At 39.2% G+C, this 60,948-nt stretch overlaps 2 protein-coding genes across 3 annotated transcripts; one reads left to right on the plus strand and one right to left on the minus strand.

The window, feature by feature from the left end:
* Nucleotides 1-33,864: 33,864 nt before the first annotated feature.
* Nucleotides 33,865-47,110, plus strand: PPP1R26 (protein phosphatase 1 regulatory subunit 26). Of its 2 annotated transcripts, none has more exons than XM_043987307.1 (2): nucleotides 33,865-33,946; nucleotides 40,763-47,110. In XM_043987307.1, the coding sequence occupies exon 2, from the start codon at nucleotides 40,827-40,829 to the stop codon at nucleotides 44,631-44,633; it is 3,807 nt and encodes a 1,268-aa protein (XP_043843242.1). In that variant the 5' UTR covers nucleotides 33,865-33,946; nucleotides 40,763-40,826; the 3' UTR covers nucleotides 44,634-47,110. The 2 variants fall into 2 exon arrangements, with proteins under 2 accessions (XP_043843242.1, XP_043843241.1); XM_043987306.1 differs by lacking the exon at nucleotides 33,865-33,946 and adding an exon at nucleotides 34,633-34,933.
* Nucleotides 47,111-50,592: 3,482 nt separating this feature from the next.
* Nucleotides 50,593-54,461, minus strand: C2H9orf116 (chromosome 2 C9orf116 homolog). Its single transcript, XM_043987336.1, has 3 exons — nucleotides 54,225-54,461; nucleotides 53,157-53,235; nucleotides 50,593-51,970 (listed from the first exon to the last, which is right to left on the minus strand). The coding sequence occupies exons 1-3, from the start codon at nucleotides 54,365-54,367 to the stop codon at nucleotides 51,782-51,784; spliced, it is 411 nt and encodes a 136-aa protein (XP_043843271.1). The 5' UTR covers nucleotides 54,368-54,461; the 3' UTR covers nucleotides 50,593-51,781.
* Nucleotides 54,462-60,948: the final 6,487 nt, after the last annotated feature.

A 60,948-nucleotide genomic window follows, 5' to 3' on the forward strand; every position in this document is an offset into this window, starting at 1 on the left:
GAAAGATGAGATATGAGAACATATACCTACCCTATCCCTTTACAAAGGTGGGAAGTCCACAAATGATACACAATGCACATATTTTCAGGTGTTTTTTTATGCAATGCCAAGTTATGTTTACTTTTTCCTCTTCTCTTTTTTTGTCTTAAAGAAAATTTTATTTGTTACATGGCTTTCTTAGAAGAGAATGGATCAGGAATACAAGGGGAAAGTAATGATATTTTTAAAAGACAAAAAAAAAATTCATTGAAAAAAGAAAAAAAGATAAATCCAAAGAGTAGAGTTTTAACATAACAGCAATAAAATTTACACACAGCTAACAAGAGATGCTGTTGCTATAGCTTAGTGTCATTACATTCAGGCTCCAGAGATGTTAGAAGGGAACCCAGGAGAATGATTCCACATTAAGGAAGATGGTAGCCAAGGACCAGAATGGAAGATAATTCAATTCAAAGAGGTTGAAGGAGATCTCTATACCAGCCATAGAGAACATCCTGAGAAGAGACTTGGAAATGACTGGTATTCTATCCATCTCATCTAGCCTCACAAAGGAGAAATAGTTTCCCCTCTCTTCCCCGCATCCACCACCTCAGGAGATAGAAGATTATGTTCATTTGTGTATTTGAGTCTAATAATTACTCTCTCAATCTGGAGATATATATATATATACATATACTCACACATACATTGTGATCCTGACTTCTTCTAATAAGAATACTTTTCATATCTCCTCTGCCATAAAAGTCCACAGGGTAACGGATTCAAAGCTGAGTTTCCCAATTTTATTCTCCTTTCTAATGAAAGATCAGCCACCAAATCGGGAGCAGAAGCAACCAATCCAGAGAATTTACAGTGTAAAAATTCTTTGGAAAGTTTTCCCCAAGTTAGCACTTTTAATTTGGAGAGAGGAATATTGAAGAAAAGGAAGAAAAAAGGAAAGCAGACAAGAAAAAGAACAAAGCTCCCCAGCTGTAGGTCAGTCATCCTGTCATCCCAAGACCAGCTAATTAAAACCAATTTTAGTTTAACTCACTAACAGATCCACAATTCACCATTCTCTCTAAGACTGTGTCCTTCACCCCAGAAACCTCCAATGAAGTCATTAGACAGTAATTAGTAATTAGTCAGCATTAGGAAATAATTGGAGCAAGAAAAGGATTGTTTTGTTTTCATCCTGCAGGGTTGATGTGGTTAAAATGAAATGGAGGCCTTGGGTTAGATTCTGGTTCTGTTACTAACCCTCTGGGAGACCCTGGGTAAATCTCTTCAACTTTGGGGGCCTTATTTTCTCAATCTGCAAAGTCAAGGGGATGGCTAAAATGACCATTAAGGTTTCTCCTAGCTCTTAATACATTCAACTTCAACTTGCAGCTTTCTCCTTTACTTCACTTAAATCAGGCTTATGCAGCACAAAATTTAGCTTCTTACCCTCCCATAGCCTCATTCCCATATCTGAGCCAGATGGACTGTCTTTCTAGACCTAAGGAAACAACATCTTCTGAAGAGAAAATGAAGCTTCGAAATGCATCTCTAAGTACCATCTCATATCCCTGACCTGATGCTGAGAGAACAAGATGCTTTTTCCAAACGGCTTTAAAAGTAGTGGCATGGGGGCCGCTAGATGGCGAAGTGGATAGATCACCTGCCCTGGATTCAGGAGTACCTGAGTTCAAATCCAGCCTCAGACACTTAACAATTACTAGCTGTGTGACCCTAGGCAAGTCACTTAACCCCAACTGCCTCACAAAAAAAAAAAAAAGTAGTGGCATGATTATTACCTATGAACACTGGCAAAATGGTCTCAAACATGTCAATCAAATCCCAGGGATATTTCTCCCCCACTGGAAATTTTTTTAAATGTAATAAACATTTGTATTTATACTTTGGGGTTCCAATGTTTATTCCTCCTTCTCTCCTTCCCCTAACCCCCTCCCTGAGGCAGCAAGCAATCAGATATAGGTTATACATGTATGATTATGTAAAACATTGATTAGAAGAAAAAATGAAAAAGTAAAAATAGCACACTTCAGTCTGTTCCATCAATATCAGTTCTTTCTTTGGAGGTAGATAGTATGTTTCATCAATAGTCCTTTGGGATTGTCTTGGATCATTGTATTGTTGAGAATAGTTAAGTCTTTCACAGTTCTTTATCAAACAATATTCTTTCTCTGTGCACAATGTTCTCTTGGTTCTGCTCACTTCACTATACATCAGTTCATATAAGTCTTTTCAGGCCTTTCTGAAGTCATCCTGCTTATCATTTCTTATAGCACAATAATCTTCCATCACCATCATATACCAGTTTATTTAGCCATTCTCCAATTGATGGGCATTCCTTTTATTTCCAGTTCTTAGCCACCACAAAAAGAGCTGCTATAAATAGTTTTGCACAAATAGGTCTTTTTCTCTTTTGGGGGATGTGTTTGGGATATAAACCTAGCATTGGTATTGCTGGATCAAAGGGTATGCACAGTTTTATAGCCCTTTGGGCATAGTTCCAAATTGCTCTCCAGAATAATTGAATCTTTGCACGACTCCACCAAAAGTGGATTAGCATCCCCCACTAGAAATTTTAACTTTGTTAGTGGAGCTATGAGGTTGTGGTAAGAGTACAGCATGGCGTTGGGTTGGACCTAGAATCAAGAAAAACTGGTTTTGAATCCCACTACAAACATTTATTAGTTGTGTGGCAAATTCTTTAACCTCTCTGGTCTCTTGCTCATCTGTAACATGGATTTGAATCCATAACTTGTCTAAAACCTCTTTCAGCCCCATCTGTGATCCTATAACTGGAATACAAGATGTACATTATAATTCCAGCTGTCACCAGTCAGATGTGTAACTTCAGGCAACTCACCTACTTCTCTCTAACCTTAGTTTTTCTATCTGTAACTATATGGGGATTGGAGCAGATGGTTGTTAAGGTTCCTTTAACTATAACATTCCATTAATCTATGAGTCTGTCATATTCTAGATCCCCCTTTTTTTCCTTTCTCTACATCAACCCCTGCCAATTCACTATGACTTTCTATATAATGGTAATTATTTTGAGAATCATTCCCCTTACATTCTCTAAAGAGAAAATAGTGAACAAGCCCTGAAAGGAACTATAACAAAACAAAAGGGTCCTAGAATAGAATAGAATAAAGAATAGATTCTCCCCAATCATCTCATTTTAGTTGAACTTAAAACTCAAAAATCCACAATTAATCCTTTGCTCTGATTCTATACCTTCCAACGTAGCAATCTCCTGCTTCCATGAAAATGTTCTACAAATTCTCTTGAACAGGAATATTGCTCTCACCTTAGATGCTACCAATCTCCATCCTTCTTGGTCTTTGGCTGAGTTGCCCTAGCTTTCACAGAGACTATATGCTCATCATGAGGTCCAACTTCAGGCTTTCTACATCCATAGGTTGCAAGTATTATGACAACTGGAAAAAAAAAGATAAATCTTGACACATGTTAATGCTTAAGAGAAGATGCCCCCAAAATTACAAGAGATAAATTGTTTTATTCCTCCCTTTTCTTTTATTGTTATAACAATTTTGTTGGTACCAGTAACACCTTTGACAACAAATAATGGCATTTTCAAGCAGCTTCCAAAATATTGCATATCTCTAAACGCAGTTGAGGGACATTGCAGAATGAGATAATTAGCTAAATGTAGCTTAATTGGATATAACAGAGGGAGATAATGAAGGGGAAAATTCAAGAAAATTATTCATATAAATGCATTTAATTAGGAGAGCTAAATTATGATAACCCCATCATATATATATATATATATATATATATATATATACACGCATGCAATTTAAAGATAAACTATGTGTATTTCTTCAGATGAATTCAGAGTTTCTTGGTCTTTATCCTGCTTTTGCTTTTCCTATCTTTAAATCTCAAGATACTGAGAAACACAAAGATAGAATTTAGAGATCTGGTTGGCACAATCCCAAGCTCACCCAGCTTTCTTTTTCTCCCCTAACATTGCTGCAGGGCCAATTTTCTTAAGTAAAACTACAAAATCTTAAAGTTGAATATTTCCTTCCTTTTTTGGAAAATCTCAAGAAAAAAGTTGTAAGTTAAATCCAAGTATTTATGTAGTAAATAAATATTCCCAGATCTCATAAAAAGTGAAGAGAGCCTTTTTACCCTAACTTAGATACTATAACCCATGGTACCTTATCAACTCTGGCACCCTTATCTACCTCCTAGTTCAGTGTGTAATACTGAGTTAATTATGCAAACCACGACTCAAGTTCCCATTCAATGCATCATATATTCAAAGATCATGTAGGAACCATACATCAAAAAGCAAATTTTAATTTACATAGAATAGACAGATAATTCAACAGAAAACAAACAAGCAACCAAATTATTCTTGTTTGTTTGTTTGTTTGTTTTTTGCGGGGCAATGGGGGTTAAGTGACTTGCCCAGGGTCACACAGCTAGTAAGTGTCAAGTGTCTGAGGCCAGATTTGAATTCAGGTACTCCTGAATCCATGACCGGTGCTTTATCCACTTCTCCACCTAACTGCCCCACAACCAAATTATTCTTACACCATTTACACAACCCCCATAACCCCAATCACAAAAAATGGTTACACCCTCTTACAGAAGTGTTTCCCAATTCCTATGGCTCTCTTCCTCTTTAGTATATTCTTCATGGCCAAAAAAATACTGTTTTGCCACCATCACACCTCTTCCTTACGGTTCTTCAAAGTATCCCAACTCAACCCTAACTCAATCCAGACATCCATGCAGAAGACTCATGAGGCTCCTGGGGGTGTCCTCAATGACTACTAACTCAATTACTGGTGTGGGACAGGATCCTTTCTTTGAATAAAGCCAACATTACATTTTGTTTTCTCTACCTCACCTAATCTTACTTCTCTCCTCCAATTTATCTTAAGGCTTTTATCACTCATGTAAGGATTCAGTGCATATTTAAGTACTGATGCCTGCTATGGTACTAAATCCTTTACTAGTATTAATATCATGCCCAAGCTCCTAAAATGCTGGTGCCTAGCTGATAGATGATTATATTATTTTCTCCTTTTAAGAAGTCTTATACTGGGGCAGCTAGGTGGCACAGTGGATAAAGCACTGGCCCTGGATTCAGGAGGACCTGAATTCAAATGTGACCTCAGACACTTGACACTTACTAGCTGTGTGACCCCAAGCAAGTCACTTAACCCTCACTGCCCCACCCCCCAAAAAAGAAGTCTTATACTGCTTGCCTTATTGTGAGATCCTTAAGGTCTGCAGATCCATAGAATAAGGTTTACCTGCTGGAAAACCCGAAGAAATTAATCCCAGATGCTTAATCTCTTAGAAGCCTCACATTAGTTCAGGGCTTATTGGATCCTATTTTATTTTATCTCTGAGCCTACTTATTTTGTCATCAGTTGAATTTGGAATTCCAGTAGGATTGCCCTTGCAAAAGCAAGGGACTCATTGGGAGAAATTTCAGGTGCCTTTTGGTAGAGAGACCCAGAGGAAAATTTCTTAAACCTCCAATAGGTTATTACCTATTGTAGAAGGACCCCTAGAGAAATGTTGGTGTGCCTTGCACATAAAGGGACACTTAAAAAGTTTGACCAAACCCCTAGGTTCTAACAGAATCATGGGAAGAGTTTTACCTGGTTTCTCACCAAAGCGGGTAACTTTAAGTTGACTCCAAATCCTAAATTCCTTGCTAAGTATATGAGTTGAGAAGGGAGAGGAAGGGGATAAATGAAAAATCATTCTCTTTTTCTTCTTCCACCTTCTTTCCTTCCCATTCTCCCCTCCCAATGATAAAGAAAGAATTAGAAAACCCTTATAACAAACATGTATAAACAAGAAAAACAAATTGGCCACATCTAAAATGTGTGTATGTGTGTACCTTAAGTCCATTTCTTCTATGTCAGGAGGTGGGTAGCATAATTTATCATTCATCATCAGTCCTTTGGAATTGTGCTTGGTCATTGTGCTGATAGGAATTCCTAAGTCTTTCAAAATTGTTTTTATAACATTATTATTGTTTGAATTGTTCTTCTGGTTCTTCTCACTTTACACTTCATCAGTTCATGCAAGTTTTTCCAGGTTTCTCTAAGCTCACTCCCTACATTATTTCCTACAGCACGATAATAAGTTAGTATAATTTTTAACTTTAGGAATACCATCATTTTAACATCATTCCAAGGAAAGTTGTTATTATTGCATTTTATAGTCCACATGTACCTCTTTATGTTCTAATTTTTTTTTATTTTATTTTATTCTATTTTTGGTGAGGCAATTGCTGTTAAGTGACTTGCGCAGGGTCACACAGCTAGTAAGTGTCAAGTGTCTGAGGACTCAGGTCCTCCTGAATCCAGGGCCAGTGCTTTATCCACTGCGCCACCTAGCTGCCCCTATGTTCTAATTTTGATCCTGAATCACTAAATTACCCTGAGCAAGGCTTGTCCCAAAATAATGTCTCTAAGACCAAGACTTGTCACTGTTGTTCAATTATTTTTTGTGTGTTCTCAGTTATATTATTATAGTCATGTATTATATTGTTTTCCTTCATTCTTGTTGCTGTATAACATCAGCATTATTAGCAAGCTAATGCTTTCAAATGCATACTTTTATCCTATTATAGGAAGGTTCTCCTATCCCTTTATTTTTAATGTTTTGAATATATCCATAGCTGTTACTAATATATTATTTGTTTTTCTTTTTTTTTAGTTCAAAATACAGCTTTGTTATACAAAAAGTTGCATGATTTTATGAATGGGATCAGTTTTTTTATTCTTTTAAATAATAAACATTTTTATTTATAATTTTGGGTTCCAATTTTTCTCTCTTTCCCTCCCTCCCCTAACCTCTCTCTAGGCAGCAATCAGATATGGGTTATACATGTAAAACATTACCATATTTAATTTAAATTTTATTTAGAATTTATTTAAAATTTTATTTTTAAAAAATGGGGCAGCTAGGTGGCACAATGGATAAAGCACCAGTCCTGGATTCAGGAGAACCTGAGTTCAAATCCAGCCTCAGACACTTGACACTTATTAGCTGTGTGACCCCCGCAAAAAAAAAAAATCACCTCAGATCAAATCTCACCTCAGACATTTACTAAATGTGTGACCCTGAACAAGTCACTTAACCCCAATTGCCTTAAAACAACTGGAAGAAAAAAAGAAAAAAATTAAAGAAAGTAAAAAATAGGCTGCTTTAGTCTGTTCCAACAATATCAGTTCTTTCTTTGGAGGTGGATAGTGTGTTTCATCAATAGTCCTTTGGGACTGTCTTGGTTCATTGTATTGTGATCAGCCAAATCATTCACAGTTCTTCATTAAACAATATTGCTGTTTCTGTGTACAATGTTCTCTTAGTTCTGCTCACTTCACAATACATCATTTCATACATGTCTTTCCAGGCCTTTCTGAAGTCATCTTGCTTGTCATTTCCTATTGCACAATAACATCCCATCACCATTATATACCACAGTGGGTTTAGCCATTCTCCAATTGATGAGCATTCCTTTGATTTCCAATTCTTAGCCACCACAAAAAGAGCTGCTATAAATATTTTTGTACAAATAGGTCTTTTTCTCTTTGGGGGGGATGTCTTTGGGACATAAACCCAACAGTGGTATTGCTGGATCAAAGGGCATGCACAGTTCTATAGCCCTTTGGGCAAAGTTCCAAATTGCTCTCCAGAATGACTGGATCTTTTCACAACTCCACCCACAGTGAATTAGTGTCCCAGCTTTCCCACATCCCCTCCAACATCCAATATTTTCTGTTTTCATTATATTTGCCATTCTGATAGGTGTGAGGTGATACCTCAGAGTTGTTTTAATTTGCATTTCTCTAATCAATAGTGATTTAGAGCATTTTTTCATATGACTATAGATAGCTTTGATTTCTTTGTCTGAAAACTACTTGTTCATATCCTTTGACCATTTATCAATTGGAGAATGACTTGTATTTTTATAAATTTGACTCAGTTCTCTATATATTTGAGAAATGAGGCCTTTATCTGAGATATTTGTTTCAAAAATTCTTTCCCAGTTTTCTACTTCCCTTGTAATCTTAGTTACATTAGTTTTGTTTATGCAAAAGCTTTTTAATTTTTATATAATCAAAACAATCTATTTTACATTTAATTTTAGTCTCTATATCTTCTTTGGTCCTAAATTCTTCTCTTGCCCAAAAATCTGACAGATAAATGATTCCATACTCCCTTTATGGTATCATCCTTTATGTGTAAATCATGTACCCATTTTGACCTTATTTTAGTATACAGTATGAGATGTTCTATATCTAGTTTCTGCCATACTGTTTTCCAGTTTTCCCAGCAGTTTTTGTCAAATAATGAGTTTCTGTTGCAAAAGCTTGAATCTTTGGGTTTATCATATACTAGATTACTATAGTATAATTTCTATCTATTCTATTCCACTGATCTACCTCTATTTGGGGGAGGGGGGCATTGAGGGTTAAGTTACTTGCCCAGGGTCACACAGCTAATAAGTGTCTACCTCTCTATTTCTTAGCCAGTATCAGATTGTTTTGATAATTAGCACTTTATTATACAGTTTGAGATCTGGTAGTGCTAGACTACCTTCATTCAAAATTTTTTTCATTGATTATCAGGATATCCTTGAACTTTTGTTCTTCCAGATGAATTTTGTTATTATTTTTTTCTGGCTCTATAAAATATTTTTTTATATTTTGATTGGTATAGCACAAAATAAATAAATTAACTTAGGTAGGATTGTCATTTTTATTATATTTGCTCTGCCTACCCATGAGTGGTTTAATATTTTTCCAATTGTTTAGTTCTGACTTTATTTCTGTGAAAAATTTTTTGTAGTTCTGGTCATATAGTTGCTGTGTTTGTCTTGGGAGGTAGACTCCCAAGTGAAGTTTGGCCAAAGTTATTTTAAATAGAATTTCTCTTTCTATCTGTTGTTGCTGGACTTTATTGGTAATATATAGAAATGCCAATGATTTATGTGGGTTTATTTTGAATCCTACAACTTTGCTAAAATTGTTAATAATTTCAAGTAGCTTTTTAGTTGATTCTCTAGGATTTTCTAAGTATAACATCATATCATCTGCAAAGAGTGATAGTTTTGTTTGCTTGTTACCTATTCTAATTCCTTTAATTTCTTTTTCTTCTCTTATTGCTATAGCTAACATTTCTAATACAATATTAAATAATAGAGGTGATAATGGGCATTCTTGCTTCACCCCTGATTGTATTGGGAAGGCTTTTAGATTAACCCCATTACAGATAATGCTTGCTGATGGTTTTAGATAAATAGTACTTATCATTTTAAGGTAAGCTCCTTTTATTACTGTGCTCTCTAGTGTTTTTAATAGGAATTGGGTGCTGTATTTTGTCAAAGGCCTTTTCTGCATCTCTTGAGATAATCATATGATTTCTGTTGCTTTTGCTATTGATATGGTCAATTATGAACCAGCCCTGCATTCCTTGTATAAATACCACCTGGTCATAGTGTATGATCCTTGTGATATATTTCTGCAGTCTTTTTGCTAGTATTTTATTTAACATTTTTGCATCAATATTCATTAGTGATATTGGTCTATCATTTTCTCTGTTTTGGCTCTTCCTGGTTTGGGTATCAGCACCATATTTGTCTCATAAAAGGAATTTGGTAGGACTCCACTTATTTTTTAAAATAATTTATATAATATTGGGATTAATTGTGCTTTAAATGTTTGGTAGAATTCATTTGTGAAGCCAGCTGGTCTTGGGGATTTTTTCTTAGGGAGTTCATTGATGGCTTGTTCAATTTCTTTTTCTAAAACTGAGTTATTTAAATAGTTTGTTTTTTCTTCAGCTAATCTGGGCAATTTATATTTTTGTAGATATTCATCCATTTCATTTAGATTGTCAAATTTATTGGCATATAATTGGGCAAAATAGTTCCTAATAATTGCCTTAATTTCCTCTTCAGTGGTGGTGAGTTCATCCCTTTCATTTTTTATACTAGTAATTTGGTTTTCTTTCCTTTTTCGGATCAAATGAACCAATGGTTTATCTATTTTACTGTTTTTTTTCATAAAACTAGTTTCTAGTTTTATTTATTAATTAAATGGTTTTCTTACTTTCAATTTTATTAATCTCTCATTTGATTTTCAGGATTTCCAGTTTGATGTTTAGTTGAGAATTTTTAATTTGTTCATTTTCTAGGTTTTTTTAGTTGCATGCCCAAATCATTGATCTGTTTTTTCTCTGTTTTATTGATGTAAGCAGTTATGGATATGAATGTTTCCCTAAGAAATGCTTTGGCTGCATCCCATAAATTTTGATATGTTGTCTCATCATTGTCATTTTCTTTAATGAAATCACTGATTGTTTCTATGATTTGTTCTTTTACCCACTTGTTTTTAGGATCAGATTATTTCATTTCCAATTGCTTTTTAATCTCTCTTTCAATTGTCCATTATTGAATGTAATTTTTATTGCATCATGATCTGAAAAGCATGTGTTTACTATTTCTACTTTTCTGTATCTGGTTGTAAGGTTTTTATGCCCTAATACATGGTCAGTTTTGGTGTAGGTCCCATGTACTGCTGAGAAGAAGGTATATTCCTTTCTATTCCCATTCAATTTTCTCCAGATACCTATCATATCTAACTTTTCAAGAATTTTATTCATTTCCTTAACTTCTTTCTTGTTTATTTTTTGGATAGATTTATCCAGTTGTGATAGGGGGCAACTAGGTGGTACAGTGGATAAAGTACCTGCCCTGGATTCAGGAGGACCTGAATTCAAATCTGGACTCAGACACTTGACACTCACTAGCTGTGTGACCTTGGGCAAGTCACTTAACCCCCATTGCCCTGCCCCCCACCAAAAAAAAAGATTTATCTAGTTATGAGAGGGGAAGGTTAAGGTCCCCCACTAGGATAGTTTTGTTATCTATTTCTTCCTGTAACTCATTCAACTTCTCCTTCAGAAATTTAGAAGCTATATCATTTGGTACATATATGTTAAGTATTGATATGACTTCATTGTCTATGGTACCGTTCAGCAAGATAGAGTTTCCTTCTTTATCTCTTTTAACTAGATCTCTTTTTGCTTTTGCTTTGTCTGAAATCATAATTGCTACCCCTGCTTTCTTTGCTTTAACTGAAGCATAATAGATGCCCCTTACGTGTACCCTGTGTGTATCTCTCTGCTTTAAATAGTTTCTTGTAGACAACTTATTGTAGGATTTTGGTTTTTAATGCATTCTGCTATCTGCTTCCATTTAATGGATGAGTTCATCCCATTCACATTTATAGTTATGATGACTATTTCTCTTCATTTTTCACCTGTTTATCCCCCCAACTCTGACCCCCCACCCTCTCTCTTCTCACAAGTGTTTTACTTATAATCACCACCTTCCCCAATATCCCTTCCATTGTGTCAGTCTCCCATCTCCCTTCTATTATCACTGTCATTTTTTAAACTTCCTTATAGGCTAAGATAGATTTCTATATCCAATTGAATGTGTTTGTTATTCTCTCTTTGAGCAAACTTTCATGAGAGTAATCTTTGCCCACGCCCCCCATGTTCCCCTCCATCTTTTATGCCTCTTTGTGTGTGTGTGTGTGTGCGTGTGTGTGTGTGTGTGTGTGTGTGTGTGTGTGTGTGTGTGTGTCGGGGCAAGAGGACAATTCACCCCATTCAATTTCTCCCCTCCTTCTTCCATGCAATTTCTTTTTACCCCTTTACTTTGTTTTCTGGGGTATCATTGCATCAATGTCACCCACCTTATGACCGCAACCTCTGTCTATGTATACTCATTCTAATTATTTTTTTGTTTTGTTTTGGTTTTTGGTGAGGCAATTATGGTTAAGTGACTTGCCTAGGGTCACACAGCTAGTAATTGTTAAGTGTCTGAGGCCAAATTTGAACTCAGGTCCTCCTGAATCCAGGGCCGGTGCTCTGTCCACTGCACCACCTAGCTGCCCCTCTAATTATTTTTATAGTAAAGTTGTTTAGACTTACAAATATTATTTTCCCTTCAATATTACCTTATGACCACATCCTCTTTACAATACTCAATACAATATTCAATTTTGCTGGGTAAGTGATTCTTGGTTGTAAACCTCACTCCTTTGCCTTCCAGTATATTATATTACAAGCCCTGTGATTCTTTAATGTGGAAGCTGCCAAATCCTGTGTAATTCTCACTGTAGCTGCACAGTATTTGAATTGTTTCTTTTTGGCTACTTGCAATACTTTTTCTTTGATCCCTGAGCTTTGAAATTTGGCTATGATGTTCTGGGGAGTTTTCATTTTGGGATCTTTTTCAGGTGGTGATTGGTGGATTCTTTCAATTTATATTTTGCCCTTTGGTTCCAATATTTCAGGGCAGTTTTCTTTGATAATTTCTTGAAAGATATTGTGCAGGCTTTAAAAAAAATTTTTTTTAATTTTTTGGTCATGGCTTTCAAGTAGTCCAATAATTCTTATATTATCTCTCTGGATCTATTTTCTAGGTCAGTTGTTTTTCCAATGAGAAATTTCATATTTTGTTTTATTTTGTTTTATTGTATCCTGGTGTCTCATAGAGTTATTAGTTTCCATTTGTTCAATTTTAATTTTTAAAGAATTATTTTCTTCAGTGGCCCTTTGTACTTCCTTTTCCACTTGGCTAAATCTATTTTAAGGGAGTTATTTTCCTCAGTAAATTTTTGTATTTCTTTTTCACGGTTCTCTTGCACTATTTTTATTTCTTTCCCCAATTTTTCTTCTACTCAATTTTATTTTATTTTATTTTATTTTTAGTGAGGCAATTGGGGTTAAGTGACTTGCCCAGGGTCACACAGCTAGTAAGTGTCAAGTGTCGGAGGTTGGATTTGAACTCAGGTACTCCTGAATCCAGGGCCAGTGATCTATCCACTGCACCACCTAGCTGCCCCTCGATTTGATTTTTAAAGTCCTTTTTAAGCTCTTCCAGGAATTCTCTTTGGGCCTGAGACCAACTTGCATTTTTTAAAAGCTAAACCTGTAGCCATTTTGTTACTATTGTTCTCTATGTTTGTGCCTTGATTTTCCCTGTCACCATAGTAACTGTCAATAGTCAAGCTTTTTTTGTTTTTTTTTTTTTATCATTTTTGTGCCTTGAAATTTTTATTCAAATTGGGCTCTCTTCCTACACTGTCTCAGGGTTTGTGCTGAGGCTCTAGGTCATATTGTTGGTTTTCACTGGGCTTCAGGGCTTGGCTGCTTGCTTTTGTTGGGCTGCTAAAGTTAACAAAGTCTTTCTGGTGGATGGCCCTGGAGGAGCGATCTTGTTGTTGGTCGGCCCCAGGGGTGGTGCCTTGCTGCTGGGTTACTCTGTTAGCAGGGCCTCTCTGTTAGCAGGCCCTGGAGGAATAATTTTGTTTCCAATCTGCCCAAGTGGTTGGGGTGGGGCAGAAGGGGGGGAAAAAAACCCTGCTGCTGGGTTGCTATGGTAACCAGTCACTCCTCTGGCAGGCCCTGGAAGGGTAATTTGTTGCAATCTGCTGAGTCCCTGCTGCTAATTTGCCCTGGAAACAGTCTCTCTGCTGGGAAGTCAAAGGGGTGGGAATTTGCTGTTGACCTGCTTAGGGAGGGCTTCACTACTGGTCAGCAGTGGAGTCAAAGCCTCCCTGGTGGTCTGTGCTACCTTTGGGGTACCTGGTAAGGGTCCCTGCTAGGCTGACTAGACCGTAAATGAGCTGCTGGTTTGCAGGCAGGTGGAGCCTCACTAGTGGAATACCCCAGGCTCAGCCCTGCTTAGGCCCCCTGCCGTGAGCCCAGAAGTAGCAGCTGCTGCTGTTGCTGCTGCTCCTGGACCTCACTTCCCTCCCACCCAGGCAAGACAGACCTTTCCTTCTGGGCTGGTAGGCCGTTCCCTACTCCTGGGACACTTCAGAGGAAGTTTTATGTCAGTTTGGAGGGGAAATCTGGGAGAGCTTTAGTTTGTTGCTTCCTCACTCGGCCAGCTTGGCACAGGAAGTGGTTTTATTCTTTTCTTAAGATTATTTTATATGTAGAGCATTGATCCAGTTTGTCATAATATCTGTTTTGTGGTAGCCAGCATGGCCTAATTTGGTTGTTGTATTGTGGTGAACTTCTCTATTGCAGCGTTGTATAATGGTTAGAGATCTGGTTTGCAGACAGGAATGAGAGGATTCACATCCCACATTTGACACCTATCAATCCTCAGCAAATCACTTAATCTCTGTGTTTGAGACAGAGGTGTCAAATTTATGGCCAGTAGTCTATTTGCCCTTAAACAATCAGAAACAGATCAAAATGTAATTGGGAGGGGGCAGCTAGGTGGCGCAGTGGGTAAAGCACCGGCTCTGGAGTCAGGAGTACCTGAGTTCAAATCCGGCCTCAGACACGATGCTTACTGGCTGTGTGACCCTGGGCAAGTCACTTAACCCCCATTGCCCCGCAAAAAAACAAAAAAAAAATGTAATTGGGAAATGTTTCACAAAATAAATAAAACACTATCTGTCTATCTATCATCCATCTTATATATATATATATATATATATATATATAATACTAACTTGTAGTTTACTAAGCAAACATTATTTATATATATACACACATATATATATATACATATATATGGGTATATATATATATATATAATACTAACTTGTGGTTTACTAAGTAAACATGTGGCAGACAGGGATCTGTGTCCATTTGAGTTTCACACTCTGCTCTAGACAACTCTGTAAGTCACAAAGGTACCAAATATCAATTACTAGAAGAAGTTCCCTAGCCAATGAAGTCACAGGTCTAGTCCAAACCCCCCCCCCAAATGGCTTATGGATCTAAGCCCATTGATCATCATGCAGCTATCCATTTTTCCCAAAAGATTTTTTTGAATAGTGGTTCCATTCCCCAGTAATTTTGGAAATATGGAATCACTCTTCAATAACTCAAACCTTAGCTTCTTATATATAGCTGGTTCTATTAATAAGTTCCCTCATCCATATTAATGAAAGTTTCTCTATTGTTTCTATGATAGGACAGTTTCATAATGATCATTTTATAGTACATTTTGAAGTCGGTTTAAAGTACATACTCCTTTATTCGTTCTCTTTTTCATATATCTTCTTGGTATTCTTGGTATTCTTATCCACTTTTCTATAAAAAAATTTTTGTTATAAGCCAATCAATTTCCATAATATAGCTTATTGGTTCATTGTTATGCAGTAAATTTATGTAAATGAACTGAGAAAGTATTGTCATTTTTATTCTGTGTTAATAGCCTCCCAATGAGCAGGTGCTAGTCCTCAAGTTCTTCCTGTATTTCCATCCAAATCATTTTGAAGTTCCCTCTCTAAAAGGCACCTGTATGTCTTGACAAATTCCCACCCTACGATATGATAAATTTCACCATTATTGTAAATTGAATTTCACTTTCCATCAGTTTCTATTTATTTTGTATCTCTGGTACACAGAAATGCAGATTGCTTTTATGGATTTATTTTCTTGTCAGCCACTTTGTTAAAGTAATTTATTACCTCTCTTGATAATTATTCTGAGTATCTAAAGCTTTTTAAATTTAAGATGTCATTTGAAAAGAGAAATATTTTAATCTCTTCATTGCCAATGCCTATTCTTTTCATTTATTTTTTGTGCCTTATTGCTACTATTAACATTCCTAAGACTATTGCATTGGAGTGATCAGAGTAATAATAATTAATAATTATAAACTAACATTTATTAACACAACTACATGCCAGGCACTATGCTAAGTGCTTTACAATTAGTAGGTGTCTATAGGCAGATTTGAACTAATGTCTTCCTTATTCAGGGGTCTAGAGCTCTACCCACTACTTTACCTCACTACAGTTTTAGAGGGAACATTGCTAATGTTTTGTATTTGCCTATAACATTAGCTCATAATTCCAAACATATACTTTTTATTCTTCTTACAGATGTTTCTATTAATATATATTCTAGTATTTTGAATGAATTTCCCTGTGAAGCAGCCTTCCACTAATTAGTGTTTCCTTGTCTTCCCCTACATTATCTGCACCTTATGTGCCCAAAGAAGGCAAAAGTAAAGAGGCCTCCAGGATGAATTAAAAGAGAATTTGCTGGGGGCAAGGTGTCAGTCACACTCTGGCAGGTCTCTGACCATATAACTTCTGGCATACAACTTCTTAGGTTCAAGAAGAAATGTGGAGAGATGTGCCTGGCTGGCCTCTTGGTCAATCAGGAAGCATTTATTAAGTGCCTGCTGTGTGCCAGATACTATGATAATAAGCCCTGGGGATACAAAGGAAGGCAAAATACCCTCAAGCATTAAAAACACCCTCAAGGAGAGAACATGCAATACACAAGGGTAGATGCCCTCAGAGGTCTTTCTGTGGACATCCCGTTGAAGTATCACATACCCACGTTCACCTAAGCACAAGCCAGGAGTTTGACTTGCAACCTGGGGAGGTGGAGAAGAGGAGCTGAGAAATGGTATAAAATTATTATGTTGAGATGATATGAGCAGATTGCCTTAAGACAATTTCTTTTACCACCTTTGATCTTAATACTAAGGGTGCTCAGAAAACCCTCCTCTACCCAAATGACCGTTGGGTGTCTCCCCACTGAAAGAACAGAGACACCAAAGAGAGAGAGTAGAGGAATTGGAAAATCAAACCCTAACGAAATTTTTGTAGCTTAATTGCAGTTGCTTAGTATGTTAACCTGATTACAGCTTTACTTTAGAGTTCCAGTAAGTAAATTGCATCTAGTCTACATGCCAAGTGAGTGAATTCCTTAGGGCTATGCAAGAAAAGCAAGATGGAGTCTCTAACTGGGTAGAGGTTAAAGTTGTTATAAGTTATGTTGTATTGGGGAGTTCATCTATGCCTTCAAGATATAAATGCTGAACCTAAGGCACTAGCCTACTAAACATCTCAAACTGGATGTCCCAAAGACACCTGAAATTTAATTTGTTCAAAACTGAACTCATGAACTTTGTCCCCAAAACCCTCTTCATTTCTGAACTTCCCTATTACTATCAAGGGTACCACCATCCTTCCCCAGGCTTGCAAACTAGGCACCCTCAAACTCCTCAATCTCTCTCACTCCCCCCTACCCAGTTTGTTAGCAAGGCCTCTCAATTTCACCTTTTCAATGTCTCTCCCATATGCCCACTTCTCTCCTCAGCAACCACCCTGGTGCCGGCCCTCATCACCTCATACTGGACTACTACAATACCCTGCTGTTGGTCTCCATGCCTTCCTCATGCCAATCCATCCTCCATTCAGTTGTCTAATTGGCCTTCTTAAAGTATAGGTCCAACTGTGTAGTGACCCTATCCAATAAACTCCAGGGGCTCCCTATTACCTTCAAGATCAAATTTTTGCTTGTCATTCAAAGTCCTTGACAACCTGGCTCCCTTCTACCTTTCCAGTCTTCTTACACCTTACATTCCCACATACTCTTCAATCTAGTGACATGCTAGTGGCATTGCACCACCACCCCCCCCCCCACCCCCCACCCCCCCCGCCCCACAATACCTCAAATAAGATACTAGATCTCCAGACACCAGTCATTTTCATTGGCTGTTCTCCATGCCTGGAATATTCTCCCTCTTCATCTCTGCTTCTTGGCTTCTCTGGTTTCCTTCAAATTCTAGCGATAGAGGGAGTCTAATCAGACAGGGCCTGGGAGTGGAGATGATCTTAAGAAAAGAACAGAAAGGGGGAAGGTAGGTGGCTCAGTGGATAAAGCACTGGCCCTGGATTCAGGAGGACCTGAGTTCTAATCCAGCCTCAGACACTTGACACTTACTAGCTGTGTAACCCTGGGCAAATCACTTAACCCTCAGTGCCCTGCAAAGAGGAAGAGGAATACACTGTGGGAAAGGTAAAGAAAGGTTAGGGGAAATTATCCCACATAATGAGGCTGAACAAGTAAACAATATAAACATGGATGGGGGAGAAAGTGGGTGACAATTGAACCTCACTGTTATCTGAACTGGTCAAAATAAGGCATATACACACATGTGTACACATACACACAGAATTGGATACAGAAAAACATTTCACTAAACAGGACCATAGGAGGGGAAAGGGAGAAGGAAAGGGGAATTAGAGGGGAGATAGATTAAAGGAGGAATAAGTCCTAAGCAAAATAAATTTTAAGAATGTACAGAAATATTTATGGTTCTTTGTAAGGTGGCAATCTGAGAAGGTATCCAAAATTGGGAACGGCCGGACACATCGTGGTATATGAATATGATAAAATACTACTAGTATTAAACTATCCTTGCATTCTTATCACTTGGTCATAATGGAATATTTCCATTCTATTTGTAAGAATGTTATTTAATGTTTTTGCATTTGTATTCATTAAAGATAGTGGCCTATAATTTTCTTTTTCCCTTTGTCCAGAATGCCACCACCTGCCATTATGCAAAGTTGGCAGTTTGTGCAGTCAGTCTGACTCCATTTTAAAAACCTTGTTTAGACTTTGAGTCCACAGGAAGCCAGCCTTCGGGAGATGGCAGTCTGGAAATACCCTCGCCTATGAGCACTAATCCCATCTACTTCATAATTATGTGTACTAATCAAAATACATTTGCCCTTATATGGAAATTGTTTACTTCTGTCTATAAAAAGCAATGCACAGTTTGAATGGGGGAGGCCATACCCAAAGGCTTACTTACTGCCTTGGTGTGCTGATAAAATCCTTTTACTTTCATTTCTGAGTTTGCCTCATTGACCAGGGCAAGGCCCCAACCAAGATTTCTTTAACATGATCTTTCTCTAGGTTTATTAGAAAGAGTGTATGTTTCAAAGGAACTTCTTTTCCTCTAAAGGTTTGGTAGAATTTGCTTGTAACTCTATCTGAACCTTGTGCCTTTTTGCAGAAGCAGCTCTTTACTGACCTGTCTGGTTTTTCCTTCTAAGAAGAGCAGCCTTTTTGTCTATTTTATTTCTTTAAGTATTTTCTTAATCTATAAAGGCAGTACATAAAACCTGTTTTTCTATATTTACCTAAGCATGGCACCTGGGTCCTCCTCCCAAATGGGCCCCCAGAAAAGCTACCCTATATTTGAAGCTACCCTACATATCTGTGGGTAAGCACCAGGGGAATGCTGGTACATGTTTAACAACTAACTCTGGATTGGGGGGTGGGGGGTGGGGGGTGGGATAGAAACACCAGTTATAATGGACATTATACACTTTTAAGTTTAATCTACATTCTTAACATTTTCTCCATCACTTCCTTGAGTCTTGACAATCAATAAAACAATAAATCAAGCCTTTCCTGATTTTTGAGATGTAAATGCTCAGGCTGAAAATTTAACAAGAGTTGGCTCTACCAGACAACATTCACTCAAAACCATACTTCTAAGAGCTCCTACCTATTTGTTTCCTTTAACAACCAACTAACTAGAGAGCACATCAGGTCAAAACAAAGAACAATCAATTCACATAGCAAATAAAATGACAAGAAAAGTTACAACACCTTCACGCACACACCTTTATGGGATAGCATGACTGAACAACTGCTGCATCACCCAGCCCCTCCTTTCCCATTCAGTTCTCTCTATATCTTACTAGATTTCATTCATTTACTACTTTACTCAACACTGATTTCTTTCTTATTTATTTTTTTGGTAGATGTATTTTGATACCAAGGGATTAAAACCTCCCATTATTATTGGTTTTTAAAAATTATTCCTTCTTTTGTGGGGGGGCGGGGGGGGGGAGGCAATTGGGGTTAAGTGACTTGCCTCCTTGCTATCATCATCCCTGTCTTTCTCTTTGTCTGTCTCTGTCTCTTCCTGTCTCTGTCCCTTTCTGTCTCTGTCTCTCTCTCTGTCTCTCTCTCTCTGTCTTTCTCTGTTTGTCTCTCTGTCTGTCTCTCTCTCTCAGTCTCTCTCTCTCTCATACTCTGTCTCTCTTTCTCTCTCTGTCTCTCTCTTTCTCTCTGTCTCTGTCTCTTTCTCTCTCTGTCTCTGTCTCTCTCTTTTCTCTCCTCTCTCTCTCTCCTTTTCCCTCTCTCTTTCTGTTTCATCTCCAGGCATTTTCTGTGGCTCTCCCCCATACCCAGAATGCTCTCCCTCATCTTCCCTTTCCCTGGCTTCTTTCAAGTCCCAATTAAAATCCCATCTTCTACAGAAAGCCCTTCCTAACCCATTTTAATTCTAGTGCTTCCCCTCTGTTAAATGTTTTCTATTTATTCTGTATATAATTTGTTTATACATATTTATTTGCTTGTTTTCTCCCCCAATAGACTGTGGATTCCTTGAAGGCAGAGACCATTTTTTGCCTCTTTGTGTATTCCTAATGCTTAGCACAGTATCTGATACATATTGTTGTTCAGTTAGTGGTGTCCAACCCTTCACAACCCCATGGACCATACTGTCAGAGATACTGGAGTGGTTTTCTATTTTCTTCTCCAGTGGATTAAGGCAAACAAAAGTCAAGAGATCTGGGGCAGCTAGGTGGTGTGGTGGATAGAGTACCGGCCCTGGATTCAGGAGTACCTGAGTTCAAATGCGGCCTCAGACACTACTTACTAGCTGTGTGACCCTGAGCAAGTCACTTAACCCCAATTGCCTCACCAAAAAAAAAAAAAAAAAGTTAAGAGATTTGCCCTGGGTTACACAGCTAGTAAATGTCTGAGGTCAGATTGGAACTCCCCTTATTCCAGGCCCAGCACTTTAGCTGCTGAACAATCTAGCTACCCCTACCTAACACATAGTAGTTGCCTACTGAATGATTATTGACCGACTGATTGATTGATCTTAAAGGAAGAGAAGGACTTTATGGATTGAAGGAGAGTATGTTCCAGGCATGTAGGACAGTCAGCACAAAGATACAGATAATGGAAATCACGTGGAAAGAACAGAGAGGAGGAGGTCGGTTTACCTGGATCAAAGAATGCAAGAGGGAGAGTAATTTTCAGTGAGATTGAAAAGATAAATTGGGAATAGGTTGTGAAGAGCTTTAAAAGCTAAATAATGGGGTTTATATTTTATCCTAGAGCCAATAGAAAATCACTGTAGTTCATTGAGTAGGGGAGTCACATTTTCAGACTTGCTCTTAAAGAAAATTAATTTCACTGCAGAGTGTACTCATCAGAAATTGGAAGCAGAGATGCTATTGCAGTAATCTAGGTGAGAGGTGAAGAGGGGCTAAACTAAAGTGGTACCTGTGTAAGTAGAGAAAAGAGGTCAAGAGATACTGTAAAAGCATTCATTGCAAGACTGGGGTGAGGGAGAAGAAAGAATCAAACATAGTGCTGTAATAAGGTTTTTTGTTGTTTTACAATTGGGGTTAAGTGACTTGTCTAGGGTCAAATAGCTAGTAAGTGTCAAAAGTCTGAGTCGGATTTGAATTCAGGTCCTCCTGAATCAACTGCACCACCTAGCTGCCCATTAGAATAAGGTACACAAGTAGGGAATACATGTAACCCGGGCAACTCACACCTGTGGCACTGAAGGACTAGATCCTGATGCCTTTTTTCTTCTCCATGTCTTTATGTTGGGCCCTACTAGACACAGAGTCTCTCCCAGGCAGGTTACTCTGAAGGGTTCAATGCCCTCCTTCCTCTCTGCTGCTCAACTCCCAACTGTCAGAACTAATTGTCTCTTGAATCCATTGTTGGCTGGCTTTCTTTGCTACCAGTGTTCCCAAGGGTTGGAGCTACTACCTCTACTGACTGCTGTCTCCATAGTTATCAAGTTAAATTTTAAAGGCCACCAAGGGTATAGCCAATATTCAGCTTGCCAAATAGGAAACTACCCTCAGGTTTTTCTTACTTTGTAAAGGGGTAACAGGGCCTAGATATACCTTTTCGCTTCATTTAACACATTGACACCTGCTTCTTTTTGTTACCTGCATTTCTGTAATTTCCTCAATATGCCTGAAAGAAAAGCAATTAAACAGGAACCTCCTGAACAGCACCCCCTCACTACATCTAAAATACCCTTCCAAAATATTACTTAGAAAATACGTCCTTTTAAAAGTTCTCACACATATATTTAGGAAATAGGAATTGTTGTACATGACCTGTCTTTCTCAGTTAAAGATTTTCTTGAGGTTCAAAGACTTCCTTGAAATGCATATGTCTCTCTACAAAATTTCCAATGCTTCACAAATGTCTTTTATCTCCATACAGTATACTGAGTTTTGGTGGATATGAAATTTTGGTTTCTATATCCTTTTCCAATTTCTTCAAATATTCTTCATCTTCATTGATATGTTCACTCTAATTCTGATTGCTGTCCCTTGCTATGTCATTTGTCTTTTTTTTGTTGTTGATAGGATTTTTTTCCTTGTCAGTGAAATGTTAACATTTAACTATAATTTGTTTAAGAAAATAAAATCTTGACTTTTTCAAGGTTGGATTCTTTCTATTTGTACATTGTTGATTGTTTTTTATAATTCTAGAACATTTTCTGAACTGATTTTCTGGAAGATAGCTCTCAGATTTGTTATGGGGAGAATGGTTGTGGTGGGTTGTGGGGTCCTCAGGAATTCCTCTTTAAAGAATTATACCTTCTCACACACAAATCCAGTTAGGATAAAATAATATTTTATTTAGGCACTAGAGAAAGGAAACCAAGAGAAAAGTCCTTGAACTTTTTCTCATGGGGAAATGGCATGGCACAGAGACGGAGTTCTCTGAGATACCAATCTCCTTGAGCAGGAGAAAGGCAAATACTTTTATAGAGGACAGATGGTGGAGGGACCAATGGGGTCATCATCTGACTGTGGAAAGTTCCCTTTGGGATGGGGAAAGCTGGAATGAGGGGAGGTGGTCCTGACTTTTGGAGTTATCTGTCCCCTAGGCACCACTCAGGCAGGAACCATGCCTAATGGCATTATCTACCCAAGAGGTGGAGGAGAAAGGAATGAAGGGTGGTGGTCCTGACTTAACTCAGCCGCTTTTCTCTTTAGGTGTGCCTGTCCTTTGGTTTAGCTTCTCAGGGAGAAGGTTCCCTAATTTCCCCCAGAAAACTTCTGAGATACCCCAGGCCTATAACCGATTCATAGAAGAATAGTACCTTAGGAAATAGAAGAAAACTACTAGTCTAATGGCTAAAACAATGCAATCCTCCTTGTCTGCCTGTTATGTCTGCATGTTTTCCAGTTCCTTCCATAACTGAGTTATTTTCTGAGCTTGTTCTTCCCTTTTGTCTATTTTGTTGGCAATTTCATTTTCCCCTGTAGTAAATCTATTGTTAGTTGTATCTATTGATTTTGTCTGCTTTTCTATTATAGTCTTGATATTAGTCTTTTTTTATATCTTCCTTTAGTATCTTTTACATTTTTGCTTCATTCTCTCCTGTAAATATTTTTTAATTTCTACAAACTCTTTTGTCTGTTTTTGTAATTTCCTTAACGACATTGATTCTTATTAAACATCTTTAAATATGTCATTTATGGAGCAGCTAGGTGATGCAGTGGATAGAGTATTGGCCCTGGGGTCAGGATGACCTGAATTCAAATCTAGCCTCAGACACTTGACACTTACTAGCTATGTGACCCTGGGCAAGTCACTTAACCCCAGTTGCCTCACCAAAAAAAAAAAAAAGTCATTTATTCATTGGAAGATGTCTCTCAGAATAGATTTCATTGGTTTTTATTGTATTGCTTCTGGTATTTAAACTTTCATTTGCAACATGTAAGTATTCATGCTCTTTGTGGGGCTCTTTTTTAAGTTGATTTGTATTGTCAGGGTTTTAATTCTTTTTGATGTTTCTATTGTTGTTTTTTGAGGGGTATGTGAGGAGTCTTATTCTCTTGGAAACTTTTGCTCCATCATCTACAGTGGAAAGTCCCTTCTTAGATCATTTGAATTTAGTTGGGGAAAGAAATCCACAGCTTTACCTACTTTATTTAAAGTTCTAAAGTTCTATCATCTGCTCTCCCCTTCTCCACAGACTACCTGGCTCCCAGATTTCTCATTGCTCTACCTTTCTTATTTAAAAAAAAAAACAAAAACAGGGGGCAGCTAGGTGGTACAGTGGATAAAGCACTGGCCTTGGATTCAGGAGGACATGAGTTCAAATCCAGCCTCAGACACTTTATACTTACTAGCTGTGTGACCTTGGGCAAGTCACTTAACCCTCATTGCCCTGAAAAGAAAAAGAAAAATTTAAAAAAAAATTTTTTAAACAAAAACTGAGATTTGGATCAAATCATTGACAATGTGACATAAATAATTAATTCTAGCTTCATATATTATGGTATTTGTATTTTAATAATAAACCAAAGCTTAAAGCAAAAAAACAAATCTTTAAAGGTAAAATTTCAAGTATAGGACTTGGTGAATCTATTTTTTAGGTGAAGGCCTTCTTAAATTCTTTAAATCATATGGGATAGGGGCAGCTAGGTGGTACAGTGGATAAAGCACTGGCCTTGGATTCAGGAGGACCTGAGTTCAAATCCAGCCTCAGATACTTGACATACTTATTAGCTGTGTGACCTTGGGCAAGTCACTTAACCCTCAGTGCCCTGCAAAAACCAAAAACAAATAAATCATATGGGATGGGAAAAAGAAGTAAATCTGGTCCTGGAGAGAAGCCTTTTATTATTCCTTTCTCCCACCCATCAGTGATTGTATTATGTACCATCTGTCTCCCACCCCTTGTTGGTTTCAACTATCCTGGTCCTTTTTCATTAGAATATAGGATAGGGGCAGCCAGGTGGCACAATGGATAAAGCATCGGCCCTGGATTCAGGAGGACTTGAGTTCAAATCTGGCCTCAGACACTTGACACTTACTAGCTGTGTGACCTTGGGCAAGTCACTTAACCCCAATTGCCTCACCAAAAAAAAAAAAAAGAAAGAAAAGAAAAAGAATATAGGATGGTAGATTTATTAGAGTTGAAAGAGACCTTAGAAGTCAAATGGTTAAATCCTTCATTTTATAGATAAGAAAACGGAAACTAAGTGATTTGTTCAATGTCACATGGTCATAAGTAGAATACTCAAGATTCCAATTCTGACTCTAAATTCAACACAGGTCCATTACATCAAGCTTCCTCCCCCTTGTATTAAATAACCAATAACCTAGGATCATCAGGATGACAGGAATCAGATGGCAATTTGGTCAAAGATATGATATTCTTGGTTTTTTTTGTTTTTTTAGTGAGGCAATTGGGGTTAAGTGACTTGCCCAGGGTCACACAGCTAGTAAGTGTTAAGTGTCTGAGGCCGGATTTGAACTCAGGCACTCCTGAATCCAGGGCCAGTGCTCTATCTACTGCGCCACCTAGCTGCCCCAATATGATATTCTTTATCTTCTACAAGGGATGCTTCTTTCTCTCCAAAATTGATTAATGAAATTCAAGGGTAAATAACTTAAAAGTCATGTCTTCCAGTAGTTAAAATTTTTTAATCCTATACACTTTAGAAATTTCTAGTGTTTCCTAATATATTTTAATTATGTTCCAACACTTGAATGAATCTGTGATCTCATCTATTTGGATATTCTTGACAAGGATGCTGATGTCATGCCCTTCATTCCTGCCCACCCTGTGAAATTCTTCTCCATATTTTCCTATAAAGTGAACATAGTCTCCCCAACATGTTAGGAGCCTCTCATACTCTCTTAACATCTCAAGGATGCCAATGGAATATACAGCTGTTCATTTTTACCATATTTTACTGTAGGTTCTTTGTTGAAGGTGTTTACCTTGTTAATAGGACCAATTCTAGTCAAAATTCCCCTTTTGGATCTTTTTTAGTCAAATGGTTTCTCTTTTGTTTCATGAATTGCCATGGTCAATGAATTCATCACTAGATGGCCAGCCTACTGGTACTAATGATGTAGGAGGCAAAAAGGGATTAATAGAAAAACCTAAGACCCAAGCTTTAATTCAGATATTAGCTCCAAAAGGGAGTTAGACCTCAGTTAATGGATAACATGCTAGGTTTTCGTACCCACATAAATCAGTATCCATAACAGGAACAGAGGGACCTAGGCTGAGGAGACCTGAAGACTATAACAATGATAAAATGACAAGGGTATAGAAATTCTAATGAAAAATGGAGATATTTTGAAACTAGTCATGGGAACCAGAAAGAGACATGCACAGAAAAGGCCAAATTTGTCCCTAGATTCACCTTATGACGTGTAAACCCCAAAATCACACCTCCACTGAAAGAGGTACGCACCTCCGGGGTTGGCTTAGGACCCCAGGAGCTCCACATTAGGATAAACTCTCCCCTGTAACACCCCAAGGTGGAGAATATTATAATGAAACCCTGTACCTCCCTAAGGTGGATATTATTATAATGAGACTAATAATCAATTTATCCATACTATAAATATAACTGTCTTTCCTTTCACTATTCAAGAGATACCTTTCCACCATTCTGGTTCTCTCCCTGTGGTCACTCACTGTATTGCAATAAAATTTGGGAAACTGAGTCACTGAGTCTTGTAATTCTTTTGGGACCACTCACGATCAATTTGACCCCAAATTTCTGCCCACATCACTAAGCCTCTCCATAATTAGCTAGGCTGTTGTTCAGAAAGCATATGTGATCTGCAAAGTCTTTCTGGCATGATAGAAACTTCAGTCAAAAACATTTATTAGTCATCTACTGTGTACATAAGATAGTAGGGAAACAAATACAAAAGTAACACTGTCCCCACCCTCAAGGAAATTCCCCTCCATATCTTCTTTAAGTTGGACACAGGGAGTCTACTCAATATACTTAAAGGTTGGGGTATCTTTCTCATATTCTTCTGACATCTCCGGTATACCAGCAGAGCATACAGCTGCCTTGTTTTTACCATATTTACTGATTTGCTATTATAGACTAGAGAAATACACTACATATTAGGAAGCAGAACTGGAGAGGAGATCTCTGGTCCAGCAATCACCGAGATTATGAACGGAGCCATAGGTAAAGAGATTCCTAAATCCTTTCTATTAGCATGCTAGGAGCCAAGATTACCTTTATGCATTTTTATACTATTGACCTCTGAAATCCTCTGATGACCTTCAACCTCTCTTCTGGCTAAATTCTATTATTCTAATCCAACCCCCTAATTTCACAAACAAGGTGTCAACCGGTCCAAAACCAGCCTCTAACCTGAAGGTGGCCAGAGCAGGTTAGAGACAGGTGAGTCAGTGAGGGAAATGGCATGCAAGTAAGGAGGGGCTATAGACAGATGTGGCGAGGCCCTGCCCTTAGTGGGGAGACCTGAGGTAGTGTGGAGAGATCTTAGGATTTATACTAATGTCTATGCAGTGAGCTGTAGCCCTGACAATGAGGGGTAACAGCACCAATGTGACAAGTTTGATTCATAGCAGGACTTCATGGCTGGAACATGGGTACTTGTCCCAGCTTGTCCAGTGCTTGTCTGAGTTCAGAGAACACTTGATGCTGGTCAAAGCAATACAATCATTATGTGATTCTGCCAGAGGATGAGGTCATCCAGAGGGTGGACGCAAGGAATTGTTGTTTTGCCAAGGTCAAGGCATAGCTTGCTTGCTGGGCCTTAGCTCTGGAAAACAGGGGATCTCCTATTATCTTGTCAAAGAAAACTGAGACCTAGAAAGGTGACATTACCAGCCAAAGTAATGTGGGATGGAATTTGGGGTCAGATTGATAGTGAATCGTCCCAAAAGAATTATAAGACTCGGTGACTCAGTTTCCCAAGTTTTATTGCAATACTATGAGTGACCACAGGGAAAGAACCAGAATATTGGAAAGGTATCTCTCAAATAGTGAAAGAAAAGACAGTTATATTTATAATATGAATAAATTGATTATCAGTCTCATTATAATAATCTCCTCTTTAGGGAGGTACAAGGGAGGGCTTATTCTAATTTGGAGTTCCTGGGATCCTAAGCCAACCCCTGAGGGGTGTACCTTTTTCTGTGGAGGTGTGTTTTGCGGGTTTACGCATCATAAGGTGAATCTGGGGACAAATTTGGCCTTTTCTGCGCATATCTCTTTCTGTTTCCCATGACTAGTTTCAAAACACTTTCATTTTTCTTTTATTTCTAGTCTGAATTTCTATAGGCTGTCATTTAGTCTAAGGTCATCATGGCCTCTCTCCCTCTGTTCCTGTTATGGGCACTGATTTCTGTGGGTAAGAGAACCTAGCATCCTGACTTGTAAGTTATCCATTAACTGGAGTCTAACTCCCTTTTGGAGCTAATATCTGAATTAAAGTTTGGGTCTTAGGTTTTTTGTTAACCCTTTTTTTTTTTGCCTCCTAAATCAAAAGATTATACAACTAGGATTGGAACTAAAGCCTTATACATTTTAGAGGTCCAGGGGACCCTCTGGAACATCTAGTTCAACCCCTTCATTTTACAGATGAGAAAGCTAAGACCCTAAACAAGGAGTCAGTAGCAGAACTGGGATTCAGACCCAGATGCCCTGATTAAAGAGCCAGTGCTGTTCCCACTCTTGCATCCTGTGTCTCTTCAACCACAAAGGTAAGATACTGATGAGTCAACAGGTCTAAGCATCAATCAATATCTCTAGTATCATTTTCCCTAAATTTTACATGAAAAAGCTAAGTCATGTGATCCACTTGTAGCAAAACCATATGTAACAAAGTATGGGGTGTCCTACCAGTAATTTATGTGTGAGGCAGCACCATTTCCATGGAATACAAAGACCACATAAGAAGCTGATCATGCCTGTTCCCATTGGCTCTCTAACTATAGGTTCTCCTATTTATTGGGGAAATATATTTGCCTAGAAGTATGATATTAGTACATCTCTCTTGCAAGTGGCTCTTCCAAAGGGATTAGAGCTCACTTGTGCCTCAGCCCATGGGGAAGCAAGGATGTGTCATCTATCTCACTAAAGGAATAAAAACCTCTCCCCAAATCCCTGCCTGAGGCAATATTATTCATGCCAGACAACGATTTGGTAGCTGCTAGATTATCTTTGTTTATAATGTGATAGGACATACATGACAATATGGAGGGTGACGCCCAGTGAGAAGGTAAACAACAAGAATAAGTACAGACCATTTGGAGTCAGATTTCTATTTCTTCCTCCTCTAACTGAGCAGAAAATAGGATGGGGCTCGTTGAAATCATCTTATCATCCCACCAGAGTCCCAGAGGAAAGAGCCAGGAGTGCCAGCATCTAGAAATCAGATGGAGTTCAACCCTGCGATTGTTACCTCTTCCATTACAGCAGGAGATAGACAATCTAATTCTTCCCTTCCGACTTACTTGTCCCAGAAGTCAAGTTCATAGATATTGGTTAATTCTAGGATACCATCTGTTCAAGTCTATGGAAAGCCCCCAAATCCAAGATAATGGTCAGAATACCTAGGTTCAAATCCTGACTCTGCTATTTAATGCCTCTGGGCCTCCTTGAAGAGGAGGGTTGAACTTGGTGACCTAAGGTCTCTTCCTGCTTTAAATTCTTTTATCCAATGAATAGAAATGATTTATCACTATTGCTCATGGAAATTCTCTTGATAAATTTTACCAGCAGGGGGGAGTAGAGTAACAATAATCTTGAAGAGTCAAGTTTCCTATTTGAAACAATGCCTTACCCATCAAAACATTGAACTGAGCAATGGGAAAATACAAATCATAATGATAATAATAAAAATTATATAACTGACATATATATGAAACATTAAGGTTTGCGAAGCACTTTACATACATTTATTACATGTTATCTCATTTGAACTTCACAATAACCCTGTTTGTTTTTAAAGGAAATATAGCCCTTATCCAATAATGTTACACATGAGGAAACAAGATAAGAAAAGGCAAGTGTGCTCTTCACCAAACTGCTAGCAAAGGTCAGAGGCAGGATTTGATTTGGGTCTCTGTTGACTTCAGGTTAGGCGCTCTTGCCACTACACTACAATCAGAAATGAAATTAGCATAGAGCAAACAGAACTTTGCCCCAGGGCACCAACATCCCAAGGGTGGAGACCTGCTTCTCTGGAACAACTGCCATCCCCAGCTTATTTCCAGACTGGGCTGTAACTTACCATTGTGCTGCCACACCCAGAGTTCCATCACCACACACTCCTCTAAGGTTCCACCTTTCCTCCCAACCCTTACTGGGGTAAGAGTCAGACCAATTCCTCTCCTGGCACCATATCTGCTACACGGCTATCTACTCTACTACCTACTGCTTTTACCCAAGGTGAACAAATTCTTAGGTATGACTGAGTGCACTGCCTCCCTTTCCAAAAATGAAAGAAACAAAATAGTCTGTTACCTTAAGGGGATTGCAATAGAAATTAAGAAAGTATAATATCTGCATCAATACATATTTTCTTTGCACCAAAATTATTTAAAGGTCTGCAACATGTTGGGTCCCACAATAGAATGTAAACTCTTTCAGGACAAAAACTGTTATCCTCTTTATCCCCAGTGCCTTATGCACAATGCCTTGAACATTGACTCCCGATTTCATCTAGGATAAAATGGAAACTTCTCAACCTTGGCTTTCAACAGCAAAAAATCTGACCTCCCTTTCCAAACTTGCTTTACATTACTTCTCATCACGAACTCTCCATTTCACCCAAGTTTGGCCACTACTTATTCCTCAAACTTAATATTGCATCTCCTTCCTCTGTGCCTTCATGTTAGCTGGCCTTCATATCTGGAACTCAGGAAAACTTTGTTATCCATCCATCCATCCAAGGACTCATGGCAAGCAAAAGTACTTCACAAGATAGACCTTGAAGGACTGATCTTTAGCATCCTCAGAACAGGCACAGTTTGAGAATCTGTTCTGTGGCAGACCAACTCAGAGTCTTGTTGAGGGTTTCTGGGATCGTTTCTGGGATTCTGCAACAGCCTGATTTGACCAGTTGGGAACTACTAGGAACGGCTTACTAGCCTCTAATAGGGTCAGTTGTTAAGGTTTCACCAAGACTCTGCTAGGGACTACCCACTATTGCAAGTCCTTTTCAAAGAGGATATTGGACCAAGAAGATAAAACTAGAAGCAATGGATAGGATTGCAGAAAGATCTATTTAGGTTAGAATGTAAGAGTAAATTTCCTAATAATTAGAGCTGTCCAAAAGTGGCATAGCCTGCCTCAGGAGGTAGTATGGTCCCCTTCAATGGAGATTTCCAAGCAAAGGATGAATGACCACTACTTGGGGATTCTTGGTTAGGTGAAAGTTCAGCAAGAATGGCCTCTGAAGTGACTGCCAATTTAAAGATTATACAGGAGAATAGTTCTACCCACATATCATCACAAATAGCCCACAACACTGATGAAGGTTAAGGTGGGTGCAACATTTTCCCATTCCCTATCTTAGAGTGACTTTGAAAGAAGAATGAAGGGAATTTATCCAGATTTCTTTAATTGTTCTCCTTAACCTTTCCACCTAGGTAACCAGCTTTCTGTGGAATTATTTGAATTCATTACCATCTCTGTTGGTGCTATGGCTGGATCTCTTTCACCACTGTTCTCCTCAAGTTCAGTGAACGGATTAAGTGACTACTATGTGCAGCTGTTGTGCTCCATTGGTATTTGTTGTTGTCTGTTCTTTGTTTTGGAACGGGACCGATGACATCATGAAGTTGGGGTATGGGTGATGTCTTGACTTGCTTGTGAATTAGATTTAAGTGAGGCAGAGTTAAGCAAAGTCATCACCCTCGCTCTCTTTTCCAGAGTCTTTGAAGTTCAGTGGCAAGACAGAAGTCAGGGACCAGCAGTGGCCTGGGATACAGTTGATGACCTTGGCATCTGACCAAGTTCTAAATGCTCCATAGATCCTGCTTCAGCCACCTTCGTTGCTGTTGGAACAGATTGTTTTCATCTGCCCATTCTGCCAGGGAAAGACATCCTCCCAACTCACCAATGGATTTAAGACCTATTAGTTACCCTCAACCTGGTTTAACCCATCTGATGAGACAATTTTATTGTGCATGATAAAGTTTCTTGGAGCCACAGGTGAGAGTTGGATGATAGGTGGATACCAAAGGTGGATGAACCCTGAAAAGGGTTCAGCAAGCCCTCACACCAGAGGTGCTAGTCCTCTCTGAATACGCCTTGCCACCACCACCCAACCCCCAGACACACACACACACACACACACACACACACACACACAGGTATTTAGATGTCAAAAGAGGTCAAAGGTCTCCTCAGCACACTGAGTAGACCACTTTTTGCAAACTTATAGAAGGATATGTACAAGAGTTGCACACAAAAGGCAAGCATGGATGGATTGCGATCTGAATTACTGGAGAGACCACCCACAATGACATCACACATAAATTGCAGTATACCGTGTTCATAACATCCTATTAGGCAGCAGAAGAAAGACAGGGCTTAGGTGCTTTGATTCAATTGGATTCAATTAAATGGACATTTACGAGGTATCTATGATGTGCAAGACCCTCTGCAGCACGTTGAGAATAAAAAGATAGGTATGACATGGTCCCTGCTTACAGCCTAAGGGGGCAAGAACATACAATGGGAAACAGAGTGGCATCAGGAAAAAAACACTGGATTTGTAATCAGAGTTCCTGGATCTGCCACCTACTTCCTATGTGACTTTGGGCAAATCAGTTAACCTCTCCAGCTCTGTTTTCTCATCTGTAAAGTAAAGAAATAGATGACCTCTAAGGTCCCTCCCAGTTCCCTCCCATGAACTATGAAAAAAGGGAGAATGAGATAAGGGCAAAGCTGCTGGCCAGGCAAGGTATTATCAGGAATTTAAGAAAAGAGAAATCACTTTCTCTGGTGAGGAAGTGCTATAGAGAGGAGAAATGGTGAGTGAACAGGGAGCATCTGAGTTGGAGGCTTAAAAGAAAAGAGGGACTTCAGCAGAGATTGGGGATGGGTTGCTATTCCTGACAGAAAATACTCATTCTCCCATCTCTATCTTTACACTGGTTATCTCCCATGCCTGGAATGCCATTGTAGCATAGACTCCTAGATTTAAAACCAAATGGGACCTTGGACTACTTCAAATCCATCCCCCGTCCTTTTACAAAGAGGAAACAGACTCATAGAGGATAAGTGACTTGCTCACATTAAGCAGGTAATAAATGGAAGAACTGGGATTTCAACCCAGGTTCTCTGACTCCAGATTCCATGCCCTTTCCATGCTACAACACACTGCTATTCCCCATCCTCACTTCTATTCTGGATTTCATAGTTTCTTTCAAGATTCAGCTCAAGCATCACCTTCTGCCTGAAGCCTTTCCCGGTCGCCTTTGTTAGACTTTCTAGGCCATCACAAGGTGAAGGGGACCCTACAAGAGAAAGGGATTCACTCGGATGGTGCCAAGGCCTGAGTACTGGACAGGTAGAGTGTTTCTTTGTGGAACTTAGCCAGAGGATCCAGAATTTCAGCCTGCAACATCCCTGGGGCAGTTCCAAAAAGTTCAAATTACGGAGGAAACATAATCTCTGTTCTGGAGTTTGGGGGACCAGGGAGGATCAGGGACAGTGTTCTACTACAGGACAGGTGTATTCCCAAATTCCAGGCCTTTAGACTTTACCAGAGTGCAGGCATGCCGTCCCCTTAATGCCAAGCTACTAGGCAGTTTCCAGAGGCTCTGACCACTGTGGCTGCTTCCCTGCCTTCCTAGGAAGAGAGTAGCAGAGACCTAGGGGCCCGTAGAGCAGGTCGAGGAGAGAAACAGTTGAGAGGACTGGGAGGCAAGCGGTTAGTTGTCTTGCGAGTTTCGTCCCCATTTGAGATCGGGTTTGCAGGTTAGAGGCTGGACAGGCGCACTACACACTCTCCCCCGCCCCCACCCCTTAGCCGCCCCCATTCCCCCCCCCCACCAGCCACCCCAACGTCTCGCTAGCCCTGGCACCCGGCTCCCTCCCGCCTGTCTGGGCGCGTACACACCCCGAAAGCTACATCGCCACCCCTTCTTCACTGGCAACAAACCGGTGTTCCCCCCCCCATCCCCACCAGCGCATGCACGGATAGCATCTTTCCCGTCCTGCGCCCACGCCAGCGAGTGTGCACACCAACCCACCCAACCCTCGGGAACACGGTAGGGTACTGAGGAACTAATAGTAGGAGCTCTGGGAGGGAGGGGAGGAGTAGAGCCTCGGAGTAAACGAGCGCCGGGTCTTGTCGGGGAGGGAGGGAGGATTTAGAGCCACACCAAAAGCCGTAGCGTTGTAAACGCAGGAAGGGAGGTTGCAAATGTACCTAGTAGAAAAATGTAAAGAACCAAACAAAAACACCCCCCTCCAAACCCCCAGCGCGCGCACAAAGGGTCTATAGGCAGCACATTGCGCGCACCCCAGCCTCGAAGGGAAGCCCGTTGCGCGTGCACGAGCCTCGATGTCTACTGGGTGTGCACCACTCTGGCTGGAAGGAGCGCTGCGGGGTGGGGTGGGGTGGGAGGCAGGGAGGTGCGGAGAAACGGGTAAAGGGGAACATAGGAGACCCCATACCCTGGATCATAAACTCATAAAATGCCAGGACTTGGGAAAGCCCCTCGGGCTCATCATCACTCCTGGACTAGGAGGTTGCCTTCCGCTCATTCAGTGTCTTTCAATTGCTAGAGCTTAAGTCCGGCCGAGGCCGGTGCAGGGGGCCAGGCCCTTCTCACTCAACTCCCTCAGCGCGCGCCCGGATGGAACCCGGACCGGCGGGGCGGTGGGAGGGGTAGAGCGCGAGGAAGGGGGGCGCGCGCGCGGGGAGGTGGCTTAGGGTTCGGCCGGGGGGGAGACTTCAGGAGGGGAGCACACTGCCCCCGTGGCCCTCCCGTCTCCTCCCCCGGGGAAGGGGAGGGGGCTTCGGGGGCTGACCGGACCGTCCGCGGTGGCGGCGGCAGCTGCGGCGGCTGCGGCAGCGGCAGGAGGAGGGAGAGGAGGCGGCGCCCTGCGCCCTCCGGAGCGAGCCACGGCTCAGCTGGGAGGCCAAGCGGGCGGAGCCGCGGCCCTGGAGGCCCCGGGCCCCGGGAGGCTCAGTCCCTTGGGCCGGCTCCGCGCCGCCTCACGCTCCACGGCCGGACCGGGCCTCGGCTAAGGTGAGCCTCAGGCAGCGCGGCAGGGCCCGGGAAGGCACCGGGGGACGGAGGTCAGAAAGTGGGCCCAGAGGCCGGCGTCCATCGGGGCCTGGGAAGGTGGCTGGGCCGAGCCTGCCGGAGGATGTGCTGCCCAGGGTGCGGAGAGGGGGTCTTCCCTCCGGGGGGAGGGCAGTTATCCCTGGGAGACGGGGGTCTTGAGGGAAGGGGCTTTGCCCCCCGGAGAAGTCTAGCAGAGCTGAAAGGGGAGGAACCTAATCCCTGTGGGATCTGGGCTCCAGCCCCTGGATGAGGGGATCCGAGGGTCGGGGGCTAATTTCGGGGCAGCAGTTTTTATTGTCCCGCTGGAGGGATTAGCCAGGGGGAATGTGGGGGGAGGGGTGGAAGGGAGGGGAATTTTCGGAACCGAAGGGGGACATATAGAATCTCTCGATACTTTAGTTTCTTCTGTAAAAAGGACATCGTAATGGCTTCCACCCTGATCTCCCAAATGAAATCTTCTTAGATGTCAGCCTTTTGAGAATTAAAAGCCATTCAGAATGGAATTATCTGTTTGCACACTTTTTGTGGACAGTGTAAATCCTCAAGAGAGGTGGCATTTCTGTTTCTTTGGGGGCCATTGCTAGAGATGGAAGAATGATTGTATTTGACTAATATTGAACAGCATATTCTCGCACATAGTAGGTCCCTAATCAGTGCCTGACAAAGTAAAGATCAAGAATTAAGAAACTATCCCCCGACCATCTAGATTTGAAGTTCAAAGAATGCAAAATAGGGTAATATCCTGATCCTTTGTGGTCCCCATCTAAACAGTTTCTACAACTCTTACAGCAGCTTTGTTAAAGGTAGGAAAACTGTTGTGATGTTGTTAATAGTGTCAGGATTGCTCGTCCATAAATATAAAGTACACACCCTGCTTATAAGGTAACCACAGCCCTTCTAACTGTCAGGGAAAGGATCTCTCTCTGACTCACCATGGTCCTGAATTAGGAACAAGATGATTCTTGAAATAATACCTCTTCCTCTTGTATTTTAAAACTAAATTCAAAATTTCATTAAAAAAATAAGGAAAAACCCCAAACAAAATATATAGTAAAGCCCAGAACTGAACCACTCCTATCCCAGAGCCCTTTTCTAAGGTGTAAAGTTTAATCCCTCAGCAATTCAACAAATAGTTATTAAATCAGTGCTTATTATGTACAAAGCACTATGCCAGGCTCTAGATTGACAGTAACCCTTGATAAAAATTGATTTTAAAAAACTTGATAAAAAATTTAGAGCATTTTTTTTATTTTTGTTTTTTCCTTCATAAATTGTTGCCTTAATCCACAAATCTTTTTTATTCTTAATTCTTGAGCTGAAATGAGATTAAGGTGCTTTCTATCCCCTTTTTAAAAAGAACTTCTTTTGTTCAAGCTTGTATTTTGCTTTTAACTGCAGGTGTGCAGTATTCACAGGGCACTCTGCTCCCAATTCAATTGCATTCACAGTGGGTACTATATTTTGGCAAAGCCCACTTTTAGTTTTGCCTCAAAAAAGCCTCATGAATTCCTGGTACAGTTTAAAAGAATGATTCATCTAACATTTAAGGTCTATTTAAACTATAGTTGACAATATCAAAACAGTAAGATGTTGCCAAGAGAAATGTGTTTGGAGATTTCATCTTGGATGTTTTGGGTTGTCTTTTTTAAAGCTCATTCCTGAACTAGATTGTTAAACAATTTAGAAAACTCATATATGTAATCCAAACTGTATTAAACATTTAAAAACACACAACCCACATCAATTTTCTTATCAGAATAGTGATGGCACAGCTTATATAAGTAGAAATCATTGACCAGGTAGAGCTCATATTCTTTTCCTCCCCCTTTTTTATTTTTTATTATGGCCTTGAAAAACAGCAACATGAACCTTTCCATATGCACAGAAAAACAAAGATTTCAAATGAAACCACAAACCTCTATTATGTACCGAAGCTTATATCATTTCCCCAAGAATGTATCTCCTTATGTCAATTTTTATTAAAAATATAATAATATAGATTAACTGTGAACAGGTACATTTTGTTCCAGTGTGTATTCTTTTTTAAAAAAATTTATTTCCAGGGGCAGCTGGGTGGCACAGTGGATAAAGCACTGGTCTTGGATTAAGGAGAACCTGAGTTGAAATCCAACCTCAGATACTTTGACACTTACTAGCTGTGTGACCCTGGGCAAGTCACTTAACCCCAATTGCCTCACCAAAAAAAATATATATATTTTCAGTTCCAAATTCTTTCCCTTCCTCCTTCCCCTTCCCCACCAATTGAGAAGACAAGAAATAAGATACCCATTTCTATATGAATCAGTCATGCAATATACAATTCCTCATTAACAATGCAGGGAGGGGTAAGCAATAAAAATAAAGAAAATGTGATTAAATCTGCACTCAGTTCTAAAATTCTCTCTCTGGAGGTGGATAGTATGTTTCATTATGGGTCCTTTGGAATTGCGTGGGATCACTGCATTGATCAGAAAAGCTAAGTCTCAGTTGGTTGACATTACAATATTGCTGTTATTGTGTACAGTGTTATAATTCTACTCACTTCACTTTGCATCAGGTTGTATAAGTCTTCCCAGGTTTTTCTGAAACCATCTCCTTTGTCATTTCTTTTTTTTTCCTTTTTTTTTTTTTTAAGTGAGGCAATTGGGGTTAAGTGACTTGCCCAGGGGTCACACAACTAGTAAGTGTTAAGTGTCTGAGGCTGGATTTGAACCCAGGTACTCCTGACTCCAGGGCCGGTACTCTATCCACTGCGCCACCTAGCTGCCCCTCCTTTGTCATTTCTTACAGCACAATAGTATTCCATCACAATCATATACAACTAGTTCAGCCATTCCCCAATTGATGAGCATCCTCACTGTTTCCAATTCTTTGCCACCACAAAAAAGAGTTACTATAAATATTTTTTGTACATATGGGCCCTTTTCCTTTTTCTTTGATCTGTTTGGAGTACAGACCTAGTAACAGTATTGTTGGGTCAAAGGTTAAGCAGTTTTATGGCCCTTTGGGTATAGTTTCAAGTCATTTTCTGTGTGGTTGGACCAGTTCAATGTGTGTTCTTAAAAACAGCTTTCATTTTTGAATCATTTTCATTAAGTATATTTCTTTCTGCCAAATTTCGTGACCACAGTTTATTTTTGTTTTTATTTTTAATTAAACTTTATATTACTATGGTTTTAAAACTTCAGTATTCCAAGCTACTTTAACTCATCCAGTGCACATAGGTTGTCTACAGACTTTTTTCAGAATTTTGGTTAGGACCGTAGTTCCTTTTAGTGAAGAGGAAAGAGAAGAAGTGAAATCTCAGTTCAATTCATGTAATCTTAGACTTAAGAGCTGTTTGAGAATCTTGTGGCATAGTGGATAAAGGGTCAGCCTTGGAGCCCATGACATATACTAGTTGTTTGGCCTTGGACAAATCACTTAACTTCTCAGTACCTTCATACAACTTTCACACTCTAAATTGCAAAGGGTTTCCACACCAATGATTTCCTTTATTCCACAGTGAAATGAAATCCTAGATTTAAGCCAAAAATGTATGCTTAATAATAACGAAATATTAATCTCTTTTTATAAATGTTCCCGTTCCACCACACAACAGACTTCACAAAGAAGCCATTTCTTTGTTCTTATGTCAGAGGAAAGGCAAATTTTCATGGTTTCAGGGCTTCTTAAACTTTTCCCACTTGCAATCCCTTTTTGCCTGAGAAATTTTTACTCGACCCGAGTATATAGGCATATAAAATAGGTATACATAACCTTTTACTGTTGCCAAATTTTCACAACCACCACAATTCAGTGTGGAGATCCACAGTTTAAGAAGCTCTGATCTGTTTGTTGCAGGGGAGGTAGCAAGTAGGGGAATTGCATTACAAGTTGTTAAACTCTTGTGATTTCTGTGTCATTTTAGTATAGTTCAATTTTTATTCTTCAATTTGGAGAAAAATATAATGCTAAATGGGTGCAGCTGTGATAAATCTTTAAAGAGAGAGGTAAAAAGTTAAAAGGACATGTAAATGAAACAATTAAGAGTCAGCTCTGAGGCATTTTAAAAACTAAATCAACTTTTCAATGTCATAGAATTCACTCCTGAGGAGAACCTCTTCAAGTAATTGCATTTAAATGATGACATTATAGTTTCACACTTGGAATATAAATCATTTCATTTGCTTCATAATTTTCTTTTTTGCAACTGCTAATTATTCATAGGATGATAGAATTATAGCTTTAGAGAGGAAGGAACCTTAGAGGTCATTTAGTCCAATCCTTTTAATTTACAGAAGAGACCCTGGCTCAGAAAGGTTAAATAACTTGACAAAATCATATGGGGCAGGGTTAGCTAGGTGGCGAAGTGGATAGAGCACCGGCCCGGGATTCAGGAGTACCTGAGTTCAAATCCAGCCTCAGACACTTAACACTTACTAGCTGTGTGACCCTGGGCAAGTCACTTAACCCCAATCGCCTCACTAAAAAAAAAAATAATAATATGGGGCAGTAAATTTCAGGGCTAGAATTTGAATACAGATCCCCCAACCCCAAACTACTGCTCCAGAAATGTTTTTGTTTTTTTAAGAGCATCTTGCTCTTTTTTATGATCATCTAGCCAATGTATATCTATAGATATTTAGTATTTCAGTTCCCCTTTGGGAGGAGTCTGTGTTGTAGACTTGTAAAAACCAGATAAATAGTTTAAGTATTAGCTTAAAGGAAAATGTGTCATTATGATGGAGAAAACTATAACCTAAATTTTCATAATTTGTAGTAATAGTTGCAAGCTAAAATGCTTCCTATTCAGCTCAGTTTCCTCATTCATTTTGTAGGTCACACCATTACATGCTCCCCATTGGAGATGGCAGCACAACTGATTAATGGAATGCCCCCTGACTTAAGAATCAGACACGTGGTCTCTACTCCCATCTCTATCACTAACTTAGTCTTCCCTTCTCTGGGCCTTTATTTCTTCATTTCCACAATGAAAAAGTCAAATTAGCTGAATTCTAATGTTCTTTTCCAGTTCTCATATTTTATGATTCTAAGCCTGGTCACAATGAAAAATTTCCATTTTCTCTTCTTAGAAGTAGTAAGATTACCAAATTATCCCACATAAGTGTAAATAACAAAGCTTTGCCACATACTTACATATCACTCCAGTGATTAAAGAATTAAATTTATTATTAACATAATACACGATGATTTTTTTTGGTGAGGTAATTGGGGTTAAGTGACTTGCCCAGGGTCACACAGCTAGTAAGTGTCAAGTGTCTGAGGCTGTATTTGAACTCAGGTGCTTCTGAATCCAGGACCAGTGCTTAATTCACTATGCCACCTAGCCACCCACTATATAGCTACTTTTAACTAAAAGAGATACACAAGTAAATTGAATCAGTGGAAGGCTCCACTAATTTCATAAGATTACATAAAGAGCCCAGAAGCTGATTTGAATCACAATAGCTGTTTAGTTTGATATATTTCAGTATTCCATGCCACCACAGGATTAAAAGTGGTATGACTTTCCCCTGAGCAGAATTGGTGGTAATTATTTTTACAAATTAAATATGACTACAGGAGACAATGACAGTATTAGGCAAATATTAGTTTAAAAGTTTGTGTATTTTTTTTCTTGATATACTTTTAGGGAATTATGTATAAAGGAACTTCTAGGGAATTTTGATATTCATGGCAAAATTGAAATACCATAAGAAGACATTACCAATTCTGTCATGCTGGTTATTAACATCATGGGTTTCTTGTACTTAGAATATAAATGGCCCTTTCTTTGTTTCTTCACAGGATGTGAAACGGATATAAACATAAAAAAATCGTCCCTTTGCACACTCCATCATTGTCTGCTAGAATGTTTCTAATGAATGCCCCTCCTGTGATTGCTCTACAGTCAAAATGGGAATCATTTGGACAGTCAGGGAGTTTTAGATTTCCTGTGTGTTTCTCAGAATCTGAAGAGGATATTGCTAGAGCATCTGTAAGTGCAAAAGTTCAAATGATCATAAACAACCTGCAAAGTGAGGAGGCTTCCTTGGGCATGAACAATGAGTACATTATGCAGAAAAATCAAAGGGGAGGTAAATACAAAGGAGCCAGAATCGCAGCTGCTAATACAATTGTGCTTAAAGAGCACTCTACATATGCCAAAAGTGAATTGTCTACTGAATTTGACCACATGGAAGATGACTCCTCAGAGTTTGGACCTCTTGTATTGGAATCAGACAGTGATGATTCTGTGGACCGGGAGATAGAGCAAGCAATACAGGAATATCTAAAGGAGAAAAGCAACTCTATTCAGTCATCACCCAGCAGCAATGCATCTTGTTTTGGTACAACAGTTGGGAATAACAGAGTCAAACAAGAAGATCTCCCTCAGAACAATGTGACCACTCACCTACCTCCTGTGAAATGTAAATCTGATGTGATATCAGAAGCTGTCATTTGTAATCCCAAGAGAATCCATGAAAAGCCAAGAACTAGTTCTCCTCTTAGTGTAAGTAGTGATGACTCTTTTGAGCAAAGCATACAAGCTGAAATAGAGCAGTTCCTAAATGAGAAGAAGCAACAAGAAGTCCATAAGTATGGTATCCCTTTGGATAAAAGAACAGAGCAAAAAGAAGTCTTGGAGAAAGCAGTCTCTAAATCCAGTAAAGAATCCTTTGTCAAATCAAATCGCCAAGATTTAAAGCAAGGATGTAAAGAGCTAATCTTCAAACAGTATCCAGAATTGGGGAAGACTAATGTACAGCCCAAGTGCTTCAAGCCTAGAATCAGCACAGAATCTGAAAACTTTACTAATATAAGGCTGGCACTTCCTAAACTGGCAGGGTGCCATCCTTTAGAAACAGCACAAAATAAAGGTGTAGAGAAAAAGCATTCCTGGGCAAATAGAAGGGAACAAAGAATCAAAAGTGCAGCTCTTGTATATGAGATATCTGATTCAAGTAGTGATGATGGCATTGAAGAAGCCATTCAGATGTACCAATTGGAGAAAACGAGAAAGGAAGCCAGTTCTACAGTGGATAATAACCTATTGCAAAAAACACAGCCCCGAAATGACAAAGTATCAGACTTGGCCGCAAGTATTGCAGTTGGTTCTTCAAAAAGTGCCTTGCTTGAAAGCCACAAAAAAACATTGAATAGCAAGAGGAAACAGACTGCTACAAAGGCTACAGAACTGAGCAATAGTAGCTGTGACTCCAACAAACTCTTTAAACCACTGAAAGAAACCAAAGTTTCTACACCTCCCATGAATACAATTGCCAAATGTGAGTTTACAGTACAACCCTCATTCCAGGCTGAAACATCTGCTGAATTAATGTGTGCGGAAGCTATACTTGACATTTACAAAACAATCATGCCTTCCCATGTGGAAAGCAATGACAGATCACTTTCTACAAACCCTCTCTTCTCTTCCCAAAATGTGCCTTCCCACCCTGACAGTGATAGCAGCTTGGTAGACAGTGATGATAGCATTGAGCAAGAAATCAGAACCTTTTTGGCTCTTAAGGCACAATCAGAACATTTACTGGCCAAACCTGAAAACCTCTCCAAGTCTGTACAGGGACCACTATTGCCTGAACACAGTAATCAGGGCAGTAGCCCCAAAGTCCCTCTTTCTAAGACACTGAAGTTATCACTGTGTTGCAAAAGGAAACTTAAAGGGGAAAGGAAAGTGGTGAAGCAACTAACACCGAAGAAAACTAAAGGGTTAGAAAGAGAGTGCCCACAGGAAACCGAGTATGGTCAGGTGAAAATTCATATGTTCCAAGAAAAAAAAGATTTGAGCAGTCAGGATAAAATCTGTAACTCTGAAAGCAGAGAGGATGAGATGACTTGTCAGTTCCTCTCTTCCAATTTAGTTGGGCTGATTGATGAGCACATTGCCTTAGATCTGAGAAGTGGTTTATCACAAGCCCATGGTAAAGTAGCACAGGGGAGAAATTTGGAACAAGAGAGGCCTGGGTCTGGGGATAAAAGTAGTTCTTTGGACAGTGATGAAGACCTTGATACTGCTATTAAGGACCTATTAAGATCAAAGCGCAAATTAAAGAAAAGATGCAGGGACTCCAAACCTCACTGTAAAAAAAAGGTTAAGCTTAGTAGCACAGGAACTCAATTTTTAGATAAATTTAATAAGCTCCAAAAACACTGGAAAGATAAGAGTCCTCACTTACTGAAAAGCTGCCTCCCGGGTTCTAAAAAAGACAATAGGGAGAACACAGTAAAGAAATCTTTGAACACTTGTAACAACAGAACAGAAAGAGGGAAACAGGAAAAGAAGCAAGAGGATCTACAGCTGGCATTCCAATTGGAGAAAAAAATTTTCTCAAAACCTATTTTAGTTTCAAACGATATGGAAATCAGTGAAAATCGGAACTCTGCAATCAGTACAATCTCACTGTCTGATGACAGTAGTTCAGTGGATAGTGATGATAGCATTGAACAAGAAATTAGAAAGTTTTTGGCAGAAAAAGCCAAATATTCCATGAGCAGTTCAGAAATTAAGCAGGGTAGTATAACAACAGCTCTTGATATAGGGGGAGTTTCTAAGCCTGAGATTGTTAGTGGAAAAGAGAAGCATCCGTCTGTGGGGCATCTGCCTGGCTTATTATCTAGCCAAAGTCAAAAGAATAAGATAGTTTCTCAGAAAGCTGAGGACCTAAAAATCTCTGATAAAACTGTAATACAAAGTGCAATAAATATTTTAAATGATGGTAGGAAAAGTACATCTTGTCCTGGGAATATCTACCTCCATTCTACTTTGGCTGTAAAAACAAAACATGAGACAGTGACACCTAAAAGTTGTTGTGGCAGTTTATCTGTAAAGGAAACACCAGTAGATAAGAAAGATGTCTGTATCAAAGACCAAAGTCAAAAAAGTCTCGAACCCACTGATACAGAAAATGTTGCCAGTAGGTTGCAGAACTACTATATTACTGATAATACCACTCCAGAAAAAAGTAGCCCTTTTCAGGGAAAATGTTGCTGCAAAAGTACACGTGATCAAAAATGTGTACCTGAAAGTGAGAGAAATTTGCTTTTAAACAATAGACATTATGCTCTGCAAAGTGATTTTGTTCATGAGGGAGTGTTCCAGAATATTTGTGTGCTTCACACAGGAGGTAAAGAAACAATGCAGAAAGGGAATCATAGGAAGGAAAGAGAAAAAAGATTAAAGGATCAAACAAAGAGTTCTGCAAAGTATACAATAGATCATCAGCAAAGTTTACATTTGGCAGGATTTCATTCTCTGATTCCAACTGGAGTATTTAATTTTGGAAAAAGTACATCTCAAGGTAGCAAACAAACAAGTCTTTTAGATTCAAACCAGGCAGTCCCTTTGCAGGTGCCCCTCTTCACCTCATTAAAAGAGAACAAATTGAGCAAAGATTCAGGAATATTTGGAAGTTCATACTTGCTTTTGAAAAAGGAAGGGTCTGACTGGCAAAGTAGAAAGACACGGGCAGAATTAAACATACATGAAGTAAAGAAATTCAGTTCAGGAGGGAAAATGCTAAATTTAAGAAATAGAAGGATTGTTGATAAAGATGCCCAAGATCAGAAAGTATTAGAGAATGATTCCAGTGAATTTAATGGCACCTCCATAGAGGAAAGCAGAAATTCAGTGGGAAAGGGAAAGATCCTAAATTTGTAAGTAGATTTTTTTCATGGTTTTCATGAGTCTTTGTATAAAATAATTGAGTGTAGATAGAGAACTAGAACTGCTAAATAGAGCTCAACAATTATTTAGAGAGCTTGGTATTTAAAGGGGAGAAAGCAGTTGTCTGGAGTTGCTAATATGCGTTCACATGTACATATGTATACTAATGTGAAACAAATATTTCTATTAACAGGTATGTCCTGGGTAAATATAGATTTGTAGCATTTTATACATTATTTAAAGTGCAGTAATGAAATTTTTTTAATCCAGTAGTTAATTTTCTAGAATATGTGTAACTACAGTATTCTGTGGTCATGTATTATTATAGATGGGAAAACACCCATGTGGAATTAGTAACTGTGAGGAACCCAAAATAGACTAGACAAACCTAGGCTTCTCCAGTAATTACTAACACTGCCAACTTTAAATATATGTAATATTTGACTAATTACTGATGAAAATTTTTAGCTATCAAACTTTGGAGGTCTAAAAAGTCATTGATGAGACTCTTTAAATAGCAAATTCTTTTGGTGTTTCAGGGCAAAGGTATCATGTCAGTAAAACTTCTTATGGACCATTTTCTATCCAAAGTTAAACAGACTTTGGGGACATAACCTCTTAAATACCGATCCCATTAGTCTCAATAAACTCCTGAGCATATTTTATGACAACTCTTTCACTAACTTGAAAAAGCTCTCTATTTCCTCTCTATTTCAGAGGATGTGGTGATCTATATTGATGTAAGGGGACTTCCTCACTTATTTTTTATAGGATTTCCCTCTAAGGATGAAATCACAGGTCAAAAAGAGTGTAAGAGGGAGAACTTTTGAACAGTAAATGTTTCAAAGCACAAGTACAGTTGAACAGTTGTTTGAGCTCTCCACTTTTAAGCTGAGAAATCCCAAATAAAATTATTTCAGTAGCAGTATTATATCTACCATACAATTTATATTTCCAAAGTATGCCTGGTAAAAGTCATCTGAAGTTTTCTAATATATAATCTTGTTCTGTAACTGAACAGTTACAAAATCTAAATTAACTGCTTTTTGTATTGGATCTACTTTTTAAAATTTTTTAATAGTGGTTGTAAAATATGAAAGTTATGTATGTATTTTAAATTTCATCCCTTTCTTGATATGTGCAATAAAATAAGCAATGTTTATAGCTGCTTAGGAAAATCAATCACCAAACATTTATTGAGCACCAGCAGTGTGCAAAATGCAATATTAGATATTGTGGAGGGATTAATAAGAAATGAAAACTCAGCTTTTACCTTTAAATGAACTTAAATCTAGTTGAATATAGAAAACCTAAAACACTTGAAACACATATAACATGTTTTGAATAATTTCCTGGGGCATTATGATCTACTATCTATCAAATGTTTTCAGTGCCCCAAGTCAATCATATGTGTGTATCTATATACACACAGAGGCTATATGTATATATTGTCTTGAGATACACGTTATACATCCATTTAGCGATCATTTAATAAGCACCTTCAATCTGTAAGGCACTGTGCTAGGTGCTGAGAGAGATACAGAGATAACTAAGGCAAAATCCTTGCCCTCATGGAACTTACAACCACATATGTAAGTATGTCTTCCTTATATTAGAAATTTCTTTTCAAACCATAATTCAGTTGTCATAGCAATTGCCTTTCAAAGCTCTTTATACAGTGATTGAACCATTTAATGAGGGCAGCAGACTTCCATGATAAATTTTTTAAATGGAGTCAATGAGAATTTCTTTGTTTCATGGTATATTCTGATGGGGTAGTTTTCTGCCAATGGATTATAGACCATTGAAATGAGATAGAATGGTATTAGTCATATGTTATTATAGTGAAAGACAGCGATTTTTCTACTTCCATTGTGGGCTTAGGGCTGCAGGGCATCAACATGTTAAGACATTTAAATTATGGGCATTTATTTACTCATCAAACTTGTATTGGTCAACACTAGATTTTTGTTGTCTGACCATCATTTTGCAGAAGAACATTTCATTTTTAAAAACTTTTTACCTAACTTAGCTATGGTGTGCCTAGAACAGTGTTTTGTCCTAAGTTTAGAATTGGAGTTAGTTGGTATTTTAAAATTCAGATGAGTTTTTCTGTATGTTATTTTTCCACAAGTTTAAGCAGTGATTCATATTAATACCTGAATATGAAACAAGGTACCATTTGTGTTGAATGTGTCCTTATTGGAAAATTTTGGTAAAACAATTTTAGGATTGAAATTTCTATCTGATGCTCCAATTGGTGTCTGTGTGTTTATATCTTTTTTTTTTTTTGTAGAAGATTGGTTCACTTAAGTGCTTCCAAGTAAAATATAAACCCATGTAATCTGTGCTTTAAATGTCATTTCCTTTTTAAAGAGCACTTTTTAAATTAAAAACAAAAATCAACTTGTTTTGTATATAAGAAATGGTATAAATTCATAAGTTTTAAAAACTAATAAACAGGACTGTTCACGAACCATGAAAACCAGTTTTTTGTGCTTTTTGTTATCTCAGAATGTAATTTTAAGTTTTATTTTAAAACCTATCCACTTCACAGTAAAAAAAAAATCCTAGTTAATTAAGGTATGACATAAGAATAAGAATCTTTATACTTAGGATCTTACTTACTTGACCAATCTCAAAGACCACAGAGTAAGAAACAACATAATGCTTTGAGTATTATTGAGTACATCTCAACTTTAAGGTCTTAATAGTAACCAAACAAAAGCTGTCCCAGTGCAGTGAATGAAGAAACAATGTAAGGCCAACTTCTGCCTGTTTCATATTGACCTCCTTAATTCTGCACACTACTCCTTCATTCAGCCAGCATTTAAAAATTTTATTCATGCACAGTACTGTGCTAGACAAAATGAAGAATATAAAATAAATAAATGGCATAGTCCTTTTCCCCCTGGAATTTATTGTCTGGTAGAAGAGGCAAGATGTAAATCAAATAGCTAGGAATAATCAAACACATTCCTAATAACTTTTTTTTTTTTTAAGTGAGGCAGTTGGGGTTAAGTGACTTGCCCAGGGTCACACAGCTAGTAAGTGTGTGTTACGTGTCTGAGGCCAGATTTGAACTCAGGTACTCCTGACTCCAGGGCTGGTGCTCTATCCACTGCGCCACCTAGCTGCCCCTCCTAATAACTTTTAAAATGCTAAACAAAATAAGCTCTTCACATCCTTAATAATATAAAGTCACCTATGAAAAACAAACTAAAGAGCATATGATACTCTCTGGGCCATCAAACTGACCTGTTTCCTATTCCCCACATATGACATTCCATCTTCTGATGGATGCATTGGGGTTTTTAACCTACTCAAGTTCCCTTGTACCTCATTTTCTTTCTGATTCTGATGATAACTTGGGTAGAAAAAGTTAATTCATTGGTATGGTGATGTAGTTGTCCTTACATTTGACAAACTTGTGACCTATTATTTGATTAACAGTACAGGGCATCGGGGGCAGCTAGGTGGGACAGTGGATAAAGCACTAGACCTGGATTCAGGAGGACCTGAGTTCAAATCTGGCCTCAGACACTTGACGCTAGCTGTGTGACCCTGGGTAAGTCACTTAACCCTCATTACCCTGCAAAACAAAAACCAACAACAACAACAACAACAAAACAGTACAGAGTATCTAGGTGGTGCCGTGGGTAAGAATGCTGGATCTGGAGTCAAGACCTGAATTCAAATCCTGATTCAGATATTTACTAGCTGTGTGATCCAGTACAAGTCATTCTTCAGCTTCAGTTTCCTCATCCAAAAAATGGAAATAATAGCACCTATCTCACAGAGTTGTTGTAAGGATCAAATGAGATAACATATAGTAATAAAATCTGGTGTTTATATAGTGCCAACTACATGCCTGTGACAGGTACTATCCTAATTGCTTTTTTAGAAATCAACTTATTTTATCCTCACAATAACCTCATGACCTGGTTGTTATCTTCATTTTATAGTTGAGGAAACTGAAGCAGACAAAGATTAAGTGAGTTCTTAAGGTCACACAGCTAGTAAGTATTTGAGACTGGATTTGAATTGAGGTCTCATTGCCTCTAAGCCTAGAGCTTTATCCATTGTACCACCTAGCTGCCTATATGGTTTTACAAACCATAAAGCACTATATAAATATATCATCTTCAGACACGACTGGAATGGTTATATTGAATTGTATACCAAACAAAAGACTTTTTTCGCCCCTTCTATCACGGCTAACATTTTGTCAAATGTTAAAGTTTCACGGTAGAAGATACAACCTTAACTAAATTCTCTCCCACAAGTTACCCCATACGTAACTAAGGCTTACTGTTTTCTGTATGTAGAGAGCTAGCAAAATATTTACCTTATACTTATCAGTGACTGGCATTTCCCTTGTATGTTTTGCAGCTCTTCTCATTCGGTTTCTCTTGATCCAGAGTTGACAGTAGAGCCTTATGTCATATTGTCCCCAGAGCTTCTGTGTAAGAAGTTTAACCTCCAGCCACTCAGTAGAAAGTTTGACAGATTCTACTTCATCAAATGAAGTTCTTTGAAGCTCATAATTAGAATAGCCATGCAGGAAGTCACAGGGTCGAGTTTGGTTTTGGTTTTGGGTTTTTATCTCCATGTCTTCAAGATCGTTATGTTTAATTGTTATATTGTCACACATATGAAATTTTCATTGATTATTGGTCATTTTTTATATTACTTCTTTTAATATAGATTCTCTTTTAGATTAGGAAAGGGAAAAAAATCATTATTCTGGATGGAATGTTTGTCTGATGAAAGAGTTCTGGGCCAACCCACAATCAAGCATTCCTCTCCAACAGGGCCTTCTTTACTGTTTTGAGTTGTTGTTTAGTCATTTTTAATCCTGTCCAACTCTGTGACCGCATTTGGGGTTTTCTTGGCAGAGATACAGGAGTGGTTTGCCATTTCCTTTTCCAGCTCATTTGACAGGTGAGGAAACTGAGACAAACAGAATTAAGTGACTTGCCTGGGGTCACATAGCTAGTAAGTGTCTGAGGCTAGATTTGAACTCAGGAAGAAGAGTCTTCCTGACTCCAGACCTGGAAGTCTATACACTTTACCACCAGCTACCCCTGTTTCAAGGGAATGCTATTCTAGTAACATATATGATCTAGTACATGGATATCCTTCTTGAGTGGATTCTTAGGACAGAAAATCTTGTTATTCTATGCTTACTGAAAAGTCATTGTACTACATACTGGAGGACCCCCTAAAATAGAAGAAAGATAGTTCCTTACCTCAAGTTTATAGTCTAGTCTTAGTAAGAAAACAAGTACACAAATAACACATAATAAGGTGGGATATATTGTTAGATTCTGTCTTTGTAGCAAGGAGCATAAAGTGGATTTGTTTGGGAAAAACTAATGTTCAGGACACAGAGATTTTACTATTACAATATATCTATTTTTTCTGACAACTACATTATTCATTTTTTAAAAATCATGACTACAAAACAACCAGAGCACTCCTTTGTTCATTATTTTAAGTATACCCAGTTAAGTAAAATATTTACTTGTGACATGTAAAATTAAATGGGTAGTTGCCTTATTTACTGTCCCAAGTTTCAGAAATTAGCTGGGGTTTATAATATGTTTGTTACTTATAAATTAGAAGCTTTAGCACCAGTTTGGGGGCATTAAGCATTTATTAAAGCATACCAAGTATTAGTAAAAAGAGAACACCTGGGTCAGAAAGTTAAGAAAAGGCCTACCTAGCCTATACCTCCATCCTGGCCTGCTTCTTCCTCCAAGTCCTCCACCACAAGCCTGGTAGCTTCCTCTGAGTCCAGAGGAGAGGCGGTCCTTACACCCTGCTTCAAGCTAATTGGCTAGTATCACCTAAATCCATTGGTTCACTGGACTTGAGGGTGGTCCCGTGTTGAGGTCAGAGTTCACAGCCTCTGAGAACAAACCCTCTTGAGGGCCAGGCAGGTGTGGTTTTAATTGAATTTAAGTGAGTTAATCAGCCAAGTCAGTCAATCCAATCAATCTTAATCCAATCAATCCCCTCAAGCTGGGGCCTTTGGGAGTTCCAAGACCCATTATTTTCTCACCTACTTCTTGGCACTTAAAGATAGCCTTAGAACTAGACTATATAAATTTTAGTGTAGCAAATTTATTGTTATCAGTTGGTAAATTTCCTTGCATTACCCTTTTAGAATCATTTAGCATTACTATCATATATATTATACCAGATAACCTACAATAGAAATACAAGCCACTTAAAATGTAATCTCTATAACATTTAGGAAGACAGAAATGTGTGATCTATTTTTTTGTTTTTTTCATAACTGTTTTCCAAAATACTATATGCAAATATTATTAGGTTATAAGAAATCTGAGATTACTTAGTATTAAGACATTAGGTTTGAATTCCATTAGCCAGAAATAGAACATTGTCACACAGTTTTTTATATACTTTAAGGATCAAAAAAGATTTCTTTGTCTTCAGACATTATGATTGTAATCCCTCTACACCTTAGCAACTCTGAAAGATCATTTACTATAGCAAAGAAATCCATCCCCCTGCAGTTCACCTGGTGATAAGCCTCTCCAAACTTGGCTAGGCTGCTCTTTCAACAACAGACACAAGCTTTTAGCATGGTAGACCCTGCCAGAGGTTATGCCCCATTGGCTGTCACAATGCCATGATGCAACACTCAAGTAGATTGTGAGTGGCAGGAAATCATCCAAAACCTTTCCATTACACTTTATCTTCAGTGGCACTTCCATATGATCATGAAAATGTTTCCAGGTAACACTACAGAGAGCAGTTATCATTGCATATCCATTTATCAACTAAAAAACCAAGCACTGTCTAAGGCCCGGTGCCTTGATTATCCATTTCAGTCAATTCCTAGAATTCATTGTATTTCTATTGGTTCTCATCTTTGTTGAAATGCTTAGTAGAAGGTTATTTTTATACCCAAAATAACAATGAGGTTAAAACAAGAGATAATTTGTACTTTGTATGTTTTACTGCCTCAGAAACATACAGAAACTTTTAGTAAAGTTCAGTATAGCCATACTTTTAAAACCCAGTCAATTTAACAGGAACTGATTACACTGATTGTTCAGAAGACTACAATCTAGAAACAGGATTATCATTCAGAGAGGGGGGAGTGCTCATTAATCACAGATTGATGGTTTATTAGCATTGTAACTGGGATGGAAGTTCAATCGATCATAATATGTGATGAAATTATCAGTGCCTGTCACAATGCTCTTGTCAGTGTAGACATTAAAACCGTTGTTTCTGTACATCCCACAACTCCCATAATGCTGAGTAAAAGTATGTGGTGTGGTATGAAAACTTTTCTGGAAAAAAAAAAGAAGAAAAACTTTAATTAGTAGGGATAACAGTTTATTTATAGTGCTTTGCAAAGCACTTCTTTCACCCCAACCATTATCCCTGGCATATAGTACGTACACCCATAGGTACTACAAGTAAGGACAATAGACAGCTGGAAAGTTAAATAGCTTCCTTCATCACTTAATAGTTACCCAAGATCACATAGGTAGTAAGTGGCCAAAGCAGGATTCGAATCCAATTTTCTGGCTCTGTTTGGTGCACTTTCTGCTCTGTGAAACTCTTTCAATCATCACTGGGATACCACCATAGATTGTATCAGCATTAACATCTTTTCAGAAATAAAATTAGTTCTAAGTCTTCATGATATAATTCTATGTAATTTGATGTTATTTAGGCCTACTAGGTGGCATAGTGGCTAAAGTGCTGGGCCTGGAGTCAGGAAGATTCATTGAATCTTCCTGAATTCAAATCTGACTTTACATACTTACTAGCTCTGTGACCCTGGGCAAGTCACCTAACCCTGTTTGCCTGTTTCCTCATCTGTTAAATGAGCTAAAGAAGTAAATGGCAAACTACTCCTGTATCTTGCTTTGCCAATAAAATCCCAAGTGGGCTCATGAATAGTCAAACATGACTGAAAAATGACTGATTATTTACCAGGCCTATTAAAATAAGTGACACTGAGGGGCAGCCAGGTGGCACAGTGGATAGAGCACTGGCCCTGGATTCAGGAGGACCTGAGTTCAAATTTGGCCTCAGACACTTAACAATTACTAGCTGTGTGACTCTGGGCAAGTCATTTAACCCTCATTGCCCTGCCATAAAAAAAAATAAAATAAGTGACACTGACCTTTGTCAGATACTTTACGTAGACAATATATTCAGCAGACTGTATTTAAGAACAATTGTGCCCATTGCTGAGGGAGATGGAAGTTTAGGTAACAGCACCTGCCCTCGTGGTAAGTGAATGAAGGCAGGGATCACAGAAGGAGTCAATGACAAAACCAGGAATAGAATTCAGACATCCTGTCTCCGAGTTCTATGCCCTTGCCCATGTTACCACTTTTTGCGGTTTCTACCACCATCTTCTCTCCCCCCTCCCAATTTGTCTCTCCTTAAACCAGTGCCTAAAATTTTGGTCTCTTCTTCCATAGAAACCTTCCATCTCTCCTGAGCCCATCTCATACTTACAGGCATTTCATGTACAGTAGGTGTTCTGCTACCGTAGGTTTGGTTAGATGTCCTGTATACTGGATGAGTTTTCTTAGTCCTATTAGATAAAAAACACATTTTACTATGCATTCAATTGTTTTATCTAAGTCATATCTCAGTTCAGATCACTTTAATGACTTTTTTTTTGTCTAGAATAACACTAGGAGAATCTCCTGGGGGAAGGTATGCAAATGATGGGGAAATTGAGAACCCCCATTGGGCAATATTGACTTCCCAGAAGAAGCACTGGAATAGACTGTCATCTTCTCCCTGTCTCTGGTTATGCCCGGTTTTGTTTCTAGACACACACACATACACATACACCCCTCCGTAAGCCTAAACAAACCAAAGGGCAGAGACCCCGTTACTTCCCCTAGGACAGCCCTCCCTCCACACCCCTTAAATTTTTTTTGGGGGGGGGAGGGCAATGAGGGTTAAGTGACTTGCCCAGGGTCACACAGCCTGTAAGTGTCAAGTGTGTGAGGCCGGATTTGAACTAAGGTCCTCTTGGATCCAGGGCTGGTGCTTTACCGCTGCACCATCTAGCTGCCCCCACACCCCTTAAATTAATAGAGATTAGCTCAGATGAGTATTGGATGAAAAACACAATGTCTTCCTGGAGGATTCTGGGAAGACTCCATAGATATCTTGCCTTGGAGACGCAGAATTCTGGATTAGTAGGTCAGAGCCCATGTCCACAGCTTCTAGACAGGCTTCCAGGTTGATCTGTTGGAGCCCCTTCAACTTCAGAGTCTTCAGGGGCTACTTCAAGGAGAGGTATGTTTGGAGCCTGTATGGCATGGCCTTAAATACAGCCACTATGGAAACAGGCCGAGACTCCTAAAAATTTATTCCCCTAATTTAGACGGGTAGTTTTGATCATGTTGCTTCTGTATCCTCTGTAATCAGGCAGCCTAAGTACATTAGGTAGGGCATCTAGACCATGGCATTTTGCTGTCGAAGGTCTCATCGCTAGTTCCTATTCTATAAACCCTTCCTACCTCCCATCTCTTTACAATATTATTCCCATACAGTTCCCTTTCTTACCTGTAGTTCCGAAACCACCCAGGGTTATTGAACCTGGCGGGCAAATTGTGGCTCACTCGGTAATAATCACTGGTTTTCTCCAAGTAAGCTTCTGCCTTTTGTTCATCTTGGTCAGAAGATTGTTGAGGGGCTTCCTGGGGCATTTCACCTCCTGTGTAACAGAGCAACAATTTGGGAAGGAAACACAAGAAAGAGACGAGGCAAAATTAAGCTGAGTTTTTCAGGGCAGCAAACATTCTGTTGCTAAGCAACCTAGAACTTGACTTGAAAGTAGCTTATTCTTAAAGGTACAATACAATTCCATGCCATTTTCAGAACTCCATTTATCTAACAGAATTCATTTTTATTTTAGATTGACAAGCTATGTTCTTCAATATGGTGTAACAAACATCTTTTTTGTTCCTTGGGGAAAATATACACAGGATCCCAAAAAACATTTATAGAATTGAGGAACTATAAGTCCATTTAAAAATTAATATTGCTAATTTTAGTATTAAGAATTTGTGATTCTATGGGCCCAAGTAACCAGGTACATTCATATTGTTTGTTCTTAGGGTGGAAATTTCTTGTTGATATGACAGATCTCTAAAAAGAACAGTTCTTTGGATAAATGTTCAAATATAATTCCTTATTTCTTAAGAAATCCAATGAAATTGTAAATGCCAGGTCACTAAAATCGCTAGCTTTACATGACTGTTTCACCATCATCACCACTGTGTTGAGGGGGCACGTGGGGGCAGGGATCCCTGCTGAATGTGGCATTTATACCTTCTGGTCTTCATTCTGCTGCAGCAAGGAGTCTTAACCTTTTTGTGTTATGAAGCCCTTTGGTAGCCTGGTGAAACTAAAATACCCCTCCTCAGAATAATATTTGTTGCCCACATTCAGAACTGAAGAAAATACTACATTTCAGATAGAGATTAATGAAAATAAATATGTATATTTTTTTACCATCTAGTGGCTAGAACCATCCACCCCTCCCCCCCAGATTTTTCTCCGAGTTCTTCAGTGATAGTTACCACAAGGAGTTAATAAAATCCAGGCAGAGTGCCCCCTGGGCCAGAGATCAAAGCCTTCTGTTACAGATAACTACATAATAGGGTTAGCCACTCTTACAGATCCCTAAGATCCTCTCTGGCTTAGCTGTAAATAAATTTAAACCAGGACAGAAGGTAACCTAAGGAGATAAAGTCTATATTATCTACCCACCTAGCCTACATTCTAATTTTTATCATGCATATCTGTACTTTGGCCACGAAAAACCTGTCTCCCTACACTGTTTTTGTTATTATTGGGTATGTAGGTTTTACAGCTCACCATATACTCAAATGGAAGTGTGCCCTATTGAACCCACTTATGTTAGTCACCAATGAGAAGATAAATTTCTAAGGCCCCTTTCAGCTCTGAGTTTCCATAATTCTTTAATTCCAACCCCAGGTATCCAAATGTCACTTTTCAAGACCCAGCTCAATTTTATTCTTGAGCTCTCTGTGGCCTTTGACATTGTCAATCAACCTCTCCTCCTGGGTACTTTCTCCACTCTAGGTTTTGGTGATACTACTCTCTCCCTATTCTCCTACCTGCCTAACTGCTCCTTCTGTTTCCTTTATTCACCCTCCATTCAGATTATGCCCACTTAGCTGTGGCTATCTCCCATGGCTCTGTTTCTTTTTTCCCTCTATCCTATTTTGCTTGGTAATATCATCAATTCCCATGGGTTCAACTATCATCTCTATGCAAATGATTCCTAGATTTCTATATTCAACCCTAATTTTGCCAGGCCCATATTACCAACTGTCTCTTAGATACCTCAAATCGGATATGCCTTGGACAACTTAAACTCATCATCTCCAAAGTGGAATTCATTATGTTGTTGCTATTTAACTGTTTTCACTAATTATTCATTACCTGAAATGGGTCTTCTTGGCAAATATACTGGAGTGGTTTGTCATTTCCTTCTCCAGCTCATTTGACAGATGAGGAAACTGAGGCAAACAAGATTAAGTGACTTCCCCAGGGTCACACAGCTAGTATGTGTCAAATGTATGAGTTCAGATTTGAACTCGGGTCCTCCTGAATCCAGGGTCAGTGCTCTATCTACTGTGCCACCTAGATACCCCAAACATTATTCTTTCTTTTTTCTTTTTTTTTGCAAGGCAATGAGGGTTAAGTGGCTTGCCCAGGGTCACACAGCTAGTGAGTGTCAAGTGTCTGAGGCTGGATTTGACCTAGAGAACATTCTTAACCCCTTTCTAGTACTCACCTCACATATCCAATCTGTTGTCAAATATTGTCATTTTTACCTTCACTTTTCTCACATACAACCCTTTTCTCCATTTACACAGCTACACACTGGTATAAGCCCTTGTCACCTCACTCCTGAACCATTGTACTGACCTAATAATTAGTCTATCTTCCTCAACTCTCTACCCACTCCAGTCTATTCTCCACTTAGCTGCCAAAGAGAGAAAAGGCACAGGACTAACCGTGTCACCTCACACACTCAATAAACTCCAGTGGCTCACTATTATTTTCAGGATCAAATATAAAATCCTGTTCGGCATTTTAAGCCCTTCACAATGATCTGATAATTGGTAAACTGATCAAATCTCATCCTTGACATCTACAGGTTTTGACATTCTTTATCTTTGATAATCTCTTCATTCTAGGTTTTCATGACACTGCTCTCTCCTGGTTTACCTCTTTCCCCTCTGTCTACTTTTTCTCAGTATTCTTTGTTAGATCTTCATCCAGACCTCACCCACTGTCCATGGGTGTCCCACACAACTCTGTCCTAAACCCTTTTCTCTCTCCATACTATTTCACATGAAGATCTCATAAATTCCCATAGATTTAAATTATTATCTCTATGCCGATGATTTTTATTTGTTTTGGGTTTGTTTTTTTGTTTTGTTTTGTTTTGTTTTTGTTTTGTTTTTTGGGGGGGGGTTGTTTTTTGGTGAGGCAGTTGGGGTTAAGTGACTTGCCCAGCTAGTCACACAGCTAGTAAGTGTTAAGTGTCTGAGGCCAGATTTGAACTCAGGTCCTCCTGACTCTAGGGCCTGTGCTCTATCCATAGCTGCCCTTATGCTGATGATTTTTAAATCTACTTATCCAGCCCTAACCTCTCTCTCATTCTCCAGTTTCTCACCGCCAAGTGACACTGGACATTAGACATCTTAAACTCAACATGTCCAGAATTGAACTCATTCTCTTTCTTGCTAAACCCTCCCTTCTCCCTGATTTTCCTGTTACTATCAAGGACACCAGCATCCTCCTTGTCACCTAGACTTGCAATCTAGGTATCAACCTCAACTCGTCACTATCTCTCACCCAATGTATGCAATGTGTTGCCAAGGCCTGTCAATTTTACCTTTGCAACATCTTTCATATATGCCCCCCTTCCCTTCTCTCATGCTGCCACCACCCTGGTACGGGTTCTTATCACTTCAGAGAGAGAGCATTAGTTGGTCTCCCTATTTCAAGTCTCTCTCCACCCCACTCCATCTTCCATTTAGCAGGCAAACCAATCTTCCTCAAGTGCTAAGTGCAGATTACATTCCCCCTTCCCCACCAGACACACACACACACACACACAAACACACACACACACACACACACACATACACATACACATACACACTCTCAGGAAATTTCAGGGGCTCCCTTTCACCTCTAAGATCAAATATAAAATATTTTATCTGGCATTTGAAGCTCTTCACAACCTGTATCCCATTCCAGTCATTTTACACCTTACTCCCCAATGTTTGCTGCAAGAAAAGACATACAGGATGTGAGAGTGATGAAAGCAATGTGTGGCACAAAGTCCTGGACTGATCATAGACTTATCCTCTCCAAGCTAAAAATTCGAATTCAACAAAAACAGTGACCCCAAAGTAAAATCACTTACCAGAAGACAATTTCAATAGATTATAGCAATTCTCTGAGAGGGAACAGTTTGTTGCTAACTTGGAAGGAAAGTTAAGCCAACACACAGTTGGCAACAGTGGAGCAGAAAAGAAGTGGGCAGCTTTCAGAGATTTGGTGTACAACACGGCATTTGCTCATCTGGGTCAGAACACTCCCAAATGTCAAGACTGGCTTGATGAAAATGATGTGGAAATTCAGAAGCTGATAAATCAAAAATGAGAACTCCATAGGGTTTACCAGCAAGATAGTTCACCTGCAACTAAGAAGGCAGCATTTAACTCCATCAAAAGTAAAGTACAAGGGGGCAGGCTAGGTGGCACAGTAGATAAAGCACTGGCCCTGGATTCACGAGGATCTGAGTTCAAGTCTGGCCTCAGACATTTGATACTTGCTAGCTATGTGACCCTGGGCAAGTCACTTAACTCTTATTGCCCCGCCAAAAAACAAACAAAAAAAGTAAAGTACAAGTGAAGCTTAGAGAGATGCAGGATTCTTGGCTCAGTAAGAAGTCAGATGAAATTCAATTTTATGCTGATAGAAACAATCCAAAGCACTTTTATGATGTCCTGAAGGCTATTTATGGGCCAAAAACATTTGGTGCATCTCTACTACTCAGTGCTAATGGAGCCACATTGACATGATCCTGGAGAAATGGGCAGAACACTTCCATAGTATTCTCAATGGACCATCATCAATCAATGCTGAAGCCACTGACCATTTACCTCAGGTTGAAGTCAACCACTCTCTACACAAATTTCCAACTGAAGAAGTTTTGAATGCCATTAGGCTCTTCTCCTGTGGCAAAGCACCTGGTGTTGATTCTATTCCAGCTGAGATTTACAAGTTTGGGAGTCTGTTGCTCATACAAAAGTTGAGTAAAATCTTTCAGCTTATATGGCAAGAGGAGGTTATCCCCCAGAAGTTCAAGGACGCCTCCATTGTCCATCTCTATAAAGGTAAAGGAAATAGATTGTCCTGTGACAATCACAGGAGAGTCTCTTTCTTAGTCATTGCTGGCAAGATTATTGCCAGTCTTCCTGAATAGGCTGATCCTAGAAGATGATCATCTCCCTGAAGGCCACTGTGGCTTCAGTTGATATGGTGTTTGCTGCCCACCAACAGGCAGGAGAAATACTAAGAGCAGAACAGATGTCTGTATACAACATTCATAGACCTGACTAAGGCCTTTGTATTGTCAGTTGTGAGAGCTTATGGAAAACTATGTCGAAATTTGGTTACCCAGAGAAGTTCATCAGTCTTGTACATAAATTTCATCACAGCAAGCTCGCCTGGGTTCTGGATAATGGACAATGCTTTTGTGCTTTCCCAGTCACCAATGGAGTAAAACAAGGCTGTGTGCTTGCTCCCATACTTTTTACTATGTTTTCAGCCATGTTGTCAAATGCTTTCAATGAGGACGAACACAGCTACCGCACTTATGGTAAATTCTTCAACTTGAAAAGGCCATGAGCCACGACTATAGTAGAAGGAGTTTTTGTGCACGGTTCTTTTGTTTGCAGATGATTGTGCTCTGAATGCAGCCTCTGAAGCTGAGATGCAACAAAGTATGCCTAACAATTAATACCAAGAAAACACAGGTGCTCCATCAGCTGGCACCACACCATCCATATGTGGATCTATCAATTACAGCAAATGGAGAAGTTTTGAATACTGTGGATAAGTTCATTCACCTTGGCAGTATACTTTCCAGGGATGTACACATTGATAATGACATAGACACACACATTGCCAGAGCTATCTCAGCATATGGGAGGCTCCAGAGAAAGGTGTGGGAAAGAAGAGATATTAGACTAAGGTCTACAGAGCCCTTGTGCTGACCTCATTGTTGTATGCCTGTGAAACCTGGACAATAGACCAATGCCATGCCAGGAAAACGAACGGCTCCCATTTGAATTGTCTTAGGAAGATTCTGAAGATCACCTGGCAGCATATGATACCAGACGCTGAAGTCTTCTCTTGAGCCAAACTGCCAAGCATTCAAACTCTACTGGGGAAAGTGCAACTCCGATGGGCTGGCCATGTTGTTTGAATGCCAAATGTATGCTTGCCTAAAAGACCTTTATGGAGAACTCACAGAAGGCAAGTACTCACATGGTGGTCAGAAAAAGCAATATAAGGACACTTTCAAGTTCTCTCTTAAGAACTTTGGAATTGGGGGCAGTTAGGTGGCGCAGTGGATAAAGCACTAGCCCTGGATTCAGGAGGACCTGAGTTCAAATCTGGTCTCAGACACTTGACACTTACTAGCTGTGTGACCCTGGGCAAGTCACTTAACCCCAATTGCCTCACAATTAAAAAAAAAAAAGAACTTTGGAATTGGGGGCAGTTAGGTGGCGCAGTGGATAAAGCACTAGCCCTGGATTCAGGAGGACCTGAGTTCAAATCTGGCCTCAGACACTTGACACTTACTAGCTGTGTGACCCTGGGCAAGTCACTTAACCCCCATTGCCCCGAGCAAAAAAAAAAAAAAAGAACTTTGGAATTGACTTCATGACATGGGAGACACTGGCACAGGACCACCCAGTATGGTGTGCCCTCATCAGAAAAGGTGCTATGTTCTATGAGCAAAGTAGAATTGAAGTAGCTCAAAAGAAACACGAGATGCCCAAATTTAAAGAATCCAACTCAAATGTTCACATGGATTATTTGTGCCCAACCTGTGGTAGAGCATTCTGAGCTCATGTTGGTCTGGTCAGCCACAGTCAGGCACACTGTAACTTGATTCTAACATAGTGATGTCATTTTGGTCCTCTTGGAGAACAAAGGACAACGA

The sequence above is a fragment of the Dromiciops gliroides genome, chromosome 2 (assembly GCF_019393635.1).
Source record: "Dromiciops gliroides isolate mDroGli1 chromosome 2, mDroGli1.pri, whole genome shotgun sequence".
Classification (NCBI taxonomy): Eukaryota; Metazoa; Chordata; class Mammalia; order Microbiotheria; family Microbiotheriidae; genus Dromiciops; species Dromiciops gliroides.

What these genes read in the sequence shown, in the direction of transcription:
- PPP1R26 (XM_043987307.1), top strand. Translation starts at nt 40,827, where the DNA reads ATGTTTCTAATGAATGCCCCTCCTGTGATTGCTCTACAGTCAAAATGG.
- C2H9orf116 (XM_043987336.1), bottom strand. Translation starts at nt 54,367, where the DNA reads ATGCCCCAGGAAGCCCCTCAACAATCTTCTGACCAAGATGAACAAAAG. An exon ending in GGGTGGTTTCGGAACTACAG is followed by an intron (nt 53,236 to 54,224) that starts GTAAGAAAGGGA and finishes TTTATCTAATAG; the next exon opens with GACTAAGAAAACTCATCCAG. An exon ending in CTACTGTACATGAAATGCCT is followed by an intron (nt 51,971 to 53,156) that starts GTAAGTATGAGA and finishes TTTTTTTTCCAG; the next exon opens with AAAAGTTTTCATACCACACC.